At 36.3% G+C, this 72,089-nt stretch overlaps 6 protein-coding genes across 6 annotated transcripts; 4 read left to right on the forward strand and 2 right to left on the reverse strand.

Moving 5' to 3' along the window:
• Positions 1-2,930: 2,930 nt before the first annotated feature.
• On the reverse strand, positions 2,931-19,874 carry LOC130589838 (uncharacterized). Its single transcript, XM_057391434.1, has 7 exons — positions 19,758-19,874; positions 16,957-17,422; positions 6,952-7,047; positions 4,891-5,036; positions 4,577-4,788; positions 3,565-4,338; positions 2,931-3,162 (listed from the first exon to the last, which is right to left on the reverse strand). The coding sequence occupies exons 1-7, from the start codon at positions 19,872-19,874 to the stop codon at positions 2,931-2,933; spliced, it is 2,043 nt and encodes a 680-aa protein (XP_057247417.1).
• A 986-nt stretch (positions 19,875-20,860) lies between these two features.
• Positions 20,861-25,921, forward strand: LOC104883086 (G-type lectin S-receptor-like serine/threonine-protein kinase B120). Its single transcript, XM_010667542.4, has 6 exons — positions 20,861-22,308; positions 23,318-23,428; positions 23,517-23,737; positions 23,971-24,181; positions 24,301-24,686; positions 25,423-25,921. Exons 1-6 carry the CDS (start codon positions 20,988-20,990, stop codon positions 25,735-25,737), a joined length of 2,565 nt encoding a protein of 854 aa, XP_010665844.2. The 5' UTR covers positions 20,861-20,987; the 3' UTR covers positions 25,738-25,921.
• Positions 25,922-30,328: 4,407 nt separating this feature from the next.
• Positions 30,329-31,450, reverse strand: LOC104883096 (uncharacterized). The gene is made up of 2 exons (XM_048635638.1): positions 31,325-31,450; positions 30,329-31,273 (listed from the first exon to the last, which is right to left on the reverse strand). Exons 1-2 carry the CDS (start codon positions 31,448-31,450, stop codon positions 30,329-30,331), a joined length of 1,071 nt encoding a protein of 356 aa, XP_048491595.1.
• Positions 31,451-35,425: 3,975 nt separating this feature from the next.
• Positions 35,426-39,815, forward strand: LOC104897316 (uncharacterized). Its single transcript, XM_048635637.1, has 2 exons — positions 35,426-35,672; positions 35,953-39,815. The coding sequence occupies exons 1-2, from the start codon at positions 35,426-35,428 to the stop codon at positions 39,813-39,815; spliced, it is 4,110 nt and encodes a 1,369-aa protein (XP_048491594.1).
• Positions 39,816-66,378: 26,563 nt separating this feature from the next.
• Positions 66,379-67,588, forward strand: LOC125492896 (uncharacterized). The gene is made up of 2 exons (XM_048635636.1): positions 66,379-66,523; positions 66,768-67,588. Exons 1-2 carry the CDS (start codon positions 66,379-66,381, stop codon positions 67,586-67,588), a joined length of 966 nt encoding a protein of 321 aa, XP_048491593.1.
• Positions 67,589-67,591: 3 nt separating this feature from the next.
• Positions 67,592-69,368, forward strand: LOC125492895 (uncharacterized). The gene is made up of 2 exons (XM_048635635.1): positions 67,592-68,111; positions 68,323-69,368. Exons 1-2 carry the CDS (start codon positions 67,592-67,594, stop codon positions 69,366-69,368), a joined length of 1,566 nt encoding a protein of 521 aa, XP_048491592.1.
• Positions 69,369-72,089: the final 2,721 nt, after the last annotated feature.

A 72,089-nucleotide genomic window follows, 5' to 3' on the forward strand; every position in this document is an offset into this window, starting at 1 on the left:
ATTCTTAATGTATTTTCTTTGAAATTGTAATTGCAATTGGAAGTTTAGGAAAAAATTATAGGAACGTAAACTGGTAATAACTATAATTGACCTACTGATAACCCGTGGTGTGAGAATAACACTGCCCTAAAGTTGAATATGTGATATGTCTATTTTAATTTATATAGAGATTATACCTCCGTCCCTCATTCATTATTGGTCTTAATTGCGCTCTTCGGAGCCATTTTTACTACTAATGTGCTCCTTGTAGTCTGTTTGTATTTTCAGATTGATCATTGTAGGAATTAGCACGTTTTAGTGCATTTCCTACTCATTTATATCACTACAAGAGATGATGTACTTTCGAGAGCACGTGCATTGAGTTGGAAAAGTTTTGAAGCAAAGCGAATAATAAAAGAAGTAGATAAAAGACCCTAGTACACTATTTTGATTTTATATCAAGTTATAAAAATTCAAATAGAGTGATTTCAATTGTGTTAGATTCTACATTTCAATATCTTTCCAATGAGTGGTCACTTGCCTAATTCCAACGAATAACGAAGAAGTTATGGCGTTTTGAAGATTGAGATTTTGTGCAGGCTGACGATCGCCCGACCGGACGCCCTTAGCCAAATTTCATCGCTTGGAGAAGATTTTGATAAAAAGAAAATATTTTGTTGCGGGCCCGACCGGGGTGGAATATCACCCGACCGGGCGGGGCGCTATTTCCTATTCTACGGTTCATGACCTGCCAATCGTCTGACCGGGCACATTCCGCCCGGGTTGGTCGGGCAGGGTGCTTTTAAGGTTTCTGAAGCCCGTGTTGCGCCAGTTTTTGATGGATATATAAATACTTATCTTTTCAGAATTAAAAGACTACGTTTTATTATTAGAGTTTTGTATTGCTTTTTCTCATTTTTCATTGAACTTTCAATAGAAGTGTGGATTTCTCAAGATTGTTTCTACAATTGGTACTCTTTCTCATTCCTTATTATTCTTGTTTAGTTCTTAATTTCCTATTCATCATGTTTACTTTATTTCACCATGAGCATGTTTATTTTAAATATGATTGAGTAGTTTATTTCTAGGGTCTAGGGGATCAATGATCAATTATGAAGGGATGTTTATAAAGTCTTGATATTTGATGATGTTTGTTGATTCCTATTGGATGTATTATCTCTATTCGATCAATCTAATTTGTCTAGATTTAATTGTTATAGTATTGAAATATTAGGTTATGTGCCGAGAGGTATAAACTTGATATTAAGGCTAGTTTCAATAGGTAGTTTTGGTATTAATAAATTGCGAGAGTCTGTTAATATCGTTCTATAGTTGATTTCGATTCGAGAGAACAGACCAACCTGTTTAACAGCATTATTAATGATTGATTGTTGTGTTTCATCCTGGAATTATTGTTCATTAGTGAACCCATACCCTAGGCTCTTTATTATTGATATTCTTGATTTAGTTATTGTCCAGTTTAGTGTAATAACTAACAACACTCGTTCCCTATAATCTAGATTTGATCGACAATTAGGAAAAGAACACTATTTTTCCCTGTGGATTCGACCCTACTTCCTTGAATACTATTTGTTAGAGGACTTTATGATTACTTTTGATTACGTGATACGACTTTAGCCTGTCAATATACCCCGTAACAACACACAGACTCACAACAATCAACCTCCAAGGATACACGGTTTCTGCGTTTCGGGTGTTGACAGAAAAGCCGATTGAGAACGATCTTGAATATTTCCCAGAATAATAGAGGAGAAATAAAACGAAGAGAAGGAGAGTTTGTTTGTGTTTTTTTGTGTCCCCCATGAATAGCAAGGCACTAGTATTTATAGGGAGAGGAAACTATAACCAGGTCAGAAGAAGGCTACAATCGTGAGAAAAACTATCAATTAATGGGGGGAATCATGGCAGCAGTTATGGACAAAAATTAGAGAAAACCGAAAACATAAAGGGAGAGATTAGGGGAAAAAACGGTAGCTTAAGACTGATAAAAACGGTCAGTAAATGCTGACAAAACATTGACCAAAAATATAGTTAAGTTACGTTAATTCCCCAAAGCTCAAAGTCCAAAACCCAAAGCATTGGCCCGGTCCAGGCGGACGGTGCGCGCGTGTGGTAACTCCAATCACCACATACCCACTAAAAGTCTCATTCCTACACAACTCAAAGGGTAGAGGAAGAGTAATGGTTATAAACCTAACACTTCCCTTTTATTCTTTCAAAGTGGGACAAATGACTCTTCATATTCTTTTGAAGCAAACTTTGAGTTTCTACTATATACTCTTATAAACTCCAACAATCCCCCACATGATTCAAAAGAAGAAAAATAGAAAAAAAAAGGCCGTAAAAGCGACAAATATTTGTAAGAGTTACTATAATTTGAATTTAATTTTAATCGAACATAGTACATATTTTTAAGATTTCCTACACATAGAACAACGCACATAATTTTATTTTCAATAACGAATTGCAAACCTGATTAACGGTAAAGAATCGGCAAATTTCAGAGTTTCGTATTTGAGAATGTCGTGAAGCTCCAATCTATGAATATAACTGATTTCTTTTTGTATGCAGTTTGTGTTTGTAATTGAGTTTGCGTTATGGAAAAATTGACTTGAGAGGATGTTATGCTGTGTAATTTTTTTGTTATTGTATGTAGTATTGACGTTTGGTAAGTTCTTGATTATGAATCTTTTTTATTGGCAAGTTTATATGATTTAATCTTATATGAGTTGATTGAGTCTAAATTTGATTTGATTGATATTTTTGTTTTGGCAAGTTTTTGCATGGAATTGGGGTTGATTAGGTGGCCAGAGGAGCATTTAAGTAAATTCTAAGGGAGACACCATTGCTCCCCCTTGGCTTATATAATAGAGATAAACTCCAACAAGAATAACTTTTTTTTTTGAAAGGAAAATAGTCAGTGCATTCTGTTACTCAATGGACATAGTGTCCATAAGAACATAAGGTGACACCTCTGCAGGACAATGAGACTCCCACCGTTGTTCGACACCAAAAGGGATAATTCTAGCTAGGTGATGGGCCACACAATTACCATCCCGCAGCACACGAGACCACTTCACCGAAACAAAGTCCTTGCTAAAAAATAAAGCATCTTCTAACACAACATCTAAATCAGAGAAAAATATTACACCCTTGGACAACCTATTAGCGATAGTAAGACAGTCCATTTCAAATATAACATTTTGTAAGTCATGACTCCGAGCCAACTTGATTGCAAGGCATAACGCTTTCCCCTCCGCAACTTCCACTGGCCACCAAGCTCTCACCCTACGAGTAGCCGTAAAAGTACAACTCCCACTTCATTCCGTGCCACAACACCCATCCCCACCCACCCATCATCGCCCAGCGATGCATCTGCGTTTATTTTGACGCACCTAGCAGGGGGGCTGCCACACCTTATCACTCCTCGTCTCCCTCAAAGCCACGCTCCCATAAATCCTCCTAGAGTACACGCCATAATCTACTTCAGCTTTCAAAGCTAATGCTGCCACTTAGTCATTCGGTCTACAACAATTCTCAAAGACAACCTTGTTTCTTCTATACCACACGTAGTAGGCCACATAACTCAATGCAATCAAATTTTCACACTCCACCTCCTGCCACTCATTCCACAAAAGCAACCAATTTTCCCTCCCTCCTTGCGGCAGCTTATGGCTAATCTCAGCAATCTCCCACACTTCTCTCGCCTTCGAGCAATGAAACAAATCATGGGAAACAGTCTCGGGTCCCTCCAAACACAAAAGGCGCGTATCATCGAAGATTACATGTCTATGCTTCAAAATGGAGCAAACCGGCAACGAGTTTGAGCAAATTTTCCACAAGAAGTGTCTCACTTTTGGAGAGACTTGTAATCCCCATATTGTAACCCATGCACGGTGAAAAAGATCAAGGTTTTCGGACTTACCTACCAGATAAGTTGTTTTAACCGAGTAGGAACCATCTTTAGCAAAGGCCCAAGCCACATGATCATTGGGGAGACGATCACTCAAGGGCACCGCCATAATAGCTTGACCATCTTGCTCATTGAAGTTCTCTAGAACCATGTTAGCATCCCACTCCATCGATCCAAAATCAATCAAATCGCATACATAGTGAAGCACCAGCACTCGCCCACTGGTAATGAAACGGCTATCTCCAGATATCACCCAAGGATCCTCCCAAATCTTGATAGAAGCTCTATTCCCTATACGCCAAAGCACCCCTTCTATCACCAAGGATTTCGAACCCCAAATGCTTTTCCATGAATAGCTACCAACGGGACCCAAATTGGCATCAAGAAAACTCGAGCTTGGATAATACTTAGCTTTGAAGACCTTGCTAAGAAGAGAATCCTCATATTGGATCAAATGCCAGGCTTGTTAACCAAGAAGAGCCTCACTGAAAACCGACTGTCGAAATCCCATCCCCCCTAAACATTTTGGGTTACACAAAAACTCCCAACTCTTCCAATGCATCAATCTCTTGTCCCCTTTAGAACCCCCACCAAAACTTGGCCATAGTCGAGTGAATGGAATTCTCAATTGCCATAGGAAATATGTACACACCCATCACATACGTAGGAATAGCCTGTATCACTGCCTTCAGTAGAACTTCTTTACCAGCCCGGGAGAGTAACTTTTCCTTCCATCCCTGAAGCTTCTTCCAAACTCTATCCATAATTCTTGAAAAGAGATGATGTTTAGAACGACCAGCAAGTGTAGGGATACCCAGGTACTTGGAATTCCTGTCAACTTGTCTCATAGCTAGAAAACCAATCAACTCCTCCTTCTGCACAGAACCGACACCTTTGCTGAACGAAACTTCCGACTTATCAATATTAATTTTTTGACCAGATGCTGCTTCATATTTGTTGAGAATATCAACTATAACTGAGCATTTCTGACGGCAAGCACGCGCAAAGAGCAAACTATCATCAGCAAAGAGAACATGAGAGATCTCCGGGCCACTCTGACTCGCTTTCATGCCATGGATAGCCTTATCAACAGTAGCTTTTCTAACAAGAGCCAAAAAAGCATCTGCAACAATAATAAACAAGTACGGAGAAATAGGGTCACCCTGCCTAATCCCCCTGGAGGGAATAACATAGCCACACACATCACCATTCACCACAAACGTGTAGGACTTTAGATGGTTAATGCGAAAAAAGAGTATCATATACTCAAACATCTAACCCCAAGAACAAATTGCATAAACTAACATGAATCAAATAATACATAACATTATCTACCTTTGATGCGTGAATCCTCAAAGGTACTAACTTCCAAGTGAGATCTTATGACAACGTCAAACATCATTCCTCTAGTATTGGTCCACGAACAACGGTTAGATCACCACGTATGCTAGTACGGAAAGAGGAACTTTTTCACTCCTTAATTTGTATGGTGTTATGCCAAAAAGGGAGGAAGAGGAGGAGTCTAAGCATTACCAAAAATCAGAATTTTTAGCAAAAATATGATAATGAATCTCATTTGTAACCTCTATATCAATATATAGAGTTGTTACAATGGTGGTTTCATAAGGCTTAATTAGCCACATAATGTCATACATTAATAGGCTTAATTAGGCATATAAAGCCACCCATTATAAATCATTTAACAATAAGAGTTATAACTCTTCTCCTACCATCCATATGACCATCAAATCATTTCCAAAATGGATTTGAGTAATTATCTAACCTTTGTTACAATGTGTGACCTCATAGAACCCGATCAATATTAGTAGTCGGACCAATCTCATTAATCCAACAAACCATAATTTAACTTCTAGCGAAACGTTACGGTCACCTAATATTATTGAATATATTATCTCTATAAACTTGTCCATATATATTTAGTTTGTTACACTTGATCGAGGAAAAAATCATTCAATCTCCCACTTGTCTAAGAACAAGTGTGTAACCTTCAAACTCCTTAAGTCGCTTAATGTCTAATTTGATGACATGGTAACATCGTATTTAAAGCATACCAATGTTCAAGTTGTTTCTTGAAATCCGAGTTCGAACTGTCGAAACAAATGATTAACTTCTTAATCCATTTGAGCATGGCCATGCATTTTCAGTTCTCACTCTTCAAGAGGCCAAGACACAAATCCTAACTCTTAGGAGGACTTTATCCCATCTTGTATAACCAATACTCCCACTCAATTCATAGTAGTTCCGATCACTGCCTTAATAGCCTCCTTTTACGACACGACGTTTTGCAGTGTTAAAAACATACTAATCCTTAAGTAAGAGTAGTGTCATACTCATGTCAAAGGAATCTACTAAATATATTAATGAGATTCTCATAAACCTTTTAGAGAACTCCCACTAGGTCTGCCCGACAAGTATTAACTATACATGTCTATGCAAATGATTGGACATCTCTATGTCCCCATAGCCCATGAAACTGCGTTATCAATCAACTTGCAATCTAGTCCATGAAACTCAATCATTTACGTTCAACATAATGATTCGGACTAGGGACTAAGGTATATTATAACTCCTATTCACTAGATAGAGTTCCATTTGTCAAATCCCGTATTTGACAATCCTCTGAAACGTTATAAAATACTTTGAACGTTTTATTTAATACTAAACCAAGATTAAATGAGAAAATATAACCTTTTATTGATAAACATAACCAAACATATCATAAGAGTAACTACAACTGTGAACTAATTAAAAGTAAATAGTACACAATCAAGACCACTCTCCTATATGCTTAAGTCCTATAGCCCTAGTATGACTCTCATGCTTAGGTAGAGGCAATGGTTTAGTCAAAGGACCAGCGACATTGCTATCTGTATGAACTTTGCTAACTATTACATCTTTTCTCTCAACGATTTCTCGAATAAGATGAAACTTTCTAAGTACGTGCTTACACCTTTGATGTGATATTGGTTCCTTAGACTGAGCTATGGCACCATTGTTATCACAATGTAAAACAATACCATCTCCAACACTAGGCACTACTCCTAGCTCCAGAATGGACTTCTTCATCCAAATGGCTTCCTTTGTTGCATCAGCCACAGCAATGTACTCAGCTTCTGTTGTAAAATCAGCAATAGTGCTTTGCTTTGAACTTTTCCAGCTCACTGCCCCTCCATTTAGACAAAAGATGAAACCAAATTGGGATCGAAAATCATCTTTTTTGTCAGTTTGGAAGCTCGCATCTGTGTAACCCTCAACAATTAACTTACTCTCACCTCCATGAACTAAGAAATTATCCTTAGTCCTTCTCAAGTACTTTAGGATATTGTTATTTCCCTAGGAACACTACAAGGGGGGGGGGTGAATTGTATGTGTAGAAATAAACGTAACTTTTTGCAAAAATCTAAACTTAAACAAATAAACAAGCTAGAGGAACACAAGGGATTTTTACGAGGAAAAATTTCTTGGGCCCAATAAGAAGAAACAACCTCGACCACTAGGGATTTTAAACTCAACTCTTTCACTAATTAGGCCAAACAGCTTTGTTACAACCTAATTCTATTCTCGAGCCACACCTTGAGTTCCTAAACTCAAGTTCCTGAGCCATTGTTCCCTTAACAGTAGTTCCTCTCAACTTCATTCGAAGTTTTCTCACTCTTACTAGCTTTACTCAAAGCTTCTCTCTTACAGAACTTCACTCAAAGTCCCCTTACCCAAAAACCAAAAATACAATTGATCGAAATAAGCTTAGTGGAATTAGAGTAAGTAAGCAAAGAACAAATGACTATTATGAGAGAATGAAGGCACTGACACTTAATTAGTTAAACTCACTAAATTACTTAGTTAGACACAATTTGGAACTCACTTAGACTTCAATATTTATAGTGACAGTAATATAGAACGTGGGAATTAAAATCGTGTTCATGATAAAAACCATTATCCCATGATGTTCTTTCCCTTAAGGAACATGTTCCTTAACACATTCCATGATCCCATGATCTCTACTTGGACGTGGACATGTTTTAGTTACTGCTCCTAGTTTATAGGATTTACTTGAGCATTATCCGAAAATCAGTTTTAATTTAAAACAGATTTAATATTAAAACTAAAATTAAATCTTTAAGAAAATATTATCTTTTAAATAAAATCCTTTAAAAAACCGAATAATATTTTTCTTATTTTTTTCGAAAAACAAAATCTTTTCCTTAAAAAGATTTTCCACAAAAACAGATTTTCTCTTAGACTAAAACCGGTTATATATTATTTAGGCATGATTTACTCAACTTCCATTAGTGAACCGTTATAATGCTTCGAGCCTAAATCTAGTTCCTTTTATTCATAAGTTCCTTTAACTGATTTGTTTAGTGCCAATTCGTCTATTCCTTACAAAGGAACAAACTATCATTCTCAAACAAAACTGTCAATGTTCCTTACCAACATTACTTGTTCCTTTACAATGGAACTAGAAAATAAAAACGCCTTGCTTTATTCTTGTTGCTCCAATGCTTCTTCAGTATCAACTAAAAGAGACATCTTCACTTATTCATCAAAATCCTTACTTGATTTCTTCCTTGACTTAGTATTCTCTTTGTTCCTTTCAATGATACCATAAAAATCATACACTTAAATAACTCAGTAGTTCACTACTTAGTTTGCATCTTTGTTCCTTTGTCATCATCAAAACTAGGGTTCAACAGATATTCTTAGCTGTACTCCAGTGTACGTCACCTGGATTTGATTGGAATCTGCTACACATGCTCAAGGCATATGAAACATCTGGGCGAGTACAAATCATGGAGTACATAATGGACCCTATAGCTGACGCATAAGGAACATTACTCATTCGCTTAATCTCATCAGGCCAGAAGGACACTGAGTCTTGCTAAGCGACACCATGTTGCATGGGTAGGAAGCCTCTCTTAGAGTTTTCCATGTTGAACTTAGTGACGATCTTATCTATATAAGTTCGTTGGCTAAGTCCGATCATCCTCTTAGACCTATCCCTATAGATCTTGATCCCCAAAATGTACTCAGCGTTTCCAAGGTCTTTCATAGAAAAACAACTTTTCAACCATTCCTTGACTGACTCAAGCATGGGAATGCTTTCCTATGAGAAGTATGTCATCTACATACAAGACCAAGAAGACTATGTTACTCCCACTTTCCTTCTCTTTAAACACAAGACTCTTCTCCTTTTTAAGAAAACCAAATGTTTTGATTGTCTCATCAAAACGGATTCCAACTCCGAGATGCTTGCTTCAATCCATAAATGGATTTTTGAAGCTTACATACGCTCCTAGGATTTTCTGGATCCACAAAACCCTCCGGCTGTGTCATATACACATCCTCTTTCAAGAACCCATTCAAGAAAGCGGTTTTGACATCCATTTGCCAAATCTCGTAATCATAAAGGCGGCGATCGCTAGGAGTATCCGAAGGATTTAAGCATGGCTACCGGTGAAAAGGTTTCGTCATAGTCTATACCATGAACTTGCTTGAACCCTTTTGCAACCAACCTTGCTTTGTAAACCTGAATATTACCATCCTTGTCTGTTTTCACTTTGAAAACCCATTTGCAACCAATAGGTGTATCCATCGGGCAAATCTACCAAGCCCATACTTGATTTTCAGACATGGATGCCATTTCGGACCTCATGGCTTCAGCCATTTTTCGGAGTCTTCACTCATCAAAGCTTGCTTGTAAGTAGTAGGTTCCTCAAATTCTAAAATCATTATCTCAGAATTTTCGGTTAACAAGAAATCAACAAACCTCTTGGTTGGTATTCTTGTTCTACTAGACTTACGGGGGCTGCAACAGGAGAAATTTTCTTCTCAACAATTTGAGAATTTTGCGAATTAGATTCGAGTGGGACGTAGGAGGTTCGTGTACGGGATGCACGTCCTCCAACACTTGGTCAGTTTGGGAGAAGATTCCTCCAAAGGAGGAACTACTTCAAGCCCAACATCTGGCCTTGTGTTCGTTCTCTAACATAGGATGAACTATGTCCATTTGTTGCTCTTCTCGAACTTCTTCGAGAAATACATTACTCCCACTTGCCTTTTTGGAAATAAAATCTTTTTCCAAAAAGACACCACGACGAGCAACAAACACTTTGCCCTCAGTGCGATTGTAGAAGTAATAGCCCTTGGTTTCCTTGGGATAACCCACAAGAAACACTTATCTGATTTAGGGGCGAGTTTATCTGAAAGTAAACGCTTTACATAAACCTCACATCCCCAAATACGTAAAAAGACAAGTTTGGAACTTTTCCACTCCATATCTCATATGGTGTCTTATCTACTGCCTTTGATGGAGTTCTATTAAGTGTAAAGTAGCAGTTTCGAGAGCATATCCCCAGAAGGATATTGGAAGATCAGCAAAACTCATCATAGACCGAACCATATCAAGTAGAGTTCGTTCCTCCTTTCGAAACACCATTCAACTGAGGTGTTCCGGCGGAGTGAGTTGTGAAAGAATTCCACAACTCTTCAAGTGATCACTAAACTCTTGGCTCAAATATTCACCACCACGATCGGATCGCAGTGCTTTGATTGTTTTGCCAAGCTGGTTTTGGACTTCATTTTGGAATTCTTTGAACTTTTCAAATGATTCCGACTTATGCTTCATTAAATAGACATATCCATATCTACTTAAATCGTCCGTAAAAGTAATGAAGTATCCAAACCCTCCCCTAGCTTTTGTGCTCATTGGTCCACATACATCAGTATGTATTAGGCCCAATAGATCACTGGCCCTTTCACCCTTTCCAGTAAAAGGTGACTTTGTCATTTTACCCATTAAACATGATTCACACACATCAAATGGCTCAAAGTCAATGATGTTAGAAGTCCATCTTTATGTAACTTCTGAATGCGTTTCGCGTTTATGTGTCCTAAACGACAATGCCATAAGTAAGTAGGATTAGTATCGCTTGATCTATGTTTTTTGCTGTCTATGTTAAGGACATCTTTGTCTAAGTCTAGGAAATATAGACCATTAGACCTTTTAGCAGTGGCATAAAACATTGAATTCAAATAAAGGAGAAACAACCTTTCTCAATTGTAAATGAAAACCCTTCATTATCCAAAACAGGAATAGAAATAATGTTTTTGGTAATAGCAGGAACATAATAACAATTATTAAGCTCTAATATTAATCCAGAAGGCAAAGGTAGACTATAAGTCCCAACTGCAACGGCTGCAACTCTTGCACCATTTCCAACTCGCAGTTCCACCTCTCCTTTAGCCAAAGTTCTACTCCTTCTTAGTCCCTGCACATTCGAAGTAATGTGAGAAACACAACCGGTATCAAATACCCAAGAAGTAGAGTTGCTAAATTAATGTCAATGACATAGATACCTGAAGAAGAAGCCCCAGACTTCTTATCCTTCAAGTACTTGGGCAGTTACGCTTCCAATGACCTATTTGATCACAATAGAAGCACTTGGCATTTGCGGCCACCTTTGGCTTTGCCTTTGCCTGTGGCTTAGAGTCTTAGTGGCAACTTGCTTCCCTTCTTGCTTTTTCTTGCCAGCCCATTCCTTCTTAAAACCCTTTCCCTTTTGAACCATAAGAACTTCCTTCTTAGGTACAACTGTGATGTTTTGCTCGGCAATTATGAGCATCCCATGTAACTCAGCAAGGGTTTTCGACACCCCTTCATATTGAAATTCAATCGAAACGTATTGAACCCCTTATGAAGTGAGTGCAAAATGATGTCAGTAGCCAACTCTTGGCTATAAGGAAAGCCCAACCTCTCCATGGCTTCAAAATAACCAATCATTTCGAAGACATGAGTGGCGACCGGCTTGCCTTCAACTAACGAACACTCAAGAATAGCCTTGTGAGTTTCATACCTCTCTATCCGAGCTTGTTGTTGAAACATGGTTTTCAACTGTCGGATAATGCTATAGGCATCCAAGCTTGCAAACCTCTTTTGAAGGCTTGGTTCCATAGCCGCTAGCATAAGGCAAGTAACAATTACTGACCTTTCTGCAACGGCCTTATGGGCCTCTTTCTCAGCATCAGTAGAGGTAGTAGTTAAAACTGGGATCGGGGTTTCAAGAACATCCTCTCGACCTTCGGACCTAAGAACAATTCTTAGATTCCTTTCCCAATCAAGGAAGTTGTTCCCGTTCAATTTATCCTTCTCAAGGATTGAACGTAAGTTAAAAGGTGAATTAGTTGTTACCAGACATGATATCTACATAGAAGATGCAAAAAGTATAAGTATGTTTATCATAATAGCTTTTAACAAATTTTAAACACTTTAAAATAAAAGCTATGCACTTGACCAATTTTAATGTCCCTCTTTTGAATCAAGTGGTTCTAAGATCCTATCAAACATGATTTATAAGTGGACTTTGGCCTCAACTTAAAACCAAGTTTAAAAGGTAAGTAAACTCCTTTACTAATTACAACATTTGTAACTCTTAGTTAATGGTGTTGCTAAGGTGATTACGCTCCCAGGTAAGGAAGTTACCCACAACGTTGGGGAGAGCCTTCCTAATCCTAGACAGAGCTTGTCACCCAAACACAAAACCCAAAAACTTTGCTACAAAATCCAAAACCGTTTTGATGATTTTGTTGGGCCAAACCAAACTAAACTTGCAAATTTCGGAAATTTACTCTACTTAGCCCAAGATTGAAAGTAACACTCTGCTTTGGCAGAACCTATTACTAACGATCAAGTTTTAGTAGGTGTTTATTTGGAATAGCAAAAACCCAATATTTTATTTAAGGGACCTAAGTAAATTATTATGTTGATTTAATTACTAGTGAACATTTAAATAATTAAATCACAAGCATAATAAACTTAGAAAGCATTTAAAAGCAATATTTAAATGCATAAAATAAAATGTGATCCTAGTATGGCCCCTAAACCTAAAGACTACTCTTTAAGGCTCCCTTGTTGAATCACCATGGATCTCCATCCTTGTGCTTCATAGGATAAGATTGAATCACCATTCTTCTTATTAATACTTGAATAAATATTTTTGAATTATGAACTAAAATATTACAAAAATACCAACGATGTCGTAGATCGTATTTAGATTACAAAAATACATTAACGATACGCAGATCGTATTTTCTATCCAAGTTTTGGGCCATACTAGTCACCGCATGCATTCATAATATCATATATATAAACATGCATTTTAATCAACTATTAAAATAAATTATCATGTTTTAACAACTTTAAAACAATAATAACCATGAAGATTATAATCACATTAAATCCTATGGTTGGTACCTTAAGACAAAATTTAATCATATTAGAATTTCGTCTCACAAAGGCTTTAAAATATAATCTAACAAATTTAATCATATTAAACTTAAAGAAAAATTAAAGCAATTGTAGGCACCACATTTAATCATATTAAAAAAAAAAACTTAACATGATGATAACCACATAAAAGGCATGGAAGAATTAATCAACTATTAATACTAACAACCTAAAATGTAATTAACATCAAAATAATTATAATAGTTACTAACTCCTTAGTAACCCCTTTAAAATTAACTAGTCAATTACCACATATAATTAACTAATAAAGTTAAAGCTCATTATTTTAATTCAATTATGACTTAAATATGAAATTAATCAATTTGTAATATTGGAATATACTCAAAAAAAAAATAAACTGCCAAGGCAGTAGTGTGCCAAGCACCACTGCCACCTTAGCAGCGGCCCACCACCATGTGCAACAGACCGGTCACCACCGGCGGTGTTGGCGGCCACGGCACTGCGCGGGCAGCAGCAATCGCCTAGTCGCAAGAAGCGACCCGCGCGCCACCACCATGTCGGCCACAGTCCGGTGGTGCGCCAGCCATCACGCCGGCGACTTTCCGATGGTACTCCCCCTTCCCACTCAATTACCAACAACCCTTGTGCATAATTGAATGGAACTTCACAACAATTATTTAGGGGAAAAAAATTAGGGTTCATATTATTTTTGTTTATCAAAAGCAAAAAAAAAAAACATAAACTAACACACAAAATCTGATATTTTGTGATGTGAGATTGTAATTTTGAGTATAATTTATATTTATATATACATAAAAATACAATTTTTATGTTTCCAATTAATTAATATCATGATATTAATCATGCAAATAAACTCATATATAAAGCCCTCCCTTAATTGAATTTAAAAAAATGAAGTAAAACATGCATCAACATGATCATATTAATCAATGCAATAGGCTAACTGATACCAGTATAGGACTTTAGATGCTTAATGCGGAAAAAGAGTATCATATACACAAACATCTAACCCAAGAACAACTTGCATAAACTATTATGAATCAAATAATATATAACATTATATACCTTTGATGTGTGAATCCTCAAAGGTACTAACTTCCAAGTGAGATCTTATGAGAACGTCAAACGTCGTTCCTCTAGTGTTGGTCCACGAACAACGGTTAGATCACCATGTATGCTAGTACGGAAAGAGGAACTTTTTCACTCCTTACTTTGTATGGTGTTATGCCAAAAAGGGAGGAAGAGGAGGAGTCTAATTAGCTTTACCAAATATCAGAATTTTTAGCAAAAGATGATAATCAATCTTATTTGTAACCTCTATATCAATATATAGAGTTGTTACAATGGTGGTTTCATAAGGCTTAATTGGCCACAAAATGTCATACATCAAGAGGGTGTTTGGTTCATATAGGGGTATGGGTTTGGAATCAGGAATGAAACCAAGGTGGTATAGGTTTGGAACTTGATACATAATACCATGTGTTTGGTTTGATTTATGAATGAAATTTTTTCTTCTATTTAATACCTAGTGGTATTGGTATGAGCTAAACCCACCTCCCCCCTTGGGTTTCTAAACCCCATACCTTATGGATTTGAGGTATGGGTTTTAAATCTATCAAATTATTAAACAAACACTAGGTATGGGTTTTGTTCATTCTAAATCCATACCTCATTCCAGAATCGTATGAACCAAACACTCCCCCAATAGGCTTAATTAGGCATATAAAGCCACCCATTATAAATCATTTAACAACAAGAGTTACAACTCTTCTCCTACCATCCATATGACCATCAAATCATTTCCAAAATGGATTTGAGTAATTATCTAACCTTTGTTACAATGTGTGACCTCATAGAACCCGATCAATATTAGTAGTCGGACCAATCTCAGTAATCCAACAAACCATAATTTAGCTTCTAGTAAAACGTTACGGTCACCTAATATTATTGAATATATTATCTCTATAAACTTGTCCATACAGTGGCGGATCCAGGAATATATGAATAGTTGGTCACTACCAACTAGGTTGCACAGAGACGGATACGGATACGGGTTCGGATACGCGTATCCATATAAGATAATCCATGAATTTAAAGAAAACTACCTCAAATAAAATCAATTTATGACTAATAATAGTTCATATTACAATATAATAGTACCTAAAAATAGTACTTCTTACAACCAAATAGTTCTTAGAAAATATTACAATTGTTCTCGACGAGTTTTTCATATTTTGATATCGATTTATAATATGATCTTTGCTAACCTTCAAAAACATTTCTTTCTCCACATAAGTAATCAAGCAATCATTCAACATTTAATCTCCCATGCTATTACGCAATTCCTAAATCACAAATTCATAACACAACCATTTGTCGAATTCGCATCCTATATAACTCCTAAATCACAATTCACACCACAATCATAATGAAATCCAATTGACAAAAATACATAAATACATAATCATTTGTCAATTTGGCATCCTAATCTAATTCTCAAATCACAACACAATCAAATCCTAAATCCTAATGAAATGAAATTGACAAAAATACACAAACACACATCAATTTTCAACAACAACTTACAACCCAACAATGATTCAATGAAAAATAATTGAAAAAGCGATTAAGCAAAGATTAAAAAAGTTGAATGAGAAGAATGCCTGAAGTTTGCAGCCTCTGCCGCCTGCTGCCGCCCGCTGCGACAGTGATTCAGTGAAGAAGTGATCCAAGTGAAGTCTTGAAAGTTGAAGAACTGACTGTTCTTTGAGAGTTGAGACACCACAAAACCCTAACAAAATCAGATTCTTTAATCTTTGAAACAACAAAACCCTAACAAAATCAAATCAAACAACACAAAATTTGAACAAAACCTTAAAAAAATCAAACAAAAAACAAACTTACCGGCACCGCTGTTACTGTGGCCGAATGCGATTCGCGACAGTGCGAGTGTGCGACTCGAATCGAGTCTCGACTGATTATCGCAATACCGCTGGCGCTGCTAGTGTGCGACCCGACTGAACTGCGGCGTCGGAAAACTCACCGGCAAAATATATCTCCGGTTGCGGCGTCGGCGCGTCACTCAATGCTACTGATTTAGGGTTTCGCGAATGAGAAAGAGAGAGAAAGAGGAAGTGTGTCTGGGTGAGCGTTTGAGAATCAGAAAACGCTTCAAACTTTTTTTTTTTTTCTTAGGAATATTAGTTGGTCATTAGGAATATTAGTTGGTCACGTGACCAACAATGACCAACAGTACATCCGCCACTGTGTCCATATATATTTAGTTTGTTACACTTGATCGAGGACAAAGTCCTTCAAAACGAGTATCTAACAGAAGACACACAACCCATAATACAATTTACCCATGAATCCGCAAAACCCATTTTCAACATCAAACTCCGAAGGAAACACCACTCAACCCTGTCATACGCTTTGCTCATATCAAGCCTCATTGCTACAAAACCCCTATTCCCCTTACATCTGTATTTCATTGAATGAAATAATTCTAGGGCAATTAAAGCATTATTAGTAATGAGCCGACCAGGAACAAAGGCGCTCTGGTTATCAGATATAACATTAGGCAAAATGACCTTCAACCTGTTAGCTTAGAACTTTTGTAACAAGTTTGAAAATAACATTACACAAGCTTAACTTATTGGTCTGAACTCGAAAACAAGAGTTGGAGATTTCACCTTCGGAATGAGGGCGATAATGGTATCATTCAGAGCATCGGGGGGACGGGTACCATGGATAATACCTGCGACAATCGAGGTTACATCATCACCCACAATATGCCAGAACCGCTGGTAGAAGATAACATGCATCCCATCAGGGCCCGGAGCCTTGCATGGGTGCATATGTCGAAGAGCCTCCCAAACCTCATCCTTGCAAACACGTGTACACAAAGCCACATTCATCTCCGCAGATATAGTAGGGGTAACAACATCTAGTACGTCAGACAAAGCCTCATCAGAGGGGAAACTAGAAGTGAAAAGATTATTGTAATAATTCTCAATCACCCAACCAACATCTTCTTCGTCATCACGCCACACCCCCCTCTTGTCATAAAGCCCATGAATAAAATTTCTCAGTTTACGCTGACTCGCCTTGTGATGAAAATATTTAGTATTTTTATCGCCATCATTTATTTCTGAAACGCACGATCTCAAATACCAATATGCCTCCTGTTTTTCAAGCAACTCATCAAGCTTACCATGGCACCCCTAAACATACTCACAATCAGCAGCAAGTGAAGAATGTTGCAACCGCTTGATGTTCTCTTCGACAGCACAAGTCTCATGACCCAGATTGCCAAGAGAGTCTTGGCTCCACACCGTTAACTTCTGCGCAACAGCACCTATACTATTCGGGATACAAAAGTTCTTACTTTGTAATTGTTTGGAATTGCTTTAGTTATATCAGTTTAATTTTCAATCGAAAATTTCTCTTTCTAAGCATATTTATTTGGGAAAAGTTTTATGCATACATTCACATGTTACTATAAGTTAGGCAATTTTAACTTTTCTTATTGCACATAATTGTATATCAACAAAGAATTGAATATTTTAAAATAAGCATTTTTTTGATAAGTGAAGGGCTGAAAAGTAATTTTACAGGGGACACCGTAGCTTCTCTCTTGGCTTATATAATAGTAATATATTGCCATAATTTCACTTTTTAGTAAAAAACTAGTATTTGGGCCCGAACGATGTTTCGGGTTTTCTCTGTACTACAATTTAGTAATCTCTATTATATAAGGGAAGGGGGAAGCAATGGTGTCCTCTTTTGAAATGCCTATTTTGCCCCCTTTCCCTTTCTAAATTACAAAAGGAATGTCAAAATCAAAATCGGCACTCAATAAAGAAAACTATCGAAAATTAATTTGCAACACTCACTCACAAATCACTTAAAAGAAGAAACTTTACAAATCACTCATACAATTGAGAAAATCACGCAAATCACTCAAATAATCAGGAAACTTTATTAAAACTTAAAATTAACATACAAACTAAAACTAATAACCTAGAACGTCAATACATACAAAAACATTTACAAAAATTATTTACTTACAAATCACTATTCCCAATAACCATTCACAATTAATGGGGGGTCATAATAAAAAAAATAGAGGTGTATTTGTAGTGAAATCAGAATTTAGAAGTTAGGCAACGAAAAAAATTATTTACTTTTTTATAGTGTTTCCTATATATAATAAAACTTTTACATATATTTGGACCTATCCTTTTCTATTATATAATAGCGATTAATTATCAAGGTAAAAAGGTTGATTTAAAATATCATTCAAGAATTAAAGTACAACATATCGCTATTATATAAGGGAAGGGGGGGAGCTATGGTGTCCCCGAATGAAGAGACTATGTTACCCCCTTCCCATTCTAAATTACAAATTCACTTACAAATCAAAGGGGTATTCAAATAATTATAACAATCACTCACAAGTCAACTAAAATCACAAAATTGCATAATTTACGTTATGCAAATCACTAAAATGAGAAAACTTTACAAAAACTTAAAAATTCACTTACAAACTACAACCTACGAAAAAATTGACTTGAAATCAAAGTGTCCAATTTTTTTTACAATTTATGAAGTACTGTACTTAATTCAAAAATCAACTAAAAAATTATAATATTAGAAATCATAAATAAATTCAATAAAATTTCTATTTTATTCATAGAATTTAACTTTGAAAAGTAAAAAAAAAAAAAAAAGAATGGTGAGAGACTTAAGTGACGGAAACTAAACCAATCAAATTTTGCAACTAAAAACAATTATACTTCGTATGTCTTCAAATTTTGACTCTTATGCCGAAGAAAATCGAGTTTATGTTTCGAAAAAAAATCAAACACGCATCGCGTGCAAAAAATTCTAGTAGTTAAATAAGTCATCTCATTCATTATATGGATTTCAAAAGTTTTCCATTTATATATCATCATTAATTTTTATTAAAAAAGCAATTATGATATAGCGGAGTAATGGTTGGATCTCTTTCTTTCATACTTGAGGTTGTGCGTTCAAATCTTCACTTCAACAATATTTATTTTTTATTATATGAGAAAGACGTGGATAAATATTATTGAATGAGGGATGGTGACACGTGGCACATATACGTTCTTAGGAACGCCTTTTAATATATTAGTATAGATTAACTAGAGTTGACGATTGCCTTTAGCTCAAATTGTCTTATAAAATTGCTTTTACTTTAACGATTTATTTCTCTCATACTGAAGTGAATTAAAGGGATACTTTTATGATAAACTACTCACATTTTTCACTAACTTATAAACCGGTGTTTAAAACTATTGTTGCGAAAAAAAAAATAATATGTGAGTTAAAGTCAAATTAATATTTTTAAACGTTGAATATAGAAATTCCACTTATTCTTTCTGAAATAAATAAATAAAACCCACGTACTCTACGTTGAATAAGTAGACATTAGATTCTTTGATCAGCGTTCCGTCCCACCAAAAAGCGACAAAACAACTCAACCAAATTCCGCAATTAGATACCGATAAGGTACACGGGAACACAGCTGACCTCCATAAGTGCATATTCCCCTGTATTTTTATCCTGTTTTGTTTGGTCAAATTGGTCCACCTCAGAAAAGTCAAATTTACATCTCAACTGAATCGCGGCCTCCGCGTAAGACGACATAGCAGCATCAGTGCATTTTTGGCCCCCTAAATAAATTATAACTTGCTACACGTTTCAATTTTCTCAAGTCGTTTTTTACTCTTGAAATATATACGGATCTATGTATATTTTAAGGAGAGATTTTATATTATTAAATTTTATAATGGACGTGTTGGTATATCAAATTATCAAGTAATATTTGATCGTTTAGTAATACCTTAAATTATTGAAGTCTTTCGTGAATATCAAACCAACGTAGATATCTGTTCTAAGATAATAGATGATATTATACTTTCTCCTATTTTTTATTACTAGGTGTTTGTATTCTAATTTAACTTAGGGTTTGTTTTTTCCGACATAAAACATTGAACTGAACTAAAATGAATAATGATATGTGAGAGTAAAAGTCTGTCCAGAACTGATCTGGGTTAATGAGAATCGAACTACCGACCATGAGGTTGGGAGGTGGGAGCTTCAACCATTAAGCTCCCACATGATTCTCAGCCATTAAGATCTTTAATTACCGATAATTAAAAGTTATGAAAAATAGATTTCTGGAATATATACATGTATATATACAATATGTTTTTCCTTAACTATAAATCACCAAAATAGAATTTGTAAATAGTGTAAAAGTCAAACCGTTGGAAGTAAAAACAAAGATGGATTATATTTTATAAATAAAACATTTGTGTTTTTGATAGGTAGATTAAAATATGATTGCATCTAAAAAAAACGGAGGTACATATTATTAGAAAAAAGAAGAAGAGGAAATGATACCTTTTCAATCAAAATTGTACAAGGAAGTTAATAATTTTGATTCTCTTTTCCTACAATGACAATGAGAAAATCCACTAACCAACAAGATTACAAGATGTACATGATTAACTTCCTATTATTCAATTTCTAGTTACCAGTATTTTACCAACTTAATGCGACGAAGGGATAATATAAGAAAAGTCTACAATTTGCCAAAACAAAATGAATATAGCAAGAAAAGAAAGAAAAAGGTTTTATATGTGTGCACACTGCGCACAGCCGCACATGACTACAGGAGTACATATTAAAACTAAAGGCACTTTTTTCTGCAGAATGTCAGACATAGCATAAAGGTTCAGATTTCAAGGTCATCCAATGAAGATGAAAAATCTTTGTCTCTGCAAATCAATACTCATTTATTGTTTTCTCTTAAATTTAGTTTCTTTAACCTTATTTTTTGCATCATATTCTCATGCTTTAAATACAATCACACAAGGGCAAGTCCTTAGAGATGGAGATACCCTTATTTCTAATGGTGGGTCTTTTGAATTTGGGTTCTTTAGCCTTCCAAATTCATCATTAAGGTATGTAGGAATTTGGTATACCAATATTTCAGTTGATTCTATTGTGTGGGTTGCAAACAGAATTTCCCCAATTAGCAGTCAAAATGGTTCTATAACACTTGAAAATGATGGGAATTTGACAGTTTCTGATGAAAGTGGGAGTATTATTTGGTCTTCCAATACAACAGTAATATCAAATAATTACACTGCGCTTTTACATGATGATGGTAATCTCGAGATTCGAGGCAGTAATGTTCTTCCTGTAAGTTTTACTTGTTGGGAAAGTTTTAATCATCCTACTGATACATATTTACCTGGGATGAGAGTACCTGTAAATCCAAATTCAGGTGAAGATCAAAAAATATTTACCTCATGGAAAAGTATCAATGATCTTTCAATTGGGAATTACTCAATGGGAGTGGATCCTAGAACCGCTCCCCAGTTTGTAGTATGGGAGGGAATGAACCGCCATTGGCGAAGTGGATACTGGAATGGATTGATTTTTACAGGAGTATCAACCATGTCTGCCTTTTATAACTATGGGTTTAAACTTTCCAATGCTGATTCGAGTGGAACTATGTATTTTACTTATTCTCCTCAGAATCGAGCGAATAAATTCAAGTTTCGGGTAACATGGGATGGTTATGAAAAGTCACTCATCTTTGCTGATGGTGGTGAAGAATGGGGCTTAATACAAGAAGAGCCTGCAACAGATTGTGATGTATTCAATAAGTGTGGTGCTAATGGGTATTGTGACACAACAGTTAATCCGATTTGTGGTTGTTTCAAAGGGTTTTTGCCTAAATACCCTGATCAATGGAGAAACGGAAATTGGTCTGGTGGGTGTGTTAGGGAGATCCCCGTGCAATGTGACAATAATAATAACAGTTTGATGGGTGAAGATGACTTTTTAGAGGTTGACCATGTGAAATTACCTGATTTTGCTGATCTTTTAGGAGTAGAAGAGGAGGAATGTGAAAAACAGTGTCTGCAGAATTGTTCATGTATGGCATATACTTATGTTACTGGAATTGGTTGCATGACATGGAGTGGTGAATTGACTGACATTCAGCAATTCACAGAAGCTGCAGGCAATACACTGAACATTCGTGTTGCATCTTCTGTCTTAGAGGGTAAGTTGAATGTCTTATGCGTTTTCTTAGGTTAGTTTTAAATTTCTGGGATTATACTATCTTCAAATGTGCATTCTTATGACCTCTTAATTTTGATTGTTAATCATGATTTGGAGAATGTAAATATGTATTATTGGATGCTTTTTCGAAAATACATGTTAGGTTTTGTCATGCTGTCATTCTGTTCTAATGTCTCTTATCCGTCAGCAGTTAATCTTGTTGCTTCATCTTCGCTTAGAAGTTGGAATGAGTTTCTATTCTTGAGTTTAGTTGTCAATGCTTTCGCATTAGGAATGTATGATACAGGTGAGCTCTTAACTTGAGGGACTTAATATGTATGTATCTAGTTTTGGCACCTTAAATTTGTTTGAGGTAACCAATGGCAACTTATCCTTCCTTTGCTTATGATTCTAGAAAACAATATTTCTACGGGAAATATGACAAGAATGACCACAAGTTTGGGCCACAAAACAAAAACAAAAATTCCAACTTTGATGAAGTCGTAATAGTCTCAAGCTTGTTAAGTTGTCACTTAGGTGAAGTGATGATTAGTTAATTAAGTCACTTTCCATCACTTAAAAGTCTAAACCTTAGAGTAAACCCATTTTCTTTCTGTGACAAGTTCGGTGGTGATGGGCGATATTGGAAGAAGTGAGTTCCTTTTTGAGGATGTTAAGTGCCAGAAAAGTAGCAAAAAAATTTACTGTCTATCATCAATTCACCCAATGTGACAACAAACCAAAGTATCATCCTTGGATTGATACTGAATTTTTCATATTGTTCTCGTTGTTCCTCTTTGTGTGTGATTCATTTGAATGTCAATAACAAGGAAAAATACTAAAGAAAAGATGGCATATATATTTGGGTGTTAGTAAGAAGCAAAAGATTGTGTGGATCAAGTTTCATATGTTTGTTGCTTATATCTGTATCTTTCTCTGATAAGAGTCCTTCAGTATATGTTTCAGCTTGCTTAAGCTCTTTCTTATCATAGCTCTCTTCTGAAATACAGGTAACAAAGGCAAATTATCTGGTCCAAAGATAGCAGCTATAGTCATAAGTGCAGTGGTATTGTTAGGCATAATACTTTTGTGTTTGTGGAAATTAGGAGGAAAAGTAACAGGTAGGATCATATATACCCAGTAAGTTTTGTTTGAGGTTTCCTGTAATTTACCCTCACTTCCAGTAATATGTTTTCTCTGTATTTGCAGGTTCACTGTCTAAGAGAGGAAATGATGCAATGAGAATGGAATTGAGGAAAGGCCAAGGATATTCAACAGATGTATCAGGATCACAGGAAATGATTGGAGAAGGAGATCTCGAAAATGCAAAAGATGTTCCATTGTTCAATTACAATCTTGTTGCATCTGCTACAAATTTTTTCTCTATGGAGAACAAGCTTGGACAAGGGGGATTTGGTCCAGTTTACAAGGTAACTTCTTTATCTATATAACTCATGTACTTTTGTATCTGATATGGGTATGTGTCCAAATATTAGACTCGCTTTTACACGAAAAACATTCCATACCCATGTTAGAATCATGTCAGAAATGTCTGGAATCTGATACAGGCATTTGAGGTGAAATAAAAGACACCAGCAGCTGTACTTGGCATGCAAAATTAACATTTAAAGTAACGAAATCACAAAATTCTACTTGGATTTAGGGAACATTGCCTGGTGGACAAGAAATAGCAGTGAAGAAACTCTCAAGAAAATCAGGGCAAGGCATGGAGGAGTTCAAGAATGAGATTATGCTTATTGCCACATTACAGCACAGAAATCTTGTTAGAATTCTTGGTTTCTGTGTACATGGGGAAGAGAAAATGTTGCTCTATGAATACATGCCTAATAAGAGTTTGGATGGCTTTATTTTCGGTAGGTTTACTTTACTTATCTACTTCTAAGTTCTAAGTCTCTTATATTGCAGACTTCAAAAGCATCTGCATTTTCTTAAGTGAAGTTGTTTTCTTTCTTGCTTGTGTCAATGACAATAGACCCTATAAGAAAAGAGCAACTCGACTGGAAGAAGCGTTTTACAATCATCGAAGGGATAGCAAGAGGCCTGCTTTATCTTCATAGGGATGCAAGATGTACCATAATTCATAGAGATTTAAAGGCTAGTAACATCCTGCTGGATAAGAAGATGAATCCAAAAATTTCAGACTTTGGTATGGCTAGAATATTTGGGGGAGATCAAGATCAAGATAGTACAAATAGAGTAGTTGGAACATATGGCTACATGTCTCCGGAGTATGCAATGGAAGGTTTCTTTTCTGAGAGGTCTGATGTTTTCAGTTTTGGAGTGTTGCTGTTGGAGGTCATTACAGGCCAACGGACCACTCGATTTCGGCTCTCTCAACACATGAACCTCGTTGAATATGTAAGTCACTTTTTAAATACCCTTTAAGTTAAGCTTTCTTATTATAACCTTATAGTCACTTATTCACAAAAGATTAGTCAATATAAGTTCATATAAGTAATAAGTGAAATTCACTTAAGAGAACAAAAACTGAATCCTTATTTTCTCTTATTTCTGAAAAATTAAGTTAGTATAAGTTCAAATAAGGATCCATAATTCCGTAGTCACAATATATACTACACAACTTACCTCTTATAGCATGTTCAAACTTTAAAATTAAATCCTCCACTATATTGCATATAATTTGACAATATGTTTTCTATTAATAAATCCACTATAATGTATATATATTTATAAAACTTACTATATAAAGTTAATATCAATTACCATCCCGATGCACAATAAAATTCAAGCTTTTTTTTATATATTTAGTTGAAGGCTGGTAACAACAATAAGCTCAAATAAGGATTGATAAGTACATATCATGGAAAAATAAGTGCTAAAATGAGGCACCAATTAAGTGAATTTCAAGTGAAGAGAACGCATTTTACATCCTCTATTTTGTACCGTTTTGGTAACGAAAACTCGAAAAGAACAACAGCGCCTTGCTGAGTACAAGCCATACCTCCCAATAAAGATTCAATGCCACAACTTGAGTTACTCCCAAATGAGCCAACCACGATTGTTAAGTAAAATCCTCAATGGGTTTGTACGTACTAGACTCTAGACAATAATGAGATTTGTACATGTGGTGCAGGCATGGAAGTTATGGAGTGAAGGGAGAGCAATGGAGCTTGTTGATCCTTCAATTGGAAGCTCATATCCTACTAATGAAGTAACAAGATGTCTACATATAGCATTATTATGTGTGCAAGATTCAGCAGTTTACAGACCTACAATGTCACAGGTGGTCCTGTGGTTAGAAACTGATAGTCTTGCACTTTCTAATCCTAAGGAACCTACTCTTGCTTATTCTTCAGCTCGCGCTTTTGTTGATATTGATTTTCAAAATAACGGTCAAGGTGTCGAGTCCTCAAATAATGTAACAGTTACCATGCTAGTTGGAAGATAGGGATAATTGCAGGAATGTTTCTCTTTTAGCTCTCTTGTGCTAAAATTGTTTTGTGTACATACTTCACGTAGGAAAAGTTCTTTGGTTTTTAACATTATCCTAGATGACAAGTATATAAATATAGTGTCTGTTTTAAAGTGAAGAAAACAGTTGGACTTTTTGATGCATTATCCATCTTATTGCTTATGATCCCGTTATCCTATATTATAACTCTACGTAGCAGGGGCGGGGCAAATATGGACAAATATAATGGAGGCTCTATACATTCTTAATAAGGCCCTTCATTTGTATAGTTCAAAAAAGATAGAAGTATAAGATTCGTATTTATAGTTGGCTAATGGCAACTATCTTCAAAAGTTTAAACAACAAAACTTTGATTAATTTCATGTTCCCATTGTTCCTTCCCTTACAATTTTACTACTGATCCAAATATTTTCTTTTGTATAATCTTCAAACAATTAAAAAAATATATATTTTGGGAGCCTTATATTTTGGGGCCCTATTTCATTGTTATAATTGCATGGGCTAAGAACCACCCCTGTTACATAGGCTAGCTCAGTATTGGAGATACTTTGCCTTAACAATATAGGGTTGCTATCCTTTCAAAGTGAAAAATATTGAGTTCCTAGGAACAATCTTAGTTTCTTGGAGTTCAACGAAACAAAACACCATTGCAGTTTCAACAATTGAGGCCGAGTATGTAGCAGCAGTCGCTTGTTGTTCCCAGGTATTATGGATCAAACAACAGGTACGCGACTTTGGCATCAAATTTAAGTGTGTTCCTATATTCTATGATAATACTAGTGCAATATGTATTTCTAAGGATCCAGTATATATATCACCCTAGGGTCAAACATATTCATATTTGTCATCACTTTTTGAAGGACAATGTAGAAAAAGGTTTAGTCAAAGTTGAATTTTGTCCCACTAAAAATCAAATAGCTGATATCTTGACCAAATCACTTTCTAAAGATAGATTTGAAAAGATACACTTAGAACTAGGGATGATCAGAATAATTTGAAAATGTATGTATATTTATTTCCCTAAGTAATATTCATTACTAATAAGTGTGTCCTGCAATTTTCATGAATTTTATTCATACACCTTGGTTGAGGTTGAGAACTCACATTAGTCTCATAATATTCCCCTTAGTGTCCTCACTAGTACTTTGAGAATATTACATTACTTGTACAACTTAGTTAGAAGGTATCATAAGCATGAGTTCAAATATTCTTCATTATTTTTCTTTATTCTTTTATTTTATTTCTCTCTTTATTTCTCGACTTTCTTTTTCGTATTCACACTTCATACGTTGCATTGTTTTGAAAATAAAATGCATGCCCTTTTGAAAAATTGAATGTTTAAGAAAAGGGGAACGAACCACATTAAATAGACCTCCTCCTCTCACGCGCATAAAAACCCCTTCATAAACCTTTCCCTCCATCTCATCATTACTCACGCTATTATACTCACTGCAAAACCATCACATCCGAAAATTCCTCCAACTCTATCTCTCTCTTCTCAAAACCCTAACCTCCATGGCTCCCAAATGGTCAAGCACCGAAAGTCTTTCTCTTCCACGAGAAAAAAAAATCCTCTTGTGGATTATGATGAAAGTGATAATGGTACCGAGGCCTCAAGCCAAGATTCTTCTGCATGCAAAGAAAACTCGGTGGAATTGGACCTCTCTTCCAAGAAATTGGAAGATGAAATTGAGGAAGAAGGCGAAGTAGAAAAAGAAATTCAAATTCCCACAAAGAGGTAAAAAATCGAAGTCTTCGAAATTTTTAATTGGTTTTTGTGTTGATATGGTTGGGTATAAGAAAGTGAAGTGGACAGAATTTCTTGATATAATTGCGTTTCAAAAATGTTCGAAAGTTTTATGTATTGATGAAGGGCTGTATGAATATGAGATGACTGAATTTTGTTCAAAATTTGTGAATTCAAATGGTTTGTGTATTAGTGTGGTTGGGGAAAACTTGGTTCAGTTTGATGAACATAAACTTAGTGAATGATTCAATGTACCTGCTGCTGGGTACAAGGAGTATGTGAAGGGGAAGGCTAAACTCAACGTGGGTGGGGCTAAAAATGAAAATGTTTTGAATTTTTTTGGTGGACATCCCACTGATTTGTTTATGGATAAAAAAGACCTAAGCCCTTTCCATAAATTTCTTTTTCAACTTGTGTGGCGGTTCCTTGTTCCTCACACCTCTAAAAGATCCCAAGCCAATAATCTTCTTGATCTCTTTCTCATGTACTGCCTAGCCAACAAAATCCAAATTAATCTCCCTGCCCTAATTATCACCCACCTTACTCATTGTATTACCCACAAAAATCGCATTGGTTATGGTAATCTCATTACCATAATCTTAAAAAAGTGCAAGATTAAACTGCCCTCAAAATCCTCTTTTGCCCTAGAACCCCAGAACTACCTAACCAAAGACACCCTATCTCGCCTAAGTCTACAAAGTTAATGGGGGTGTGTTGGGGTTTGAGGTTGAAGAGGTGAAGATTAAGGTGGAGAAGGAGGCTACCCCTGCTAGCAAGAGGAAGAGAGAAGAGGATGTAGGATCTGGGGTCAAGCAGGCTGTGAGGAAGAGCTAGAGGGTTGGTGAACCAAGGAGGATCCGGCCAGTTGGTGGGATCATAATTGATCTGGAAGAGGAGCAAGATCCTTCGGGAATAGCTTCTCACGCTGTGGATTTCCCTCTCCTATCTACTTCGGGTCTTCATGGGATACTTAAGGAGATTCAAGCTTCAATTGCCCTACTGGGAACTAGGGTGTAAGCATCGGAAGCTCAAATTGCACATCAAGATGTTCAGCATGATCAGCTTCTTCATGCTATGAACAAGGGTGCTTCCAACATTTGTACCAAGATCGATACTGTTGCTGCCTCCTTTCTCATTCATGAACTACCCTAATCACAGTCCCTTCTCCCTTAGACATTAATATATTTTGCATTTTGGGCTATATATTTGACGAACCATTGCATCGTATTTTCCTCTTTTTTTTTGGCAATCTCCTACCTTTCAATATACGCATCTTTCTTTTTCTCATCATCTTCTCTTTTGCTTCTTTAACTCTGCTCCTGATATTTGACTGCTTTGTTGTACTAGTTCCTGTGTCTTTTTCTTAGAATATGTGGATGGCTAAAATTCTGAGATACTGTATTAGAGCTACTTGCCTTAATTTAAGATTGTTGACTCTACTAATGTTGCAGGCTTCATGACTTAGTTTTGATGATAACAAAAGGGGGAAGATGTATTGGCATTTTGAAAAACTTTATGATCTTCTTATTCTCTATTGCGTCTTTGGATCATCTTTGTCTCTGTTCCTAGGATTGTTGTCTCTGTCCGTAGTCACAGTTTCGTGTACAGTTTAGTGTCTTAGAGTCTTCAATAGTTTTAGATTATCTTAATTCTATTGTTGCTATTTTTTTTTGTTTTGTTTTTCTTAATCTTTTTTTTTTGTGTTTTTTCTTAGTAATTTTTGCCAATTATTTGCCATCATAAAAAAGGGGGAATATTATTGTATTTCATGTTTTGATGATGCCAAATACTTAGGTTAAGTTTACTATATAGTATTTATTTATTTATTCGAAAATTATAAAAACCAAAAATAATGTAATTTCCAATTCGAATTTATATCTTATTGAGAAAGATTGATTATTTAATCTAAGTCAAGATATATATCTTATACTCTTTGAATCTTTATCATATGGTACAATTAATATTTTAGTAACTTAGAAATCTTTGGATAAAAGATTCTTTAAGTTAGTAGATATATTGTGGGTGTAATTATGCAAGGAAATAGATGAAAATTGCGTGGAGAATAACGTGGAGATGCTTCCTTGTTTCTCTCCAACAAACTCTCATGGAGTGGCAAATATTGAGGAGTTGATCCCTTGAAACTCTCCAACCACCTCGCCACTAACGGCTAGTGTAAGGAGCTTATTTCCGTTGCAAAGATCGTGGAAGAAGTGCAGCGAAAGCAAAGGCCATGATCTCCATCATTCCACTTACACGAGTTGAGGAGAATATGTAGCAAACCATGTCCCAATGAAGGAAGTACTTCGACAGCTATTTAAAGAAGAGATTATTTGAAGAAAAACTTAAGAACTTTCATGCGACATCAAGTGAATTATTACCTAGAAAGTTTTTCTTGCAATTGCTTTTTCATTTAACATACATATTTGTAACATTCTTAGAGTGTGGGTTGAAAGAACAAAATCTTGTAATCAAGTGAGAGAAAAGAGAAAGAGAAAGAGAAGAGAGAAAGAGAAGACTTCTTGTGAAGTCGAGTGAGGAAAGTCACGTGTTCAGGGGGAACAAGGTGACTGGGAACTGGTTCCTAGAGGAACTAAGTGAGGATTAATTTATAATAAGTTTTAAGAACTATTATAAATAAAAGAGCAAGGTTTCTTCCTAAAGAATTGAGGAAGAGAACCTTGTTAAAAGGATCTTCATGTGTTCTTCCTTATTACTATTTCTCTTTATTAGCTTTGATTTTAGTTTATCCGTAAAAAGTTTAAAAATCTCCCCAACTACAATTCACCCCCTTATTGTAGTTGACCTAGTGTTTATACTAGACTAACAATTAGGATCTTGAACAAGCTGCACAAGTTTGTGGTACTGTTCAGCAGTGAGTTGTGCAGGTTCAGTAGTTGTACCACCTTCATCTTCATCATCATCTCCATATACAATAGCAGCAATCCTTTTCCCTTTACCATTCTTAAAAGCAGAAGGATGGCCATGGATTTTATAGCATCTGTCTATAGTATGCCCACTCATCTTGCAATGTTCACAATATAAATTCCTCCTAACACCATTATAGCCATTGTAGCCTCCCCTATTAGAATTTTGGTTCCTATTCCAAGAACTAGAGTGAGGAGGTTTATATACAACAACTTTAGACTCAAACTTTCTGTCCTCAGACACAAAAGCCATAGCATGGTTATCTCCAGGTGAAACAATACTTCTTTTTTTCTCTTCTTGAACTAACAATATGTATACCATTGATACATTTGGCAAAGGCTGCATCATCAATATATTTGTTCTCACATTTGGATATTTTGTATCCACTTTCATGAGCAATTGAATCAGTCTTTCTTCTTGTTGTTGTTGAAGAATTTGTTGTGTAATATTACATGTACAACCAGTACAAGTACAAACAGGAATATGTTTTATACCATTAAGTTGATCCCATAATGCCTTAATTTCAGTGAAAAATTCTGCAATAGCAGTGATACTGCCTTGGGATAACTCATGTAAAGTCTGTTGTACAGAAAACAATTGTGCTCCAAAAGTCAATGAATATCTCTTTTCAATATCTCTCCATATTTCTCTAGCACTAGTGAAATAAATGACACTTCTAGCAATTGTAGTATCCAGAGAATGCAGAATATAGGAAGTAACCATAACATTACACCTCTCCCATGCAGCATAAGCAGGATCATTTTCAGAAGGTTTAGCAAGTGATCCATCAATGAAGGATAACTTGTTTTTACATGCTAAAGCAATGACAATTCCTCTCTTCTATTCATAAAAATTCTCTCCATTAAACTTCATAGAAACTAGTAGATTTACTGGATTTTTAGACGGATGTATGAAGTACACACTAGCAGGATTTTGTGTAAGTGGAAGATTCGAATTATTTGAGGATGAATTGTTTAAGGATGAAGAATTTGACGTGTTTTCAGCATTTTGAGCCATTTTAACAGAAAAATTCAATCAAGAAATCAAGAAATACAATCAATCAACCAGAATCTGAAGTGATTCAATCAAAGAAACAAGGAGAAAGAAAAGATTGAAGAGAGAAATGATTAAGATGAATGAAGTTTCACAATATCAAGAAAAAATATTTCAGAATTCGAAACCCCAAGATTCAACTGGAAATTGAATCGAAAATACTGCAATCAAACTAGTCAGCAATTCAATAGATGTAGATGTAGATTGGATCGAAAAACAGCAATAATTTGAGCTTCCAAAGCTCTTATACCATGTAGAAAATCATGAACTTATATTTATATTTTGTGGAAGAAGAATTGAGAGAGAAATTAAGAACAAAGTAAACAATGGAGAGAGAATGTAACTTTGATCTTATTATTGAAAGAATCAGAAAAATTACATTCTTACATAAGCTAATGTAGCTTATATACTGCTGATCACAAGGCTAATCATTAACTGAATGATTATAACAAACTATACCAAACTGAATCTGTTATAACTAACTTAGCTGACGTGGCATCTATTACAATCATTACAATATCTTCAACAGAAGCAAACGAAATCACTATTATCATATAGATTTCAATTTTCAACACCCTTCATGTCTCATATGCCTAGAACACTGATGAATTTAGGACAACATTATCCCTAAACCAACATCCATCTTGAAGCTGATGCTCAGAAACATGTTCTTGTGCGAGAAAGCAATAGGTGTAGGGCCATGTATGCTAAAGCGTAATTTGCAAATTATTTATGGTAAACACAAACTATGATAGAAGGGTCTCTAGCAAACAGAAAAGCCACCACTTTCCTGTTCTAGATGGAACAAGAACAAATTAAACGAACAAAAATGTAACAGCGACGTGGAGAAAAATTCCAATTTAATCTCATTGGTGTTTCGTAATTCATTTTTGATGTTCGCTAATCTCATTCCGTGACGTAGTCGATAGGTCCCGTCTTATATTTATTTTTATGGGATCAAATCTAATCCAGGTTTTGTTACTGAACCTGAATTACAAGCTACTTGAGTTTTGTGCGGTTATATATGGCCGTCTAATGCTCCTCTCCCTTCCCCTCACAAACACCCAAAATAATCAAGGAAATGAAGTTATTTTCCATGTTTGCAAAAGCTAAGGTCAGAGACACTGAGACAATTCATCAATCATACAACTTAGAAAACAGCTAGATCCCTTTTTGCACCTCAATAATCACATACTACAAAGAGAAAGAAAGATCCAAAGACTTAGAGTTGTGGCAAACTTTGGAACAATGTAGAACCACAATGATCAGAGTTCAGAATCTTTGACAAATGACGAAGCAGTTGATTACAATGTCCTCAACATTACAAGTTTGCCACGAGAAAACAGTTCTCGCTGATCAAGCAACCAAAAAATTTATCAAAACAAAATAAGCAGTGATGCAATTATTATTACAAGTTCAAAGAGAAGAAATAACCCACAACATGAATCACAAATGTGAGTGGGTCGGAAGAGTCCATGTGAGTCCTAATTTGGAGGAGGTAAACTCTAGGATTACGGTGAATGAACCTATCAATGAGACCCCTGATTTGGTTAGTATATAGAGGAACCTCCTCTTGGGTTTGGAGTACAGTCATGTCATGGTCTTCAAAATCACGTAACCTTGAACTGATCAGTTTCTGAGCTTCATAGGCCGATAAGGGACATCGGCTGGTGTTGTGACCCACATAGCCACAGTCTTTACAAAATTTATACACCCCTTCGTAACGGAAATACACCCATACCACTCTATCACTACTAAGAGGTAGAAAACACCCAGGTATTAAAGGTTGCGTAAGATCAATAACTAACCTGGCGCGTAAGTAGGGGTGGTGTGGGAGACCAGGACCGTCGCTATCAATAGCATCCACAAGACCCACATGATTGAGTAAATGCACCGTCCATTCCGAGTTAAGAAATTCCCATGGCAAGTCTTGAATGCGAACCCAGATCCTCGCCAAGTTGAAATTAATAGTGGATGGTATTTGGTGAGCGAAAACAGGGCGGAAGGTAAGTATTTTCCCGTCAATAAAGGAAGTATGAAGAGACAAAATCGCATCTCGATCCCAAGGATTCGAACATTCAAGTATAAAGTATGGACCTGTGCGATACACCTGAATTGGTTCTCTTGTCTCCCAATGATTGTTAAGTATGTTAGAAACATAACTTGTGCTGGGAGGAGAGTGGTCAAAAAACATTCCTACTACAGCATGGGACCAACGAATATTAGTAAGCATGTTTGTTGGAGGATGGTGAATGAGAATTCCCATTCGATGAGAAGTAATGGGATGGTGAACAGGCTGAAAAGAGTTATGGTGGGGTCTACTGGTATGAGTATGATTGTGATTCATGGTTTGTGTTTTTGATTGGAGCGAAAAAACTAGGCTGTGAGGTTAAAATTGAAGGAAGTTAAGAATTGAAATTTATAGAGGTATAGCATAGAATTAGTAGAAGGAAATTACTGCATGAAGAAAACGCTGAATGTGAAGACAAGTGTTGAGGGCAAGCTTAATGCATGGTAGCCATCTAGCGAATTATTGCAGAAACCTTGGCGATAAACTTCGACCAAAGCGAATGAAGACGGCGGGTAATGATTAGAGTTGGAGGGAGAACCTAGGTCACGGAAATTCCTTAGTGTCAAGGGTTTCTAATCCCTTGATTTTCGCGAGAGTCTCTCTGTCTTGTTTCTCTCTCTAAAGACTTTTTAATCCCTAGCCAAATTCCATCTGATACTTCATCCGACGAGTTTTATGATGCCTCTCCGGACTTTTTTAGGGGAACCAACTTCCAAATCTTATCTGATGACCAACCTCTCATGAACGATAATCCCATGCAACCACTTCAAGACTTACATCAAAATGTTAACTTTCGTTATTCTGTTAGTCCACCGCCTGGGAACCGCTATGGGTTGGGTGAAGACCCTAATGGCTTTGTCGTTCACACTAATAATCATGCTACAGAACCAAATAGTAAACCTAAACCTTCCTACACCAACAAATCCACCTGACCGGCCTCCACAGCTTCCACTTCATTCGATGGGTGTTAATCAAGGTTTTTTTGGGCTTAATGAGCCACATCACTGGGGTTCTGCTCTTCACCGACATATCAGTGAAGATCCAACTGGAACTAGGGGAGATATGGCCAACTTAGGGCGTCGTGCTTGGGCCCATGGTTTTTTACGAATGTCTAATGTCTGTTGTATTTCAGGTATACAAAACTTTCAGCACAGGACTGCATATTCTCCCCCTTCACCTAGCCTTATTCAACCTCCACGGACAACATTAACAGGTTTACTTGAATATGGGCGGGACATGCTCCCTCCTGGGCCTAATGAAGCTAGTCCAAGTAATTGGATTGAGAGAAACGCTGAAATAGCCCATCTTCGAGATTTTGGCTATTTGCACATGGAACAACAATCAGATAACATCATTGAGGCTAATTTGGTTAATGAGCCACGTGAACTCCGAAATATTGATAATTTGATTTCTGACAGATTTCGTTTGTCCCCCCCTCCTTTGGCAGATCCTTTTAACCCTATTTTGCAGGGAGATATCGGGGTAGATCGAGCTGATGACTCTTCAACTTCTGCTGATAATTATTCTCCCACTACACCGTTAGTTATCTCTTTCAGCTCCTCTAAGGATGACGAGGCCCAGATAACAGCTGATTCTGAGGTTCGCGAGGGTGAGATATTGCCATCCCAGTCAATAGTGCTTGCTCTCCCAGCTTCTTTGGCCATCTTCAGTGCTAAAACTAGACGAGGCGGACAGGTTAGCAGGGCTAGTTCTGTGGACAGTTCACTAAGGCTTCCGGCAAATGCTGCTCAAACAAGGTTTTTTAAACGAAAAAAAGATATGAGGAATGGGATGCTAAGGGTGGTTTTAACATTACTCTTGGTGAAGGAACTGGCCGACATGCTGCTAAGGCTATAACTGATTTATCTATGGCTCAAGTTTTAGGAGTGGAACCAGATGCATCAATTACCTCGAGGGTTCTTAAAAAGCGACCCGCAACAACCTCTCCAATGGAACCAACTGGTGACTGGAGTTTGAAAAGAAACAGGAGTGCAAATTCGCAAGGTGGCTGGATAATTGAACATGAGGCCAGCATGGAAGATACCCAAGAAATGGACGAGGATGATATGGATTTTACTGGGGGCTTTGGACATCGATACGGAACGAAGGACAGTGGTGCGGTTGACCCAAAAAAGCAACCTTCAAAGTCATCATGAGTATCATTTCATGGAATTGTCGAGGATTAAATGCAGGTGATAATCCGGCAATTCCTTTCTTCCACTAGATGTTAGCGCAGTTCAAACCTGGTTTTTTTTTTTTTTACAAGAAACAAAATGTAGTGTGTCTTTTGTTCATAAGCTGTTTAGACATACTAATCCGACTTTTTGTAATGGGGTAGATGCTACGGAAACAAGGGGTGGTCTTGTCCTTTTTTGTTGGGGTTCCTTTACTGTAGATATCGTAGAAAAGTCGGATAGTTTTTTGCTTTGTAAGATAGTGGAAGTTAATGGGAAGCAGTGGTACTGTTTGTTTTTGTATGGAGCTTCGCAATTCCATCTCCGAGCCAACCAATGGAGGGAGTTACATCATCTTCTTCAACCTTATACAAATTTGTTGATAATTGGGGACTTTAATCAACTCGATCTCTACTCTGACAAGTTGGGTGGGAGTGCTATCATTCGCGGATGGGAGGATATAATTCAATGGAAAATGAATCTGCAGCTCCTGGATATTCCCTTCATGGGTCCTCGTTATACTTCGTCGAATAATAGGGACAATACTGACTTGATTATGGAGCGTCTTGATCGCGCTTATGCCTCTACGGATTGGATGTTGGATTATCCTGATGCCATTATTCAAAACTTACCAATCACAATTTTGGACAATGCTCCGATTGTTCTCCACAGGTCATCTCCACGAAGGATTAGTAAGAGGCCGTACCAAATTGAATCTTGGAGCCTCGGTTTCAAGGAAGTTAGAGATATGGTGGATAGTATTTGGGCTTTGTCTATTGCTGGGTCCTCAGCGTATGTTTTGTCTCGCAAGTTAGCAGTGCTCAGGGATAGGCTAAAAGCTTGGTGTCTCGACAGGAAATTATTTTGGGGGATTAACTGGAGGCAGTTACTTGATACACTCCAAAATTGTGCAAGCAACATTCTCACGATCCAAGATGGAGTGCGATTTACGCAGCAACATCGTTCGCTATGTGCGGAGACCAAGTTGGCGTTTGCATATTGGCGTCAACGACAGATAAATCACTATATTCAGAGTGGAGACTTACCATCACAATTATTATTTCGTCGCCTTCGGCCCAAGTCTCAGCATCGCAATATTCACATGCTTCAACGTTCAGATGGTGAATGGATCAGTAATCAACAAGACATTGCCGATCTGATCAAGCAGCACTTTATTCATCTTTTTAATCCGAGTCATGACACTGCCAATGATCTTCCTCACTCCGAAGCGATTGATCTAGTTCTGCGTGAGTTGAATTTGCCGAGATTAACAAATGCCGACATAGGTCTCCTGATGCATCCTCTTTCGTCGGAAGAGGTGCAACTAGCAATGTTCTCTCTTGCTAATAACAAATCAGCGGGGCCTGATGGTTTTAGTGTCGAATTTTTTAAAACTCACTGGTCTAAGGTGGGCGACGGTGTCACCAATGCCGTGAAACACTTTTTCCAGCATGGAAATTTATTGAAAGAATGGAACCGTATGATTTTGGTGCTTATTCCTAAATTACATCCGCCAACAGAGGTAAATCATCTTCGTCCTATAAGCCTCTGTAATGTTTTGTATAAGTGTATAGCCAAATGTATGGTTAACCGTATGAAGGGGTTTCTTCCTTCGTTAATTGCTGATTATCAAAAGGCGTTTGTTCCGGGCCGTCACATGGATGATAATATTCTTGTCGCTCATGAAATTACTCATATCATCAACAAACAACGTAGAGGTACTAATCATTTAGCTGCATTGAAGCTTGATATGAGCAAAGCTTATGATTGGGTCAGCTGGGTTTTTCTATTGAAAGTGTTACAAGCTTATGGGTTCCCTGATCACTGGATAAAAATGATTAATGACTGTATCTCTACTGCTACATACCGGTTGCTCATCAATGGGACAGTTACGGAATCCATGACTCCATCTTGCGGCCACCGACAAGGAGATCCTTTATCGCCTTATCTCTTTTTGTTCTGTATGGACATCCTGTTCCGGATGACTACACTGGCCACAGATATTCGTCAATTTCAGGGCATCAAGATAGGGCGTAGCGATCCGCAAATTTCCCACTTATTTTTTGCAGATGATTCAATGTTCTTCTTTAAAGCATCAAATGACTCCTGCACTGCGATAAAAGATGTCATACAACGTTTCTGTGCGATTTCGGGGCAGATGTTGAGTTTCACGAAATCCTTTGTCAAGTTTAGCCCCAATGTCCCTGAAACAGCTCAAGAGGAGTATAAAATTATTTTGGGTATGGAAACGAGGGTTTCTCTGGGCACCTATCTCCGTGCTCCCATTGACTTTCAAGGCTCTCGGGTTCAAACTTTCACTCACTTACTGGACAAGGCTTCCTCGAGGATAACTAGCTGGAGTAATTGTTGCCTTTCTCAGCCGGCAAAGGTGATTATTATTAACTCAATTCTTATTGGAGCATTAATGCATTATTTAGCAGTTTTCAAAGTTCCGCAGACCATCACAAACAAGCTTGATAGTTTGTTTGCGACTTTTTTCTGGAAAGACTTCCATGGTAAAGGTATTCATTGGAAAAAGCGGAGTGTGATTCATCGACCAAAGGGTGCAGGAGGATTGGGAATCAGAAATGTGGGAGTTTTCAACAAAGCTTTATTGATGCGCAAGGCTTCGAGGATACAACGTAATCCTCACCTGCTTATTTCGCGAGTCTACAACAGTTCGGCTCGTACTAGTACCGATCAAATGCGCAATACCAGACTTTCTTCATGGGGTAGGAGAGGTATTGTCATAGCAAATTCCTTGATCAACCAATTCTCTCACTGGAAAATAGGCGACGGTAAAGCCATTCGTGTTTCTACGGATTGTTGGGTAAATGGGACCAAGCCTATTTTTCGGGACAATGTTCCACTTTTGACTGCCCGTACCATCCGGGTGACTGATCTAATATTGGAGAATCAAGGTCAATGGAATTTTCGGAAAATTAATGCCTTGTTCGAACACCACTCGGCTCGACAAATAAAAAGCATTGAACTTCCTCCCGCTCCGAACATAAGGGATGAAAAGTTTTGGCCTTATACTAAAAGTGGAGAGTACACCACTAAATCGGGGTATGCACTTCTACTCCAACAGCAAACTGAAATCTGTAGCATGACATCTACCTTGGACAGGGATTTCTTTCGTGTCCTATGGGGATCGCGCATCATGCCTAAATGGAAACTTTTTCTTTGGAAAGTGTGGCATAACGGTTTGGCCACGAAAGGAAATCTGTTTCGTCGTCAACTCGGGGATTCCAGCGAATGTCCGATTTGCCTATATGATGTTGAAGATACAAGTCATCTTTTCCGTTTCGGCCCCCTGGCCACTGAGGCTTGGGCCCATCGGAACCTTGGCCTGGATCACGATTCCAATCAAGCGCTTTCCATGCGAGATTGGATTCGACATTGGCTATTGTTTTTTCACACTTCTGATGGTTACAACGGGGTTCGTTTATCGCAGTTTGTTGGCACTCTATGGTCAATATGGGTTCAACGAAATGCCCAGGTGTTTCGTCAATTGAGACCCACTGCAGCTTCAATCCTTAGAAGCATTAACTTAAGTGATGCTCAACACGCCACCTTCTCTGCTGAAAGCACTCACCAATTCTCGAGTGCCCGGGACACAAATTTGCCTCCCGGATTCTTACAGGTTCAACTTAGCCGGCATATACAGGAGGATACGCCACTAAGGATTCAAATACATGGTGATTGGGATAATTCAAAGTTAGTGGCGGGTCTGGGTTGGGCCGTTTATCTTCCGTCTGCCCACCAGCACCAAAAATTTGGGACTTTCTCGTATACTTCTTCGGGCATAGCGGCTACGGCTTTGGCATGTCTTAAGGCTGTTACCTGGGCTACGGCGGCTGGTCACTCGAATATTCTTCTTCTGACATCTTCTTCCCAGCTTCTGCAAATCCTACTGTCCAGAGGTTGTCCAGATATTAATATCAAATGGACTATTGAAGCACTGAGGACAGCAGGTCATTCGTTGCCTTCTTGCAAGGTAGTTCGGGTTTGCAGTACTCATATCACAGAGGTTCAACAGGTTGCGCTTTGGTGTCGTCATCACTCAATGGATTTCGGCTAAAGGACCGGCAGTCTCTCACCTTTGTTTCTTGTTTTGCTTTCCTTTCTTTTTCCTTTGCCTCAGGTTTGCGTTTTTGAATTTGATTTGTACGTTTCCTCGGTGTCAAAAAAAAAAAAATGTGAGTGCGTCTTAATTATTACCTTTCCAAGTATGTCTTGCTTGCTCTCAATGTAAGCAAAAATATCTTTGCAATTCTTCATGGTTGACATTTCTGTCAAATCTTCCAATAGTTGAAATATCATACCACCCTCCACATGTTACTTCTCATAGATACAATACAATATCTATTTTGAAACGAATAAGAGCACAAAGTAAGTGATGAGAACTAAAATAAGAAGCACAAGCAGGGTGGCGGAGAAAATAAACCATTTAGTAAAAACAATTATTTGATACTCCCCCATACCTCCTTCTATACGTTCCCTTTTGCTCCTAAATTTATATGATCCTTTCCTTCAAATGTTGCAAATTCTGCTTAAGTTGGTTTTTTGCCTCCTCTTGGAATACAAGCACTGATAAGCCATTTCCCGTGTCATTTGGATTCATATATAATACTTTTCTAAAGCCTCATACACATTGCTCAAAGAAATTGAAGAGCATTAAAACTTGATAAGCATTGTTTCTCCATATGCATGATATCCAAAACAAAACTTTTACATTGACGCGAGGAAAGTAATTCAATAAGGCCTTGTTTGGTTGACAAAACAAAACATGGGAAGTGCAAATTCCTAGGAAGTAGAAGTATATGAAGTTGTTTGGTTGGCAAAATCATGGGAATTTGCACTTCCTAGGAAGTTCTACTTCCTCCAAAATGGAGGAAGTTACTTACCTAGGTCCCCCTAAGTAAGTAGAGCTTCCCATAGGAAGTTCTACTTCCCATTATCAACCAAACACAATTTTACACTTCCTAGGAATTTCAAATACATGAGAAAAATAACTTCCTAGGAAGTATGACTTCCTATATACAATCAAACAAGGCCTAAAGCTTCCAAGATTCCAGGATACAATCACAAAATGCCAAATCAAATTTCCAATTTTCACTATGGACAAAATTACCCGGCACAATACATTATTGTTGCAAATTTGCCAAAGATAACAAGAATTAAAAGCCAATGCCCATCAACAATTAACAAATTTACAAGATTGTCGGCACAGAATGATTATGCACAGGCCAGCCATGAACAGTCTTCCAACTAATTGAAACCCTAATCTCAAGGAAAAAGAGTGGACATACCCAGAAGGCGAGAATTTTGACCCTGTGAATCATCTCCATCAGCAATGGATTGGCCCTGTGAATCATCCCCTACACTGCCGCATCAAATATGAGATTAAAATAAAAGTTTATGAAATTTTAGTTACCTAAGAAGAGGTGGAGGAGGAATGTATTAGGTGTTTAGGGAGGGTGGAGGTGCGGCGGTGGTGGTGCAGAACTGGTGGTGCAGCGGCGGTGGAGCTGCTAGGGCACGCTGCAGCAGCAGATGACGTACAGGACGTTCAGGAACTGAAGAACAAGAGTTTTACGAGAAGAGAATCCCACTGAACGTTCGAATTGTAAAAGGAATTCCAGCAACCAGCCAATCACACTCTTCTATGAAGCTTACATAACCACACTCCTATATCAACTTCAAACTAAACACATACATTTGCATAGATACAATGATCTGAGCAAGCAATTTAAGTCTAAATTTCGCCAATTTCTCCCATAACATGTTTATTCTCGCTCATATCACACCAATCATAACGTCAAAACCTCATTTTACTACTACATTCTAATCCATTAAACCATACAACTTAACTAAAACCACAAATAAGTGAATAACCAAACCCATCAAATAAGAGACATTCTAATCCATAACAAAACCTCTTATCTCTCAAAAAATTATCAATGAACAAAACCCGTAACAATTAAAAATCAAAAAATTACGACAAAAATCAAAAGGAGGACAAATACCCGGATACGAGCAGTATCATCTTGAACCGATTGATGAAGCAACGGAACATCTCTTCTCATCTGCCGCAACCTCTCTTGTTTTGCAACAACTTTATTCGAGCTATAGTCATACGCGCCCATGTCTTGCTATGATTATACACAAACAAAAAAAAAAAACCAACAGAATTAAAACAAAAACAAGCTAAATTGCAGCGAAATTGAGAAGAAAAGAGAGAGAAAATGAAACCATTTGGAAGAGTTGAAGTCTCGTCTGAAAATGGAGCTTAACTTGATAGGTTTCCTATAATAGCTTCTGACTGCATATGCAACTGAGATTTTCTCTCTCCTCTGACTTACAGAAGGTGGAGTGATCGAGGGAGAAGAAGATGAAGATTTGAGGAAAGAGAATGAGTTGTGGAATTTTAACGGTTATTCTTGTTCTGGAGTGAGTGAATGAATTGAGATGTTGGAGGTGGTGGGGTTTATTGAAGTTCATCATATGAACTATTAGAACAGAAAAGTAGAATAGATTTCCTACTGACTTTCAGTTCATTTCTTTATGAAGAAAATGACATTAGCATAGAAGAGAGATATAGAGAGAGAATAGAAATGAGATTTTATTAACTGTGTAATTGAATGAATGAATCTCATTATACAATCTATATTTATACTAGATGTAGCTATCTTTATTACAGAGAAAGAAAGCTAACAGAATTGCTAACAGAAAGTTATTACATCCAACAACTTGTAACTAACTAAATGCTGAGCTGGAATCTGCATCTTTACTTGGGCTGTTCATTTGTTTCACTTGGGCTTGAACCTTTATGTGAGCTTGGGCTGGTAAGCTGAGATGGTATACTGTGTATATCAACACCCCCCTCAAGCTAGGAGATGGAGAAAAGGACATGCCTAGCTTGGAAAGAAGATAATTGTGTTGAGGAGAAGGAAGGGCTTTGGTGAAGACATCTGCTAGTTGTTTAGCAGTAGGCTTAGCTTGTAGGTGAGATCAATGAGACCTTCTAAGACCTTTTCCCTTGTAAAGTGGCAATCAAGTTCTATGTGCAATGTGGATAGCACTCTGATTGTCCTTTCAGCTGCTACTGCCTCAGAGATTACATGGCTAGTCAGATTACTTCATGATCTTCAAGTTTCTAATCTCAAGCCTGTTACTCTTAATTGTGACAATCAGAGTGCTATCCACATTGGCAGAAATCTTGTCTTTCATGAAAGGACAAAGCACGGCCAGGTGTGTGAGCAATGTCTCTCAATACATGAATAAGAGCCTGGAGGTGATGCTGTCTAGGTTGGGTGATGAACTGGCTCAAGGTCTGAACAGCAAAGGAAAGATCAGGCCTTGTGTGTGTGAGGAAGTTGAGCTTCCCAACTATGCATCTGTATTGAGTAGGATCTGTGAACTCTCCCTCATCAGCTAACAATTTGAGATTGATATATAGGAAGAGGAGTTTTAGCAACTTTAGACACATCAAAACAGCAATCTTGGAGAAGTTCTTTAGTAAACTTCTTTTGGGTTAAAATGATGCCTTCATTGATGTGAGTGACTTCTATGCCCAGAAAATAATTTAACTTCCCCAAATCTTTGATACTAAACACTTTGTGAAGATGTGTTTTAAGAGTATCAATGGTGCAGAAATCTGAACCAGTAAGAATGATGTCATCTACATAGATGGCAGCAATAGTAAGAGGGGGAGAAGAAGAAATAAATAGATCGAGAATAGTCATTTTTAGATTGAAGATAGCCTTGGGCAAGAAGTTCAGCTTGAAGCCTGGCAAACCATTGCCTTGAAGCTTGCTTCAAACCATAGAGAGACCTTTTAAGTCTGCAAACATGATGAGAAGGATTAGGAAAGCCTTCAGGAGCCTTCATGTAGACTTCCTCATCTAATGTACCATGTAGGAAGGCATTATTAATATCCAATTGATGGATATGCCATTTCCTAGATGCTGCAACAGCCAACAAACACCTGACAGTAGCCATCTTGACTACAGGAGAGAAGGTTTCAGCATAGTCAATTCCATATTTTTGTGTAAAGCCCTTTGCAACCAGACGAGCTTTATATCTCTCCAAGGAACCATCAGCCTTTAATTTGACTTTAAAGACCCATTTGCAGCCTATGGCTTTCTTCCCTTTAGGTAAAGGCATTAACTCCCATGTACCAGTTTGCTCTAAGGCAGATAACTCCTTTTGCATAGCAGTAACCCAACCTGGATCTTGAACAGCTTCCATATAACTTGTAGGTTCAGTCAATGAGCAAGCTTGACTAATGAAGACTTTGTTAGACTGAGGTAAGTGATCATAGAGAACAAGATTATACCAGTGAGATGTAATAGTGTGAGCAATACAAACATATGAATCCAGGTATTTAGGAGTTTGTTTAGGTCTGGTGGATTGTCTAGGAAGGGGTTGAGGTGAAGAAATAGGAGAAGAAACAGTAGAAACAGAAGATACAGGAGTATGATGATTAACAGTAGAAACAGGAGGTGAGGAAGTATGAGCAGAAGTATGAGGTGTAAGATCTAGAAAAAGAAAACAATCAGGGACATCAAATGATGAATTCATGTCATATGTAGTATGTGCTGGGAGAAAAATAGGTTGAGAAGTGGATTGGAGAGGTTGAGATAAAGAATGATGGTAAGGTAAATGTTTTTCGTGGAATATCACATCCCTAGAAATGATGAATTTATGATTTTCAAGATCATAAACTTTGTAGGCTTTTTGTCCTGGTGGGTAGCCAAGAAAGATACATGGTGTAGCTCTAGGATCAAACTTTGTCCTATGTGTTTTAATGGTAGAAACATAACAGAGACACCCAAAGACCTTTAAGTGTTCAAGGGAGGGTTTGCAACCATAGAGCAATTCATAGGGAGAATGGAAATGCACACTACTGAGTGGCATTCTGTTTATTAAATGAGTAGCACATACAAGACATTCTCCCCAAAACCTTGCTGGCACTCTGGACTGAAACAGAAGAGCCCTTGCAGTTTCTAGAAGGTGTCTGTGCTTTCTCTCCACAACACCATTTTGTTGTGGAGAATCAGCACAACTTCTTTGATGTAGGATCCCCTTGGTATGATAAAGTTGTAAAATATTGCCTTCACATAACTCTTTTGCGTTATCAGTTCTGATACAAAGAACTTGAGCTTTAAACCGAGTTTTAATAAGAGTGAGTAGCATATGCAGAATAGGTATAGAATCAGTTTTGTGTTTCATTAAGAAGACCCATGTGTGTCTGGTAAAATCATCAACAATAGTTAAGAACATATTACAACCATCATGTGTCTTGGCCTTATAAGGCCCCCAAACATCAACATGTAAGAGATCAAAAGCTTTAACAGTGCTAGAAGAAGAGAATTTAGGAAATGAAACTCTAGTCTGTCTAACTTTTGGACATACCTGACAAACTGTATCAGCTGTCATATTATTTGCAAAAAAATTATTGATGAGATGTAGTTTATTGAATGGCATGTGTCCTAGCCTCAAATGCCATAATTTAGCATCTTCAATGAGAGCTGTACAAGCTGTTCTATCAGAGGAAGTTGAAGAGGGCAATTCAGGAACCTTTCTCTTCTACTGCATACAAGCCAGATTGAAGTTCACCAAGAACTTGGGAATGATTCAGTGAGGGGCCCTGAATCACACACTTGTTATGAGAAAATATGATTTCACATGATAAATCTTTGCACAACTTATGTGTAGAGAGAAGATTAAACTTGAATTCTGGGACATGAAGGACATTTTCAAGTTTAATCCCATTGTCAAGAATAACTGTACCAATATGCTTCACTGTTGCAGTTTTCCCATCAGCTATTGTAATAGTGTTAGGATAGGCAGTAAATGGTGAATAAGAAGCAAATAGTTCCAGATTGGAACATATATGATCACTAGCTCCACTGTCAACTATCCATTTAGAGTGAGCACTACTGAGTAAACATGTACCTGCAACATAGGCACTGGCAATGGCATTATCTGGCTTCTGTGGCTCAGAAACTTGCTTGCTAAGAAGTTGAACAAGATGATTGTACTGGCTGATAGAGATAGGAGCAGAATCTTGATCTTCTTTAGCAAATTCATCATAATCAGTGTCACCATGAGCAACTGCAACTACCTTCTTCCCTTTACCTTTGTAACCTTTTCCTGAGCCATAGCCAGGAGGAAAACCATGTAATCTATAACATTTTTCCTTTGTATGGCCAGGCATATGACAATAATCACAAGAGAAACTTCCAGTAGAAGAAAAATTCCTCTTGTTGTTGACAGGAAATCTAGTGTACCCCTTGGATACTTGATTTCTCTCTTTTTGATCAGTTGCTGCAAATGCCATATGTCCCAAAGAATCTGCAGATAATTCACTCGCTTGCCTTTGTTTTTCTTCTTGACTTAACAACCTATAGGCTAGTTGTATATTAGGTAAGGGCTGCATCATAAGAAGGTTGCTTCTGACGTTACTATACTTGCTATCAATCTTCATCAAGAGCTGGACTAATCTTTCTTCTTGTTGTTGTTTGAGAATTTTCTTTGTGATGACACAAGAACAACCAGTACATGTGCAAACTGGAATAGGATTCATTGCACTCATTTCATCCCAAATACTCTTGATCTGAGTAAAAAAATCAGCTATAGAAGCAGATGGATCATGTGAAAGATCATGAAGAGATTGTTGCAAAGAGAATAGTTGTGGACCAGAACTTTGAGAGAATCTTTCCTCTAAGTCTAGCCAGACCTCTCTTGCTGTTGTACAGTATTTGACACTTCTTGCAATTGTATTATCAAGAGATCTCAAAAGGTATGAGATGATGATGTTATTGCATCTCTCCCAAGCAGTAAAGAATTTGTCAGTTATAGGTGGTTTATCAAGAGTACCATCTACAAACGACATTTTATTTTTGGCAGAAAGAGCAATGATCATACTTCTCTTCCATTCACCATATCCTACTCCAGTAAATCGTTCAGAAACAAGTGGAAGAGTAGGATTTTCAGAAGGATGAATGAAGTAAACACTAGTTGGATCTTGTGTAGGAGGTAAAGTGAAAGTATTTGTGTTTTCAGAAGTTGCAGACATGTTAAGACAGAAAAAGGAGAAAGATGAAAGAAATTGAATCAATCACCGAAGAAATTAGGCGAAAATATGTACCTAATTTGATGCTGATTCATTAGAATCTTGAAAATTGAAGAGAAAAAAAAAATCTGAGATTTCACCTAAGAATAGATTTCTGAAAAAGAATGATTCAGCTTAATATTGCGAAGATCTCAATTAATTTGCGAAATTTGAAGCTCTGATACCATATTGAAGTTCATCATATGAACTATTAGAACAGAAAAGTAGAATAGATTTCCTACTGACTTTCAGTTCATTTCTTTATGAAGAAAATGACATTAGCATAGAAGAGAGATTTAGAGAGAGAATAGAAATGAGATTTTATTAACTATGTAATTGAATGAATGAATCTCATTATACAATCTATATTTATACTAGATGTAGCTATCTTTATTACAGAGAAAGAACGCTAACAGAATTGCTAACAGAAAGTTATTACATCCAACAACTTGTAACTAACTAAATGCTGAGCTGGAATCTGCATCTTTACTTGGGCTGTTCATTTGCTTCACTTGAGCTTGAAACTTTATTTGAGCTTCGGCTGGTAAGCTGAGATGGTATACTGTGTATATCAACAGGGTTTGTTGGCGGTAGCTGGTGGCAGTCGGGGAAGGTGGAACCTTAGCATGCAAGTTGAGTGTTAGCGGTGTTCGAATTGTAGAAGGGAGCTAAGGAGGGAGAATGAAATAAGAGCAGGCTGTTAGACCAAAAAAAATAAATGAATATGAACTGCTGCAGTTTTAAGAGAACCGGACCGTTAACTGAAATCGGGTTTGTGTTGCCCAAATTCCCACCCAAAATTTTGAGGATTTACCGATTCGATTCTCTTAAGGACAGCAGCGGTTGTATTATGACATATAGCATTTTTTCCATTGGTGAAAGTAGGACAATTTCGATTAGAATGTAGTAATTTTTGATTAATTATTTGAAACTTTCTACTAACGTCTATTTTCGTATCTTATTCGATCTTGATGATGAGAATTTGATGATGCTTAGTTTAGTTTCTCCCGCTTAAACAACGATATTGTTGCATCAAAGTCAACTAACTAAGTATATTTTTCATTCTCAAAGCTCATTGTTTCCCTCTATCAGTGGGTCTAAAGTCTAATGTATCTGTTATTATGAGTTATGATTTTCAGGTAGTTAGTTACAGTTTCATCAAAATACATGTTTTAGGTAATTAGTTATGGTTTTCTGGTAATTAATTATGGTTTCTAGGTAAACAGTTATGGTTCCGGATAAATAGTTATATATTTATAAAGTTAATAGTTATGCTTTTTAGTTATTAGTATATGTTACATGTTATTAGTTATAGGTTATAATTATGGTTCTAAGTAAATAGTTATATTTCTAAGGTTAATAGTTATAGTCGTTAATTATTAGTAATTGTTTACACATTATTGTTCTATTTTTTATGTTATTAGTTATAGTTTTTGAGATCAAATATGGTCTTGGGTGCATACTAAATAGTTATGGTTTGCTTGTTATTTGTTATGATTTTCGCATTAATAGTTATTGTTTTGGATTGTTAGTTATAGGTTTAGATAAAAATTTATTGTTTTGGATTATGATTATGGTGTTTTGGTTGATTTTATGGTTTTAGGTTGATAATAATGTTTATTCGTTAATAGTAATGAGTTCTAATTTATTAGTTAACATAAATTCATAACAAGTTCGTCTGTAAAAATATTTGTGCACTTTTTGCAATTAGTTAACATTTTTTAAGACTTTGGTTACGGTATACTGATAGACCGTAATCAAATGCGCTTGAATCATCACGTCTCACATTAGTCTTAATGTGAGACAATCTCTTCAGAGACTTACTCTTTCATTTAATAGAATGATCCGAAAATTCTTTCTTCCCCTTTGAAAAGTCCAAATCTTGAAAAAGGCTCGTTTGCCATCATCATAAATTTTTAGTTTTTGGTTGTAATATTTTAGAGTCATATAATGTAAATATGAAAACTATTTATTTCGGTTGGTTTTTACATTTCTAATTTTTATTAGATAAATGAAAACAAAACAAATGACGAACAACCTAATTTAGGAGAAATATTTAAGAGATTGATTTGACTATTTAGAAATGACACGAGAGAATATCATTACTAGAAAGATACAATTTCAAGTTCGAGATCTAAGGTTTCCAGCTTGAAATTAGTTTTTATTGTACATTTTTCCATCAACTAATTGCTTATATGTATAAATTTATTCTTAGGTTGAGATGCCTCATTCTTTATCTTTACATCCTATATGTGAAGTCCCCAAATGAAATTGTGGATGAAAGTAGAATAGAGGTGGGTGATATTTTCATGAGAATTTTTAAGAATGAAGTCAAAGAAGAGAAGAAAAAGAATACTAGATGGGAAAAAGGAGTAAAGAATCATAAAATACAAAGCGCAAGGAGATTGTTTGGAAAAAAAAATGTGTCACTTCTTAGTGAATGTTTGAACAAACTTCGATCATAGGTAGCTAGTAAACTGGGGTGTTTTTCTTTTTGGAAGATAGTAAATTATATGCCCATAAGTATGTGCTATCGTTGTGAGTCACTGTGTTTTCTAATGTAAACATGATCTTTGTTGAATGACGGGCTGGATATGAGTCGAGCCAAATCGAGCCGAATCATATCAATGTTCAGCTTGATATATAACACTTTAATTTGTAAGGCTCAAGTTCGGTATGAACTTTTAAAATGAGCTCGAGCTCGGTTCGAAAGGTGTTATTGAAGATCGAGTTCGTATTCGAGCTTGACTTAATACAAACGAACCAAACTTTTAATCGAGTCTTAGGCATAAGGAATTTTTTTATATTTTGCAAATGCATAATTATTGGGATTTTTGGGAACTAAGAAAGGAAGAGTAATAATATAGCAGCTAGGTTGTATGAAGATTGACGGATGTATTGACTTTATACTTCATAAGTCATAATTCATAAGGCATAAGATATACCAAGCGTATTTCTAATACTAATTTTGTATATTCGAAATGTTTACAAGCTAACAAACCAAATACTTTATAGTTCGAGTTCGGTTTGTTAAATAATCGCATGTTTTTTTGGGCTTCAGTTCGGCTCATTTAAAAACGACTAAGCTCGAAGCGAAAATTTAACGAGCCAAATTCGTATTGTTCACTAATAGTTCTATTCGTTACCCGCCTTTACCATCACAATAGATTGTGATAGATATGTGGTGTACTTAGGTTATTAATTAAGGTACTTCACATATCAAAACTTTTATCCATCACGCCTCTTTAAATGTCAGTAAGCACATTAGCCTATTGAATGCTAAAGAAATTCTACATTCTCCAAGAAGAAAGACTCGACTAGCTACTTAAAGAATAAGACGACTCCTTATAAATATATAGAAATTGTCTCAATAAAATAAGTCAAACACGATACACCACTACATTTCAATTTCCTAATTTCAAGGATGATACCTTTTATTAGAAGTGTGTATATATGGACCAGGATTGGAATTCGGACTGGACCAAAATGGACCGGACCAAATCGGAACTGGAAAATTCCGGTCTAATCTTTGGTCCGTAAAAATTTTAAGTTCCGAATTTCCGATCCGGGGGATCGAATTTTCAGTTTTTTTTTTAATAAAAACAAATTTATGGGTTCAAAAAGTTGAAAAGTTGAAAAGCTAAAACCCTAATTATCATTGTCGGTAGAATTATCAACTCTTAATGTATCAAATTCATAAATATATTTAAATCTAAGCATATAATTTTTTTAAATACAGAGTCCGGTGCAACCGTTGCAAAATCGTATTCAACCGGAAAAATTTTGGTCCGAATTTCCAGATTCCGGTTCAGCGGTGCACACCCGTACCTTTTATACTTCATGGAGAAATAGTATAGAAGAAAATGACATTGAAGAGAATATAACTACTAATTATTTTAGAATTAGAAAAAAAAAACTACCAATTATTTTAGATCAGCCTCAAATTTAAACATGCTATTAAACATATAAACAAATTCTAGGAATATTTCTATTATCATCAAATATATTTAAGTGTTGTTTGGTTGGAAACTATTTCCCTTGAAAATACAAATTCCTAGGAAATACATTATGGGTGTTGTGTTTGGGTGGAGAGAAATGGGAGAAGCATAGGAAATACAAATTTTAAGGGAAATAGAATTTCCTATGAAACATGGAAAATCACTCACCAAGCCCCCCCTTGGTGAGTAATTTCCTATAGTGTCAACCAAATAATTTTGTCTAATTCCTAGGAAATTAACAAGGAAATTTTTTTTCCATGAAATGTAAATTCTCATGCGAAATTACTTCCCATGTGAACCAAACGAGTCCTTATACTTGAAGCCTTGTTTGTCTATTTGGTCTCGAAAAAGTTTCACAATCCCTCAGCATTCTCGAATTGAATTTACTGAAAATGACATTGAAGACAATATGCCTACTATAGTCTATAAATGACAATTAGTATCACAAATTTAGTTTCCTATAAATTAAAGCCGAATAAAATTCAAATACAAACATCAGAACAAGAGTATGATTGATTAAGACACAAATGTCTTCATAATCATTGAATAGCATCGTCAACAAGTCATAATGTAATTGATGATAAATTTCAATTAGTTGCAGCTACTTTTCCCAAATTACAAATTATTCAACACTTGATAATTATATAAGCAGCTAGTGGTGGTAGATGGTTGAACCCTTGAACATTTGATCCTGTGAAATTGAAATTTGAATTATATACATCAGTAAATGTAAACGAGTCAGTACCCCTAGATTATACAAATAGTACTATATGACCAAGACCAAGTAATATGAATTCTGGAACTGAATGTATCACACCAATATCACAACCATCTATTTGCTGTGAAAGATATATAAATATTGCATGCTACTTTTGCGAGATTTGGCTTATTATGTATATCAGCGATTACGATAGGTGGTATGTAGTGCCAAGACTGCCAACCACGATATGTACAAATGAACAGGACATTACTTTAAAAAACGACACTTACATGTTATACATAAATATAATTTATTTCACAAACAAGAAAAGTATAAAACAATTTAGGAAAAATTCACAAAACAGAGAGTTCAATTATTATCCATTTTCTTTTATAAGTCCCAGCTATGGATTATTTTCTGCAGGTCTCAAGTTTACTATCTTGTGATTTTCATAGGTCTTGCGTTACTTATAACCAGTTTAGAAGGTAAGATTTTTAAATATTTACCATCTTCGAACACTTTCAGCAAATGACAAAGACCTATAAAATGGGGCCAACGTTTAAAAATCTTATCATTTAAGCCGTTTATAAGTAATTCATGACTTATAAAAATCACAAGATGATAAACTTGAGACCTGTAGGGAATAATGCATAGTTGGAACTTATAAAAGAAAATGGGTAATAGTTTGGCCCACTCTTGTGAATTTCTCCAACAATTTATGGGATTGGATGTTGTTTTTAGTTTTTAGTATTTTCACTTCTACTTCATGGTTGCTAAATGCAACCTCATTTTACTAAACACAACACTTCCCTCATAACTCATTTCTCTCTCTAACTATTCCTCTATCCATTTTCCCTATTCGTACTCTTCATATTTCGTCAAAATTGGGGCTGGTTCTTCCAATTCTCCATATATAATTTGTAGTTTTAATTCTCAATAATTCTCCTTTCTCCCTCTTCCTCAATAAGTTTTTCCTTCGTTCTCCATTTACATGTGGTAGAACCAACATAAATTTTTTCATTCGATGAAACGAAAGTATCCTTTGGGTGATGTTCGAGAGTTATTTGTGTTCTTGCTAAGAGAATTGGGTCTTGATTTTTCTAGATTGTGCATGAAGACACTGTTTCATGTGATCTCCATGAAATTAAAGAGATTGTTTCGTGCAATCTGTAAGAAACATATGCATCTGTATCGTGCAATATGCACAAAACAGAATAGACAGTTTCGTTGAATCTGCTAGAAACAGACTAATGAGTTTTGTGTAGATTGCACGAAATAGGGCAAATCGATTCATAATGATTCGCCTGACATTGCATAATTACAGAAAAAAAAATGAACAGCTTACATCAGATTGAAATTCGTTTGGGTCAAAATTATCGTCCATTGAATATCAGATTAAAGTTTGTAAATTAGGTTTTCGAAAAGTTTTTCTCTCTAACAGTTAGAAAGGAGGAGGAGAGAATAATTAAAGAGAGAGAAGTGTTTTTTAGAAATTAAGGATATGATAATGAGGGTTTTTAAGGTTGTGTTAGTAAAGTGAGGCTGCGTTGAAGTCCTAACAACTAATAAGGAATGATAATAGGCCTAATTTATTCCAACTAATGAGCTCTACTCGAGTTGAAGCTCAACTTGAAATATAAAAGAGCCAGTTGAGCAGAATTGATGTGTGAGTGGAAGCACAAATGAGTCATATTTCCTTTCTTTAGTAGTTCTTGAAAGTTTCCTGTAAGTTCTTTAATTTTCTTGAAACTTTCTTGATTTTTCCTTTAATGTTTTTGTTAGTTTCTTTAATTAGTTTTACTTCCATGTTTTCACTTTCCAGTTGGAGAGGTTTACATGGTTTGAGCTAAGGTTTTCTTCACGTTATTTAATTCATTTTAGGCGTGTGTTAGCTAAGTTAGAATCCTATTATACTGAGGAGTCTAATTCTACTTAGTATTAATTAGTTTGTTTTATCTTCGATTGTTTAGATTAATCAGAAGTCTTAGTATTTAGTTACCTTATTTTTATTAGATAAACCGTGTGGTTTATTGAGTTTTTTTTAAAAGGACTGCTCGAGCATTTTATATAGTAAGTCAATTTCCACTAAAGCAATATTACTTTGAGGGGAAGACCCAATAAAAATTAACTCGACATTACTTCTAGTATCCAACATAGCCACCATATGAGCTACGATATTACATGCACGTTTAACATGATAAAACACACAATAATAAAAAGAAGGTTATCATTCTGAATGTCAACAAAGACTAAGTAGATAGGAGAAAAACCCTTGGTCATCCTCTTTGCTGAATTTACAGTTTCCATTGCATCATTTTTTATCACAATATTTGCGTACCCAAGTTGCTTGGCCATCAACAGACCTGACCATACTGCTTGTGCCTCGGCCATGTCCGGAGTGGTAGCATTGATTTGTTTGTTGCAGCCACAAAAGCTTCCCCTCATAGTCTCTAATAGTCACAACGACACATGCCATAACATTATCAAGTATGTGTGCATCCGTGTTTACCTTGAGAATCCCATACACGGGGCGGGACCACGAACAGGAATTGAACCCAACATCAGTTGTTGGGGTTAGGGTTGTTCAATGTCGAATATCGAATTGGATCAGGTCCGAAAATTTCGAATCAGATGAATTACGATCCGAATTTTTTACATATTCGAAATTTATGGATCGGACATCTGAATCGTCGGATCGGATCACCGATTTTTCGGATCGGATCACCGGATTTTTCGATGGGGCCATTGACATTTTGAAAAATTCTGATCTGTATCCAATCCGAAATCTTAAAATCGGATCGGATGTCCGAAATTTCGGATCGGATCGGCGGATTTTCGGATCGGATATTTTTTAATAGCCTTAGTTGGGGTTGCAGCAAAAAAATACCTTCTTCGCACAACGTCTATACTCCTCCACCATAACACCATTCTTACATAACCTGCAACAACAGACAAAACATGAAGATTATCGTGCTCAAAGAACATTTTGTTTCTATAGGTCCAAGCAACCCATAAGAAAGGTGTCATAGTACGTAAATCAGCATCACATAGCTTCTTTGATAGCCACACCTGTTAGTCTAGTATAAACACTAGATCAACTACAAGAGGAGGGGAGGTGAATTGCAGTTGTGGAGATTTTTGAACTTTTTGCGAATAATAAAACTTGAAAGCTAATAAAGAGAATAGATAATAAGGGAGAACACAAGAAGATACTTTTAACAAGGTTATCTTTCACAATTCTATAGGAAGAAACCTTTATCCTTTTATTTATAATAGTTATTACAACTTATTATAAATCAATCCTCACTTTGTTCTTCTAGGAACTTGTTCCCAGTCACCTTGTTTCCCCTGAACACGTGACTTTCCTCACTTGACTTTACTCAAAGTCTTATCTTTCTCTTTCTCTTTCTCTTTCACACTCTGATTACAAATATTTTGTTCTCTAAATCTCATTCACCCAACACTCGAAAGTAATACAAGAATTATTGCTTTGAAGAGTATAAAACCCAAATAACTTTCTAATAAATAAGACAATAAATCTGGAAAGTTGTTAGTTTATTCTGGTTTTGGTTGAGCTGTTTGTAGAAGATTTTAACAGATCCTATTTTTGCTCCACTACATAGACATGGATGTTCGAAGTGGCCCATGATCTATCCGTTGATGTAGCCATTATATCCATGATGTTCTCCCACTAAATCCACGTACATTCAGCCACCACTCCATAAATTAAGCATGGAGTTAGTTGTTGAGCGATATTGGCTTGGTTGGTTAGTTACTTCTCCTAGATTCTAGGAACTGACTGCCAGTCAGTTTTCAGTCTCCCTAGAATATAGGAACATCAGTTTGAATTCAATTTCCTTCTTAATAGCTCGGTTTGTTATTGATCGTTACTTCCTCAACTTCCTCATTAACAAACACATACTCCAGCTAATATCATGGAATCTTATTTTTATTGAAAATAATATTTCATGTTATTAGGTTAGTTCAAAGCAATTAACAACATGTAATATTCAAGTCCATGTAATAATTAATTTAAATAATCTGACTAGGTTAAACACAACCAATTCTCCACAAGTAATAATTAAATTAATTATTAACAAAAGAATATAAACTAATTTATATGCAAGGATTAAAACATAAATATAATCTAAGTCCACAAATAAATCCTAATTAGAACTAATAATTTTAGACTCAAAAATATATTATTTGTCATCATTAAAACAGTGAATACAACAACACCCAATTAGCATCAAAACAGGAGGAAGGAGTATGTATCGATTCACTTGCCAGAACACTTTTATTCCAAATTTCTTTAGCAACAATGCAATCAAACAGGGCATGAAATATTGTCTCATTGTCATAACCACAAATAGGACATGTACCACTTTATGTAATGTTACGATATAAAAATAGTAGTGTCAGAAACAAATTTTGCCGATGGGTTAGCCTGATATTGATCTGACTTGAAATTGGTTCGACTTATGAGGGTTAGTCCCCAGACCTGACCGGAACCTGACATGGAATTACCCATACCTGACCAGCACCCAGCAAGATCATATTCTGTCCTAACTAAATCGACCTTCATTCAAAAGCAAACCTGGCTGTAAAACCAAACAGATATTAACCATAAACCCGACTAAATTCGGTAAATACTCGATTTATTTATGACCAACCCGAATTCAACTATAATTCATGCTAACCAGATAAAATAAGATTTGGTTACTTTAAGGTTTGCCTGTTTTGAGGCAACACAATAGCTAATCAAAAATTTTGTATCCTTAAAGCCGAAAGGAAGACTCATTATACCAATAAGAAAAAAAAAAAATTTCATTTATAAATTTTGGTCCTCAATGCAATAAAAATCCATAGATGAAGCTGACGATTGGTAAATTAAGAACGTCGCTTAGTTCGATTTTTCGAACGATGTTTTTTTGAATTTTGGGCGTTTTCAGATTTTTATTTTTAATTTCAGGGGAAGGGGGAGGGTGTTGCACGACGGTTGCAGGGGAAAGGGTTTGAGCGACTGCAAGGGAAGGGGGGGAGGGGTCTAGTGGTGCGCCGGTACGATGCCGTGCAGGCAGGAATGCGGAGTGCTGCAGTGGGGGCCGGGACGCGGTGAGGAGATGTCGTTCCCAAAGGTACTAGCTACCGGAATTTTGAGCGCGCTGGTACTAGTGGATGTAGTCGGCGAGGTTGGTGTTGGGTTCAAGGTCGTGGTGGGTTGCGATGGTAAGGTGAGGACTAGGGGCTGGGTTTGTGGGGGGAGTGGGGGGCTGGGATTAGGGGTGGGGGCTAGGGTTAGGGGTAAGGGATGCAAGGATTAGGGTTACAGTAATAGGGTTAGGGTTTAATTTAGGTTAGTTAATTAGGGTTAGGAGAGGATTAGGGCCTAATGACTAATGGAAGTCTAACACTGTTAGTCAAAAGGGTATCTGATGCATTTTTTGGAAGAAGGGGTTATATGGTGAATTTGAAAAGTTGAAAGAATATATGGTGTAAAAAAAAATTTGTCAGGGATATATGGTGAAAAAATCGAAAAAAATAATCATATCAATAAGATAAAAGAAATTATATAGAAATGTTTGGCATAGTCCAATAATACCTTGCCTTCACAGGCTTCCTTAAACAAGCCCTTTGGAGCTTCTTAACCTGCAAAAGAGAAGACCTTATTATTAATTATTAGTATACAAACAAAAATACTTGATCACTATCAAAATTACTTGTCAATACAAGCACATAATTCAATTCCTACTACCAACAGGCTGTCAAAGACAATCAAATGGAGGAATTATCAAATGGACTTGGGTCCGATCCAGTATTAATCTAATGCGCCTATGAGCTTGATGATAAGTATTGAAAAAGATAGAATTGTATCCAACCAATAGGAGCAGAGTCTTATCTTAACAAGGACACTACCGGCTCCTATAGATACCTCCTGATCTGAGTCATAAGGTACATACACATACACTAATATACTCTACTTGAGATATACCGGCTATTACTCTTTACTGACTAAGGCATCGGAGGGGTGTTTCTCGGATCAACCCCCAAGGTTAGTTTACGTGTTCTATCTTGCAGGATACCAAACCGGCTTACACACTTGAAGGATCACTCCAAAGCATTTATTCTATACCAGAACAATAGTGTTTCAAATACACTTTTGTGAGGTGAAAACAGATCAAGAATAGAGCTCAACTTCTAATACTCTGGAAACAAGCCTCATGGATTTTTGTTAATATTAAATATCAATTTATTTGTTCAATGAATTAATAAATTTTAAAAAATAATGTCACCAAAGTAGATTCTGAATACTTTATATATATAATTTTCATTTTGGCCGGAACAATTGCACTAAATTGGAGAATAGCTAATGTTAGTAGGGATGACAATTAATTTTGAGTCTGATACAATTAATTTTGAATCTTATAAGAGGTGGACCTTTAAGATCCGATATAACTAATCCGAATTCGATTACTACTGCTATCTTAAAAATCGATAAATTATACGTTAATGTGATATACTTCCTCCGCATTTATTTACTTGCAAGATTAGAGCATGACACATGAATTTATGAGATGAAAGAGATAGATCTCTATTATATAAGCCAAGGAAAGAGCTATGGTATCTCCCTAAAAGACTTATCTACCCCTAATTTAAAACATAAACTACTTAAAATTCCTCATTCACTTTCTGATTTACAATTATATATAATAAGAAAAGTTATAAAAAGAGAAAACTAACATAATAGGTTTAAAATTGCCATCAAAAGATTAATTACGATGAGGAAACTAACCTAACAACGAAACTTTCCAACAATTGTAAATCCAAAAGTATAAAGTTTTCTTTTACTGAAATATTCAATAACAAATTACAAAAAACATAAGATAAAAATTCATAAAATTACTAGGAAAAAAGAGTATAAATCATCTTTTTATTTCTTGATTACTTAATTATCGTAGTCAAGATGTTATTCAATCGAAATTATTAAACCTGCTAAAAAAAAGTAAACATAGACCAAATTCTCTTATCTTCATTTTCAATCCTATGTTTTGTAAAGATTAATTGTATGTACGAAGTACATGTTTATTTTTTGCGATAATATTAATGTTTTTTACGATTTCGAATATTAGTATTCATACTAATATATTGTCATACGAGACTAGTAGAGATAAAAGAGGGTCTTGTGCTATGACAGAGATATAGAGAATATATTGACAAAAATGTCAATGCTTCAAATAGTATGCAACTTCCTAAATTTGGAAATCAAATGTTGTAAGCTAAGTTTAAAAAATGGAGGAACTATTTATTTGCATTATTATCTATAAGCAAGAGTAAATAATTAAATATAGTATAATTATTTCTAGATACTCTATTTTTCTAATCGTAGTTGATAATGTAGTAAATCTAACCCGATCTAAATCTAAGAAATATATTAGAACCCAAATTTGAGTTAGAAAATACAAGTATGAATTCAAACAAATTTGCATTAATTGACATAATCTGAAATTGAAGAATTAGAGTTGATGGCGCATTTGAACAGATCGAGTAATTTCAAATTGACGCAGCAAAAAGTAAATCTAATATAAAGTTTAAAGAAGTCCAATAAAGTATGAGTTTAATATGTTTAGATAAGTTTAAATCAGTTTAATTAAGTTTTGATAAGCTGCGATAAATTCTAACACCTTGTAAAATATCTTCAATAAGTTTGATAAGTTAAATGCATAAATTTAAGAAAAGTTAAACACACACCCCAGATCTTTCTCATTTCCACTCCAACATTCTAGGTGCTAGTGTGCTACCTTGATGAACTAACTAAACGAGAATCATAGCTTACCTACTCAGAGAAAGAAGATATATATTACGTGATTCGTTTACTAATTCCTTTTTGATAATACATAAATATCAGCCTGAAATTATATTTTCCCTAATAGGACTGCGCGAGAAACAAAAATCGTCTTGATTCACCGATCTATTTATCCCCCAATGATTTATATTCTTGTTAAGGAATCAAAATCAAAATCAAAATCAAAATCAAAATCACACCAAACATTATCATGAACGATCAAAAGAAAAAAAAAAAGATTATTAGATAAAGAAAAGCAGGCCCATATTAGACTCAAGCACCTTTCTCTACATCTCATGTGAGAACGAATTACTTTTGTACACACAACATGAATGTAAACTTAAAAAGTTGACAACGACTTGAAACAGAGGGGGCGGCCTCTAGAAAATGGGAATTTTTTAGAAGAAAAGCCCACAAGGCCTCGAGCAATCATAATGCCCATATCCGATATGGGCCAATATCATGGCATTTATATAATTTTTATGATAAAAATAATGTTAAAAAATTCTAATTTTTTTAGTTTTACATTTTTTTTTTTGGGAGCTTGTAAGGTGAAATCTTATATCATATCAGCTAGCTATTAAGTCATATCTGGACTACATCTAATCATATCAAGTATTTGATATGGAAAAAGTAGTCCCATATTAGATATGGGCAAATACTTTCTCCAAGGGCTCAGGGGAAACTAAACGGTAGTAAACATTAGAAATATCCTAAGCCACTAAAGAATTAATATATGAGGGTATGGATGGGTACAGGTAGGGACTGAGACGGATCCTCGTAGATCTAGACCTGCAAATTTGAATTTAGATCCAGACCTGTCCCAGGCCCATTGGGTCTAGCTAGAAACTACGGATCCTTACCCAGATTTAATAGATCCGGCGTGTCTTGGCCTCCTGGGTCCAAAATGATCTTAAGTTTAATATGAGTTCCGATTATTTTTTAACCTACGAGTTTTTTACTCCCGTTGTTTTAGTTATTTAAATGATAAAAGAACAAAATAATAGTTTAATTCTTGTACAAACATTTAAAATTAAAACATTCACAACAAGTTTATATGACTCTTGGTAAAAAGTTTTATTACTACTTTATATATTTTGTATTATAATACATATATTTATTATGTAAAAACGAAATTTAGTCTATGAGTCGGGTTTGGGTTTGAATTCACAAGACCCTGACCCAAACCAGAATTTCAACACCTAGACCCAGATCCGACCTAGACCCAATAGGTTTCAATCTTTTAGATCCATACTCTTAAAATGGGGCGGGTCCAATCGGATTGGGCCGGATCTCGTTTCCATATTCATCCCTATATGAGGGAGACTTAACTAAACAACCTTTTCTACCATTAATCCAAGGCAAGCAATGAACTAACTAATGAGCAACCTTATTGTCAAATTAAAAATCCAAGACACACTCTCTAACATATTACTAACACAAACAATATCATTAAGAATAAGATGAAAACTATCCATCTCGCTTTTGTGAAGAGATTGCGTTAACAAAGTGAAACCAATCAATTTCCACAGCCACATTCCAAAACCCGAGTCCACATCTGGATGCCAAATAACATAGCATTTCCTTCAACAATTAAAGGTTCCCGACAATCCTCCACCTTCCAAGCTACATCTAACAACACCTTGCCATCCATCCCCCCTAATCATCGCCTTTCCACACACCATTCATCTACATTTAGCTTAACAGAATCCTCCCCAGGTGTCGTCCAGTGCTGTTGAGCAGCTAACCCCGCATAGTTACCATCTTTATCTTCCACACAAAGTTCTGCCATGATTATATGCATGTAGGCCATTGTTTAATGGGGAGCACAAACGTCCCCTTCAAACATCACCCTATTTATGACATTACAGATAGTCCAACATATTGTTATCAAAAGCCCATGCTCCATACAATGGAGTTGCTCAAGACACGCTATTGCCAAGTCCCAAAAGTCGATACACCCCTTGCACTAATTCGCCTACCCCACTTGAATTCCCGATAGAGCTGGCAATTATCCTTGAGTGAGTAGATTATCCACCCACCCACCCACCCCAGATAAATGGATGAAAACCTACAATGAGGCAGATGACTTGTGGAGGGCGTGGTAGGCGGAGCGGGTCACGGGAAGGGTCGGAGATTGGTGAATTTTTTTTGACCCGTCAGTCTCCCCATCACCCGCTCCATCCATCAACTCATGTAATATATATATATATATACATATATATACATATATATACATATACATATATATATGTATATATATACATATATATGTATATGTATATATATGTATATATATACATATATATGTATATAATATATATGTATATATATACATATATATGTATATGTATATATATATATATATATATATATATACATATATATATATATATATATATATATACATATATATTATATATATATATATATATATATATATATACATATATATATATATAATAATATATACATATATATATATATATAACAATATATATATATATATATACATATATATATAATATATATACATATATAATATATATTATACATATATATATATATACTTCCTTCGTTTCCTAAAGATCTTCCCTCTTTCCTTTTAAGTGTGTTTCCGAAACATCTTCCCTCTTTTACTTTATTACTTTTCTGAAATTTTTTTTTGCCCTTTTTACCCTCTCATGTCCTATCATACGGTCCACCATTACATTCTTAATTCAATTTTACTCCCTTTATCTCTCTTACTTTACCCACCCCACACCCCACACAAATGGATCCTCGATATATGTAGGAACATGAAAGATCTTTAGGAAACGAAGGGAGTATGTATATATGTATGCATGTATGTGTGTGTGTGTGTGTCTATATATATATATATATATATATATATATATATATTATATAATTATATATTATATATAATATATTATTATATAATATATATATATTTATCTATTTATTTATTCATTTATTTGGGCTCAATGAATTAGTAGCCTACTCCAGGAAAAATTAAAACCCCCTCGGTTCAACAGAAGGGCATTCAAGTTCATGGTCCCATTCAACCAAGAAATTATGGAAGCGTCTACTCAAGGAGAAATTAACCACCACCCCAATTAAACCATTTGCGGGTCTGATCGACCCGGATGATCATATAGCCACCTACAAAGCTCAAATGAGCGTTCAGACTAGCTGTGAAGCTACTCCGTGTCGATTTTTCCGTATCACACTCAAAGGCCTCGCCCTAAGTTGGTCCCAAGAACTGCCTACCGGAATCATGACCGACTTCTCAATACTTGAGGACCTAGTCATCCATCAGTTCGTAGCAGGGAAAAGGCAGAAAAAGACAAGCCTCCATCTGATGGGGGGCAAACATAAGAAAAACAAAAGCTTGGTCGACTACATCAAAAGATTCAATGAAGAATCACTAGAAGTTTCAGACTTACGAGATGCGGTGGCATACGCCGCACTAATGTCCGGACTCCAACCTGATCGGCTTAGATGGTTCTTGGCAGAAAGCGAGGTAAAAACCTTCTCAGAGGCGATTACTAAGGCTCAAAGGTTCATTCAGGCGACATACATATGTCGCCACTCGGATGACAGAAGCAAGAAGAGAAAGGAAGAAGGAAACCGCAAGGAACAATCGAAGTAACAAAACACGGCAAGTCGGTCAGATAGGTTCAGTGACCATGGTCACGACCCCCGGTTCAGCAAGAACCAAAGGGAATTCTATCAAGTCCAGTCTATCTTCCCACGAGCCTTGAAATTCTAAGGTACATGCCCCAACATGTCCTCGAGTATTTGGATTGTGCGCTCTGTCTGACCATCAGTAACAGGATGAAATGATGTACTCATTTTCAACTGTGTCCCTAAGGCTTCTTGAAGCTTCTGCCAAAAATTTGATAAGAAGTAAGACGCTCCTTCAACGTCTGAAAAGCCTTCTCACAATCATCATTCCATTCATACTTGGTGCACTTCTTCATCAAACTCATCAATGGGGGAGCTATATATTTTTGAAAAATCTTTCACGAATCTCATACAGTAGCCGGCTAGACCAAGGAAGCTGCGAATTTCAGTAACATTCTTCGGAGTAGACCATTCCAAAACCTCTTGAATTTTAGATGGATCAACTGAAACACCCTCCTTAGAAATGATATGACCCAGAAAAGCCACTTTCTCGATTCAGAATTCACATTTGGAACTTTGCATACAAGTGATTTTCTCTCAGTATTTGCAAAACAGCACGGAGGTGCTCTTCATGTTCATTCGCATTCTTTGAGTAAATCAATATATCATCAATAAACACAACACCAAATTTATCCAAATAAGCTCCGAATACCTTGTTCATTAAATCCATTAACACCGCTGGAGCATTAGTCAAGCCAAAGGGCATAACTGTAAACTCATAGTGTCCATAACGGGTACGGAAAGCTGTCTTTGGGATATCTTTATCTGCAACACGAAGCTGATGGTAACCTGATCTCAAGTCGATCTTAGAGAATACTCCTGCACCGGCCAACTGATCAAACAAGTCATCTATCCTTGGCAATGGATACTTGTTTTTCACAGTGACGTTATTGAGTTCTCTGTAGTCAATACATAATCGTAGGGTACCATCCTTCTTCTACACGAAAAGAACTGGTGCGCCACAAGGTGATACACTAGGTCGAATGTAGCCTTTATCTAGCAACTCTTCTAATTGAGTTTTCAGTTCTCTCATCTCAGCAGCCGCCATCCGATAAGGTGGCTTTGATATAGGTCCCATTCCAGGCCAGGTACCAAATCGATGTTAAATTCCACATCACGCTTTGGAGGCATATTAAGAATGTCATCTGGAAACACATCTTGATACTCATTCACAACTGGGACATCTCCGAGCTTGGTCTTTCCTTACTAGTATCATGAATATGGCAAAGGTACATAGGGTATCCCTTCCTTAATTAAGACTTCAATGTAAGAGCAGAAATAATCTTCACTAGACAGCGACTATAAAGCACATGAACACCCTGATGACTCTCTATTGTTACCTTTTGTTTCGGACAGTCTCTCTTGGCTTTATACTATTCTAGCCAATCCATCCCTAGTATTACATCAAAATCTTTCAAAGGAAAAACTATTAGGTCAGTGAATAAGGTAGTTTCACCATAAGCTATAAGGACATCTAAATACATCCTATTACACGTGACACTTAGATCAGAAGGAATGAAAATATCGGCCTCACAAGGTGTGACACATTCTAAATTTAACCTTTTTGCAAAAGTTTCAGATATAAATGAATGTGCTGCACCTGAATCAAATAGTACGTAGGCAGGTGTAAAATGGATAGAGAAAGTACCGGTCACTGCATTCCCCTGGTTATCTGCGTGTATAACCCATCTCACTTTCTTACCTCGGTTTGTCAAAATTTTAGTTTCCTATCATCTTTAACTTAACCCAGTCCTTTATTAACCTAGGCTCTGATACCAACTATAACACCCCTGAATTTCGAGTGATTAATTCAATTAAATAATATTAAAATTGTTTAACTCTTACATATAGACTTTTGAATTTCCCTCTCGCGGGTTTTCCAGTTTCTTGCTGGGCGCCATGGCTAGAACTCGGGGATCGAAGCATTCAAAGTCAGTGACTAAGGGAAACGATAGAGCGAATGGTCCAACATCTGCGGATGCAAAGAAGACGCAAACTATTGATGAAGTAACGGGGATTGGATTGCTAGATGTCTCGGACCCAGAATCGATTGAAAATGAAGGTATGAATTTATCCCCTAAATCCTCTATTGCTGAATTGAAAAAACAAGATGAGGAGAAACAGTTGTTTTCTGAATGGTTAAATGTAATAAATAGTGGGGCTAAATCTGGGCAGCAAGTTGATTGTGGGTTTAATGGAGAAACTTCAAGATTGAATGGAAATGTGGTATCAATGAATGATAGTATTATTGGGGATATGAATACACCTAAAGAACAACAAATTAGTACTGAGAATGTTGCTATACCTGAAATTGATTGGGGGGATATTGAAGAGGAAGTGAATTATTGGGGATCTTCCATTGTTTATTTTGTTCTTGGAGCAAATCCTCCTTTTCATGTAATTGAGGGGTATTTGAGACGAATTTGGGGAAGGAGGGGCATTGATAAAGTTCCTGGTATTAGTAATGGGGTTTTCTTGGTGAGGTTTGAATTAATGGCCGTAAGGGATGAGATTTTAGCAGAGGAATGCCAATTTTTTGATGGCAAGCCATTGATTACACAAGCATGGGAACCGGATGTGGACTGGAGTAGAAAGGGTGGATTGAATTGCCAGGATTAGATTTCAAATACTGGGGTGTAAAATCATTAAACAAGGTAGTTGGGGCTGTTGGGAAATTCTTGAAAGAGGATCAGATAACTAAGAATAGGGAGAATCTGTCCTTTGCTAGGTTGCTTGTGGAGGTGACAGTGGATCAGGATTTCTCAGGAATATTGCAATTCAAGAATGAAAAGGGGGCTGTTGTTGAGCAGAAAGTGTATTATCCCTGGAAACCTATTACCTGTATGCAATGCCATGGATATGGGCACTCTAAGAAGGACTGCATCAAGAAGAAACAGGAGATACAACAAAGGAAGGTATGGGTTGTAAAACAAACCAAGATTGGTTATGGGGAAGGTTCTAAGGGGAATGGCTTTCAAGAGACAGTAGGTTTAGCCAAGGGAAATGGACAACACATGGGCGTTGGGCAGAATAATGACATGGCCACCACTGAGGTCCAGAATAGGTATGAGATATTGAATGATGCCACAACAGAGGAGATGTTTTATGATGTTAATCATGGAGATGTTGGTGAGGTGCAGGGGTTGAAGGCCCCTGAGGGTCATGGATAATTTTTTAGTTTGGAATGTTAGGGGGCTAAACAAGTGTAGTAAACAATTAAATGTGAGAAACTTTATTACTGCACACAATATTTCCTTGTTTAGCCTCCTGGAGACAAATGTGAAGATGTCTAAGATGGGGGCTCTTTACCAAAATTTGTGTCCGGGTTGGTGTTTTACAACCAACAGTTCTGTGGTTGATCAAGGTAGGATAGTAGTAGCATGGAGGCCAAATGCTTTCACTGCGTCTGTGGAGTTGGTTATTGATCAAGTGATACATTGTAAGATTGAACCTCAAGGGCGTTTAGGAGCTTTTATGTGTTCATTTGTATATGGATCAAATGATAAAAAAGATAGACTCTCCTTATGGCAGTCACTCATCAAGGTGAAGACTAATCTCCCATGGATTGTGATGGGGGATTTTTATGTTGTATTGAATATGGATGAAAGGGTGGGATCTCTAGTGAGATTACATGAAGTAGTTGATCGATTTCAGAGCATGTGTAGAGCATTGTGAATTGGCAGATTTGAGACAATGTGGGAGATTTTTCACTTGGACAAACAAGCAAGATGGTGAAAGAAGGGTGTTTTCACAAATTGACAGAATTCTGGTGAATGAAGGGTGGAGAACTCAGTTTGAAAATGCTATGGTTCATTTTATGCCTGAAGGTGATTATGATCATTGTCCTGGCATGGTGTGTGTACATAAGGATCAGCAGGGCAGAAAACCATTTCGTTTTTTCAACATGTGGACCACAGCTACTGATTATACAAGGGTTGTTAGCAGGGTATGGGATATGCAAGTGAGAGGTTGTCCTATGTACAGAGTCACTCAAAAGTTGAAGCAGTTGAAGCTAGAATTGAAGTGGTTGAATAAGCAAGGTTTTTCTGATATTCAGGTGAATGCTTATCAAGCTGAGCAACAAATGCTTCAAGCTCAAGAGCAGATGCACAGAAATCTAGGAGATAGCTCACTTGTTGATGCAGAGAAAAAAGCTACTGAGTGTTATAAGAAGGCCCAGGCAATGTATGTGAGCTTCCTAAAGCAGAAAGCTAAAGATAGATGGATTTGCTTGGGGGATGAAAATACTAAATTGTTCCATCAATCTATTAAAGCCAGGAGAACTCAGAATAAAATTTATGCAATCCAAGATAGTCAGGGGAAATGGGTGTATGAAGGAAAAGAGGTGGATGATGCTTTTGTTAAGTACTATAAGGAGTTGTTGGGTGTTAACATGGGGGACAGATGTGGAGTGAAAGCTCAAATAATCCAAAAGGGGGCTGTTCTTATAGATGAGCAACAGGAATTATTGAAGTGTAATTTTTCAGATGATGAAATCAAATAGGCCATGTTCTCTATTTCTAATGATAAAGCTCCGGGTCTTGATGGATACAATAGCTATTTCTTCAAACATAGCTGGGAGATTGTTGGGAGTGAGGTTATTGAAGCTGTTAAAGATTTTTTTCACTCTTGTAAGCTCTTGAAAGCAATTAATGTTACATCTATTACACTTATACCCAAAGTAAAAAGCCCTTCTCATGTGAGTGAGTTTAGACCCATCTCATGCTGTTCTGTCCTTTATAAGTGTATAACCAAGCTGGTTTGCACTAAACTGAAGCTGGTTTTAAATGAGTTTATTTCACAATCACAAGGAGCCTTTGTATCCAATAGGAGTATCCTACACAACATTCTCCTGTGTCAGGATATTGCAAAAATGTATAGGAAAAGCCAAAAGCAAAAGTGTTGTCTTTTAAAGATTGATCTTCAAAAGGCCTATGACACTGTTAGCTGGGAATTTCTTGAAGAAATATTAGGGGCTTTAAGATTTCCTAGACAATTTGTTCAGCTTGTGATGACTTGTGTGACTAGTACTACTTTTTCTCTAATGATAAATGGGAGGCCTACTGGATTTTTTTAAGTCTAAGAGAGGTCTTAGACAGGGGGATCCCATGTCCCCTCTGTTGTTTGTTCTTTGTATGGAGTATTTTTCTAGGTTGATGAAGTACATTGGGAGACAACCTGGGTTTGGCTTCCACCCTAGATGTAAAGCTTTAGGCATTAATCACCTTTGATTTGCAGATGACCTGATATTGTTTAGCAAGGGAGATTACAAATCCATTAACATGCTTCTGCAAGGTGTTGAGTTGTTTGCTGCCACTACTGGATTGAAAGCAAATAAGATGAAATCTGAAATTTATAGCTGTGGGTTGAATTCTCAAGAGGTACAGAGACTATGTTTAAGCTCTGGTTTCACACATGGTACACTCCCTTTTAGATATTTAGCGGTACCAATCTCTACTAGGAAGCTTTCATCTGCAGATTGTGAGAAGCTTGTGGAAAAGATGGTTGCTAGAATCAGAGTGTGGAGTACACATAATATCTCATTTGCTGGGAGAAGGCAATTGGTTAATGCTGTGTTATTAAGCATCAGTGTCTATTGGTCACAGATCTTTCTCCTACCAAAGCTTGCAATCAAGAGAATTAATGAAATTTGCAGAGGCTTCTTGTGGTCAGGGACGAGTAATGCTAATAAACCAGGCCATGTTAGATGGGATGAGGTTTGTAAACCCAAGGTATTGGGAGGATTGGGGTTCAGGGATATTCAAGCTTGGAATCTAGCTATGATTGCAAAACAGGCATGGTGCATAGCTATGAAGGCAGATAACTTGTGGGTTAAATGGGTTCACACCATGTATATTAAGGCCCAAGATTGGAGTACTTATGAGGCTCCTCAGTCAGCTATCTGGGCTTTGAGTTACATATGTAAGGCAAAGCAAGACATCACAAGGAAGATAGTAGTGAGTTGGATATCACAAGCTGATTACTCTACTGCAGCTATGTATAAAAGTCTACCGGACCCTGGAGAAAAGATGGGATGGAGTGCCAGCATATGGGATTACTATAATATTCCCACGCATGGATTTATAGCTTGGCTTGCTATGCTGAGGAGATTGAAGACTAGGGACAGATTACATACTATTGGGATATGCCCTCTGGATCAATGCCCTCTATGTGAGATTGAGCAAGAAAGTCATGAGCATTTGTTTTTTGCCTATCAGTTTAGCAAGCAATGTATACAGCTAATAAAGCAATGGCTGGGTACTACAGCTTGTACAGAGAATTAATCTCAGTTGCAGGGATGGTTACAGAGAAGACATAAAGGTAGCAAGTTTAGGAAAAGAGTTATGAATGCAAGTGTGGTTGCTACATTGTATATTGTATGGAGAGAAAGAAATAATGCAGTTTGGAACTCTAAGGTATACACAGTGAAAAAATGTATCACTGACATTAGATATAGTATAGTAACCAGAGTGAAGGATAAGGTTACCTAAGAAAATAAGTGCTGCAGATGCTAGATGGTTTGCACAGTTGAAGTATTGATATATGTACAGGTGGTTGTATAGGAGTGGATACATTGGTATGCCAATGGCTTGAGTTGTGAAAAGGTTTTAGTAATTTAATATATTCTTACTTACTTACCAAAAAAATAATATTAAAATTCTATAGAAAATTTGGCAGAGTTCCGTTTGAAAAATGGACTGCCCAAAATTTAATTTAGGACTCGCATCCGAATTTTAAACCTGTTTCAACAAATCAGCAATTCAAATTCCAAATTCTCAACAACTCCACCTGTTTCAAATACCAACGAAATTCCTGTATAACTACTCGAAATCCAAACGTGTTATTCCACGATTATTACGAGAATAATCGCTAAGGAAGAACTACCTGCACCAAAACTAAATTAAAGCTTATTTTAAACTATTACAACCCAACCGAATAAAGGTTTAGGTGGATTAATATTTACAACCCTAAGTCTCAAAATATTGATTATATATAAGAAATGCACCAGAAAAGAACTATTATAACTATATTTACGCAAAACTAGTGGACGTTGCTCTCCGCCCATACCCCGACTCTAAGCCTTCATGTACCTGCATATATCAAGCATGTAGTATCAGCCAAACAGGCTGAGCAAGATTCAATACTGTAAATATTTTACTTTTGCAACCTCAATACTAAATAAAAACATTGTAAAACTTTTTTCTTCATTTCTTTTCCAAACCAAATACTTTTATATTTTCTTTGCTAAAACAATTTCTTTCAGAATCTTAGAATCATAAATCTATGGAATGGAACGAACTTTATTTCCCATTGCGCTAGCTAGGCCCTCTGAGTAACTATTAGACAAAGACCCCTAGTGTGCACACCCCACAAACGGTCAAACCGTAGAAGAAGATCTAAGTCTGAGGTACTGATCAACGTACCCCCCAACTATTCTGTAATGTCGAGACGATCCCGACAAGGTTCCAATTCCTTGAGACACCATAAAGGCAATCCCAACCAGTTTAAAAACATAAAACTATCCATAAATCTTTTCTGTAACTATTATATAATTCAAGGTTTGAAAATAAACTATCTGTATTAGGAGGAACATCCTCCTATTCAAATCAATCTCAACTCAAGAGAGATGCATACCTTTATAATCTTTTCTCGTAAATATGAAACTTTTAGTTGAAATCTTATCTTTTATAGACCTTTCTTGTAACTATTAAAGATTTGAGTAAGGAAGCTTACCTTTTAAACTATATCAAACCAACTAGCTCAATCAATATGGCTCCTCAATAAAACCGGAATCTACAATATAAACATACATGTACTTAATAAATATTAATAGATTTGGCTAAAATAGCTAATGAGTTTTTATTAACTTTAGTTTTATAAAACATCAACCCCCCTTTTTTTTATATTCAAGTATAACTAACTCTCATAACTTATTTACTTAAACCGCCATTTATTTGATTATCAAAGTAATTAATATCAACAATACTAAAATCTCTCTTAGTTTATACTAAATCAACATTAATATTCCTATTATATTTTAGACACTCAAAGTCCATTAGAAAAACATTCATAAGAAAACATTGAAACTTAAAACATTCGAAACTAAGTATACTTTTTACCAATTTCAGCAGAAACTTAAAATGGACATATCTTGGATAAAATTTCGATACGAACAACTTTTGGGAAGTATTTTTGCTAAAAATACTCAGAAACTGCTTAAAACTGCATTTTATGAAACTGACAGTAATTTATACGAATTACACCACAATTCTCTTTGAACAACAAGTTTACTTAACATTCTATTAATCTAAACTAACTACTAAACAACTAAATAAACATTTTATTCATTCAATTCCACACCCAAACAATTAAAAATCAAAACCCCCAATTCAATTTCATAAACATAAACCCTAACTTCATAATTTTAAAAGAACACTTAAATTAGTTGAGGAATTCATCTTACCCACTAATATAGAAGATTGGGGATGAAAAGTAACTTGCAAACGCCACCTAATTCGAGCCCTAAAAACTCCAAATTACAGCAACGACGACCCCCTTTGCTCTCCCTTGCCCGCCTACTTCTACGGTGTCACTTCTAGTAGCGGTTGTGGTTGCGTCGTCGGCAACGGTGGTGGTTGTGTGGTGAAGGAAGAATGTTAAAGATTTTAAGAGAAGAAGATGGTGAAGATCTTGAACGATGGTGAAGCACCGTTAAGAATATGTCGTTCTTTTGTTTTATTTTTTTTCTTTCCTTTTTCTTTTCTTGTTTTATTTTTTCCTTTTCCCCCTTCTTACATATATGTGAGTATATTTCCTCTTGTTACTATTATTAGTTAAATTACTTACTAAACTTGTCCCACTATAACCATATAAATTACTTACAAAATAATTCCTAAAGATAAATGAATTTAATTATTAAATAAACTAAAATATATAATATAGTTAATGAAATAAATAATAAACTGTTTCAAAAATCAGGGTGTTCAAGCAGCCTCAACCCGACT

The sequence above is a fragment of the Beta vulgaris genome, chromosome 8, assembly GCF_026745355.1.
Source record: "Beta vulgaris subsp. vulgaris cultivar EL10 chromosome 8, EL10.2, whole genome shotgun sequence".
NCBI classification, from domain to species: Eukaryota; Viridiplantae; Streptophyta; class Magnoliopsida; order Caryophyllales; family Amaranthaceae; genus Beta; species Beta vulgaris.

What these genes read in the sequence shown, in the direction of transcription:
- LOC130589838 (XM_057391434.1), bottom strand. Translation starts at nt 19,874, where the DNA reads ATGTCGTCTTACGCGGAGGCCGCGATTCAGTTGAGATGTAAATTTGAC. An exon ending in TGTAACCTCGATTGTCGCAG is followed by an intron (nt 7,048 to 16,956) that starts GTATTATCCATG and finishes ATTTTACAACAG; the next exon opens with AAGCTGAGTACATTGCTGTG. An exon ending in GTGATACAGGCTATTCCTAC is followed by an intron (nt 4,339 to 4,576) that starts GTATGTGATGGG and finishes TTCTCTTCTTAG; the next exon opens with CAAGGTCTTCAAAGCTAAGT.
- LOC104883086 (XM_010667542.4), top strand. Translation starts at nt 20,988, where the DNA reads ATGAAGATGAAAAATCTTTGTCTCTGCAAATCAATACTCATTTATTGT. An exon ending in TGCATCTTCTGTCTTAGAGG is followed by an intron (nt 22,309 to 23,317) that starts GTAAGTTGAATG and finishes TCTGAAATACAG; the next exon opens with GTAACAAAGGCAAATTATCT. An exon ending in ATTAGGAGGAAAAGTAACAG is followed by an intron (nt 23,429 to 23,516) that starts GTAGGATCATAT and finishes CTGTATTTGCAG; the next exon opens with GTTCACTGTCTAAGAGAGGA.
- LOC104883096 (XM_048635638.1), bottom strand. Translation starts at nt 31,450, where the DNA reads ATGGCTCAAAATGCTGAAAACACGTCAAATTCTTCATCCTTAAACAAT. An exon ending in TACATCCGTCTAAAAATCCA is followed by an intron (nt 31,274 to 31,324) that starts GTAAATCTACTA and finishes TTTTATGAATAG; the next exon opens with AAGAGAGGAATTGTCATTGC.
- LOC104897316 (XM_048635637.1), top strand. Translation starts at nt 35,426, where the DNA reads ATGGCTCAAGTTTTAGGAGTGGAACCAGATGCATCAATTACCTCGAGG. An exon ending in ATACGGAACGAAGGACAGTG is followed by an intron (nt 35,673 to 35,952) that starts GTGCGGTTGACC and finishes CCTTTACTGTAG; the next exon opens with ATATCGTAGAAAAGTCGGAT.
- LOC125492896 (XM_048635636.1), top strand. Translation starts at nt 66,379, where the DNA reads ATGGGGGCTCTTTACCAAAATTTGTGTCCGGGTTGGTGTTTTACAACC. An exon ending in TATTGATCAAGTGATACATT is followed by an intron (nt 66,524 to 66,767) that starts GTAAGATTGAAC and finishes GTGAATTGGCAG; the next exon opens with ATTTGAGACAATGTGGGAGA.
- LOC125492895 (XM_048635635.1), top strand. Translation starts at nt 67,592, where the DNA reads ATGTTCTCTATTTCTAATGATAAAGCTCCGGGTCTTGATGGATACAAT. An exon ending in TGTGATGACTTGTGTGACTA is followed by an intron (nt 68,112 to 68,322) that starts GTACTACTTTTT and finishes TTTGATTTGCAG; the next exon opens with ATGACCTGATATTGTTTAGC.